This window comes from Ailuropoda melanoleuca, chromosome 8 (assembly GCF_002007445.2).
Source record: "Ailuropoda melanoleuca isolate Jingjing chromosome 8, ASM200744v2, whole genome shotgun sequence".
Classification (NCBI taxonomy): Eukaryota; Metazoa; Chordata; class Mammalia; order Carnivora; family Ursidae; genus Ailuropoda; species Ailuropoda melanoleuca.
Window position 1 is genome coordinate 117,169,585 of NC_048225.1, and position 72,089 is coordinate 117,241,673.

General features: G+C 43.9%; 1 long non-coding RNA gene across 1 annotated transcript; it reads right to left on the minus strand.

Annotated features, from left to right (window-relative positions):
- Positions 1-8,761: 8,761 nt before the first annotated feature.
- Positions 8,762-54,058, minus strand: LOC109489755. Its single transcript, XR_002142862.2, has 6 exons — positions 53,945-54,058; positions 14,074-14,171; positions 13,278-13,522; positions 12,055-12,304; positions 11,065-11,143; positions 8,762-9,087 (listed from the first exon to the last, which is right to left on the minus strand). It is a non-coding gene; the product is annotated as an uncharacterized LOC109489755 (long non-coding RNA).
- Positions 54,059-72,089: the final 18,031 nt, after the last annotated feature.

The following is a 72,089-nucleotide window of genomic DNA, read 5'->3' on the forward strand; positions in this document are numbered from 1 at the left end:
AGGAATATCACCATGCAAACTTTGTTAATAACGCACTATCCCCATTAACTCAAGGTGGGAAGTCAGAGCTTGAGCAATGAGGAAGGTGGCTTGGCATGGTGCTGGAGGCCAAGCAGAGTGGGGAGAGTACCCACATGGGAAGGGGGTGGGACAGGACTCATGAACCAAGTAAATTCATGAGGATGAGAGCCAATGTTCTCAATGCAAGAGAAAAGATTTATAAATACAGACAGACGGGAGGGAGGGAGGAAGGAAGGGAGGGAGAAAAAAAGCAGAATGTACTCTGTGGTGTTGAACTGGAATTGGAGATATCAAAGTAAACTCATGGTGTTCAATATACATAGTAAGTACAGATACAAGTATAGATGTGAGTGTGTGTGTGTACCCACATGTATGTGTGTGTCTGTGTATGTGTACGTGCATACGTGTATCCTGTCCACTGAGAGGGCCTGGGAGCACCAAACCCCCAAAGCAAACAGCACACCACACATTCTAATCTTGTAAATGCTATTCTCCACGAAAAACAATCAGGGCTCCTTGGAGAAGTGACTGATTCCATAGCTAGAGTAGGAGCAAGCCAAGTGTAAGATGAGTCGGCAGCCAGAGGCAAGGAAGTACTCAAAGAATGCAGCAACATGCTAACCAGACACACAAGCCAGATCGAAGGGGTTCCCACTGGCCAAATCGGGGACGATCTGAGTGTGAAAATAAAATATTACAGTAAAGTATGATAATCCACTGAATAAAGAGAAAACCATGGGTCCCTTCAGATCTTAATTAATCGATTAAAAGTTGAATGAAGAATGGGATGTTTACATAGTTTCAAAGTAACTCCCTACAACATATTTATTAATTACAAAGGAGAAAAAAGTTTACAGTGGAGAAGTCTGGCAGATGTCAACTTCATCAAGTTATCAAAACGACTGCCATCAGTAAAGGACAAAATGAAATTGTGTCCCACCTATAGGATGCAGTAAAAAGAAGACATCGCCTTCTTCCTCCCTTCCCAGCGCGTAATATGATTTCTTGAAGTTCGGCAAGACCCTATGACTTGGCCAATGAAATGGGAGCAGATGTGACACAAATCATTTCCAGACAGAAGATTTAAGAGCCAGATTCATTATTNCTTGGCCAATGAAATGGGAGCAGATGTGACACAAATCATTTCCAGACAGAAGATTTAAGAGCCAGATTCATTCTTTCTCTCTTTCTCTCTCTCTTTTTTTTTAAAGATTTTATTTATTTATTTGACAGAGATAGAGACAGCCAGCGAGAGAGGGAACACAAGCAGGGGGAGTGGGAGAGGAAGAAGCAGGCTCATAGCGGAAGAGCCTGATGTGGGGCTCGATCCCACAACACCGGGATCATGCCCTGAGCCGAAGGCAGACGCTTAACTGCTGTGCCCCCCAGGCGCCCCTTTTTTTTTTTTTTTTAACTCTGTCTTGGTGGGTAGACGCTTATGTCAAGATGGAACCTCTGTTGGCCTCAGTCCACAGATTACAATGAAAAGAGCTCCATGCTTCCCCCAATTGACCCCACCCTGCCAGCTTTGGACATGTAACATGACAAAAAATAAATCTTTGCTGTATTAAAACACTATTATGGTTGTTGTTAGAGCAGCATAATTTACTGACTAGTACACATTGGTTGATAAAGTGGTTTTATTTGCATGTTTGTCTCCTCAAAAAAGTATAAGTTTCATCAAGGGCAGGAATGATATGATTTAATTTTTCCTCCAGAAAAGATCTGTTCTTTCTTGTGTCTTATCCCCCCCAAAATTAATGCCAACAATATCCACCCAATTATTGAAGTCAGAAAACTGACCACACATGTCTGTGTCCTTCTAGATCTTTCACCTGTCCACCTGATCCTGTCCGTTATACCTTTCTTAATACCTCTGGAATCTCTCCATTTATTTCCAACCTACCGCACTATCTAAAGGCAGAATAACACCTTCTTTCTTGCACCGCTCTCTTTAGTCTCCTGGCTTCTAGACTGCCCTGCCCCAACCATTCTCCATGCTGCTCTCAGAGCTGTGATTTCTAAAATGCAAATCCAACTATTGTCACTCCCCAGCTTTGACCACTTCAAAGGCTCCCCATTGTCTTTCCACTAAAGTCCAAACCCTTTATTATGACAAACGAGGCATATTATGACCAGGTCTGCTCTAAAGTATATACTCCCTGGGGACACAGGCTTTTTTGTCTCTCTTGTTCACTGCTATATCCCTGGAATAGCACAGAGCCTGGTCCGTGAAGGATTTGCACGAATGGTTGTTAAGCAAATGGTCTTTGCTTTTCTCCAGCCTCACTTGAACTCTTCTCCCTCTTCCTCTCTACCTCCTGGGCCCCAGTCACACAGTCCTCTAAATTTAAGGTGCACTTCCTGTTCCCTCTGGCTGGAAGGTACTTCCTCCAGCAACACCCAGGACTGACCTGGCGAGTTTAAAGTCTCAGCTCAAAGGTCCCTTCTTACAGAGGTAGGAAGTGATCTATTCCTTATCCATCTTATCTGAAGTAGCCCCCACCCCACCTAGTTCCTCACTTACCATGCCTTCCTTTCCTGTCCTTCTTAGCACATTTCACAGCGCATTATTACCTATTTACTTGTTTATTTTTATGTACTGTTTATCTGCCCCTCCCCGCTAGAAGGTGAGCTCCTGAGGACAGTCTGTCTTGCTTTTGCCTGACCTGTAAGAGGCACTCGATGGATAAATGAATGAATGTCTATTTGGCCTCCATACCCTCTTATTTCCTATCTAATTTGGGGTTTGCCCTTCCTTTTCTACTAAGTGATCCATGTGCAACTTCAGATTTTAAGATTATCATTGGCTTTTCTCATCTTACTACCAATTACCAAGCAAAATAGGTGTGGACGGGATTTCATTTTTAAATATCGCTTTTAGTTACCTTGAATTTTCTACTGACCCTGACTTTGCCCCTTTACCAAGCCCTCCTCCCAACACACAAAACAAAGTTTTTACTGTAAACACCACATACTGTAATGGAATTCAAATGTCCCCAGCATAAAAAAGAAGCAATAGTTTAATGAACCATAAAATTTTCTGACAAAACTTTGAACTGGTTAGTCATTGACGAATCTAAAAATCAACTTAGAAGTGTGCTGGGAAGCTTTCTCTGCCCACGCCTACTGCTGGAGGCAGTCAGATGCCCCCGTTATTCCCTGGGGGCTCACCCCACCCTGCCGTGTTTGCCTTTGACTCTTGATCACAAGGAACAGAGATCTACTCCAGCTGCCTCGGGACATGAAAGTTTATTGTAAGAATGTACACGGTAATAAAGCAGATGGGAATGTCAGCCAGGAAGCTGGCCCTTCAGCACAATTCAGGAAAAGATGAACCACCCGGCTCCTTGAGAAAAATGTAAGTAGAGATATAAACTGAAGGACTGTTCTAGATCCAAAGCAATTCTACAGATCTCGGCAGAAAGATTTCTGGATTTTCGCTCTAAGGCTCTGCCCTCAACCCCACTCAGCCCCTTGGCTTTTTCTGTTTCTCTCTGTATTAGTCTGCTCCTCTTCCCATGACAAGTGACAATAATTATTAACTCTCTTCTCTCAGCAGCTCTGCCTATTCATTGACTCAGCTTCCTCAGGCCCTCACCCTGCTCCGGGCATCTCATGAATACATCCGGAGTCTACTTTTTGCATTTCTTCATCTTTGGTTCCCAGCCATATCTGAAATGGGTCCTGCTTCCCAACTGCACATTCCTGAGAATGACCTGCTGCCTGACACAGCTTTTGGTCAGAGCATCTTGGTTGTTCAAGAGGAAACAGCAGCCTCCAGGTCCGTGCTTCCCTGTCTTCACTCAGCTGTGCCTGGGAGGACCAAGACATGTGGGTCAAAGCACGGCTGGCTAGAAGCCCCCACCCCCACCTCCAAGCAGCAGCTGGGATTGGCACGGGGTCCCTGAGGAGGAGCTGTGAGCAGACAGGGACCAGGGGTACATCTGCAATACTTAGCCCTGGGCATGGATCTATTTGTTTACTATTTTGACAACTGTATTGTATTATAACTGGCTTCTTCTGTAATCTCATGTGCTCATTTTAGACATTGAAAGTGTTACTCTGAGAAGGCTTTCATTGACTTCACAAGACTGCCAAGGGAGTCCATGGCACAAAGGTTAAGATCCGGGCCCTAAACGCAGATCACCTTGAGAGCAGTGTCTCATTCTCTGCTGTACCCTTAGCGTCCATGGGCTAGGCCTTAAAACATGTGTGGAAATAATGAATACTTGCATCCCCAGTATTCCCAGTATCCCAAACTGTGCCTGGCCCATGGAAGGTGCTTAAAGGAAGTTTTTAAATGAGTAACTCAACATCTGACGCCCCAACTTGCTAGCCCTTGGCCTCCCCGCGCAGTCTCCGGCAGCTGACTCTGCATTCCGGCACGCTGAAGCAAGGAATCGTTTATCAAGTAGGCTGGTACACGATCAACAATCAATTTTCACAACAATGCAAAATCCTCAGTCACTCATAAATTACTTCAAGATAAACACCAGGCCTTGAAGTGAAGTGCTGCCAGATCCATGAACAATCCCAGAATCTAATGAGAGGTTTCTAACGTCTGGAAGGACTCCTCCAGGGAGAATTCTCCAGGACTAAGGATAGGCCTGCTATTTAGCCATCCGTGTTCCAGGTCCCGCAGAGCACAGTGTTTCAAGCCAGCTGGTGAGAGTCAGTAAGGCAATCTGAGGACTTGGACAGATTTCTTTGTCTGCAGAGTTAATTGGCTCATATGGTGACTGAACCTGTGACCTTGATTTCCTTAGCCCCCTAGCCTAGCCCACTGAGCTCATCATCTTGACCACCTGAATGGCTTCAGAGCCTTGCAGAGAAGGAGCATAGCACAGAAGAGATACACAAGAAGCCAGAGTGAAGCAGAATTAAGCAGAGAGAGAATTCTTGAAGAACACCCTTGATACTGCACTTCCTGCTCACAGTAACGGCAAAGGGCTTCAAAGCTACCACCTCCTTTCTACACCACCCAAACTCTGACCCTTGAGTGCATGACAGCAAAGAGCAGTGAAGGTCATGTCTTCACGTATCTTGCAAGACTGCTGGCAGTGCTACCACGAACACAAGAAGCCAGAGTGAAGCAGAATTAAGCAGAGAGAGAATTCTTGAAGAACACCCTTGATACTGCACTTCCTGCTCACAGTAACGGCAAAGGGCTTCAAAGCTACCACCTCCTTTCTACACCACCCAAACTCTGACCCTTGAGTGCATGACAGCAAAGAGCAGTGAAGGTCATGTCTTCACGTATCTTGCAAGACTGCTGGCAGTGCTACCACGAAGAAATAATCCAGATTTTTTGCTACGATATATTTTGAGTTTTCTTTTGCCAACTTTTTATGAGCTTTCCTTTTCCTCCACCCAGAAAAAATATAGGAAGACCAGGGTTCACATCCTTCCCTTCCTCCCCAGGAAAGCCCTTCCTGACTGCAGGCAGGGACTGCCCAAGGCTATGATGTGCTTCAAGGGATGGAAATTACCAATGGCTTTGGATGCACCAGAAATAGTACTGAGCGTTTTACAGCTGTTATTTAATTTAATTCACAGGGATAGATGCTTAAAAACTATTTTTAATACCATCCTTCTAATGTGCCTTCAGAATCAGTCCTTAAAAGTTAAAGAATATATGAGTTGGATACATTTGGTAAGTGAGGAGAATGAATAAGTGAATAGAATAACGCATCTGCTATGTAATTCTTACTAGGGATTGATTTATCAGGCTACCCTTGTCATTCCTGCCATCCAGGAAAAACCGTCAATGGGATACTGAGATTGTAGGGTTTTCTTTATGGAGATATTTCTGCCAGGAATGTAGTTAATATTATTAGAAGCATAATAAATTTTGAAGTTGACAGGAGTAGATGAGGGTTCTGGGAACCATGCCACCAATGGGATGTCATCACATGTGGTGATGGGAAGGCACACGATGGGATGACTACATATCCCAGAACAGCCCTGGTTTGTGCTGGCTATCCAAGCTGATTTTCCTACCATCCCCTTTCACTCTCAAATGTGTCCCAGTTTGTATGATCCTGGGCCAGAAGACTCAATATTGTTAAGATGTCAATTCTCTTGAAATTGAAATATGAGATCAACAAAATTTCAATCAAAATCTCAGCAGGATTTTTTGTAGAAACTGTCAGACTGAGTGTACAACTCACGTAGCCATACAAAGGGCCTAGAAGAGCCAAAATGACTTCAAAAATGAAGAACGAAATTGGAAAACTAACAGTACCTTAGTTCAAGGCTTATTACAAGCCTAGAGCACTGTGCAGTATTGATGCAAATACAAACAATGAAACAACAACAACAAAAAAAAATGAAAATAGAAAGTTGAGGAGACCCATACACGTGGACAATTGATTTTTTACAAAAGTGCAACAGCAATCTAGTGGAGAAAAAAATCGTCTTTTCAACAGGTGCAAGAACAGTCGGCTACTTATATGCTAAAGAACCAAGCTTTGATCCACACCTCACACAGAATCATATTCAAAAATTCACTCAAAATGGATCATGGGCTTAAAGACAAACCCAAAACTGTGGAACTTCTAGAAGAAAAAATAAGAGAAAAGCTGCCTTTGGATTAGGGTTAAAAAAACAAATTGATAAATCAGATTTCATCAAAATTAAAAACTTTGGCCCTGGGAAAAACACTGCCGAAGAATGAAGAGGCGAGCCACAGAAATGGAGAAAATATTTACAATTTTGTATCTAACAAGGGAGTTGTTATCTAGCACATGTAAAGAACTCTCAAAACATAAGAAAACAAACCAATTTCTTTTTACTGGGCAAAAGATTTTAATAGATGCTTCATCTATGGAGAGACATGATGGCCACCATATACATGAAAAGATGCTTATCATCATTCGTCATGAGGAAAAAAATTAATCAAAGCCACAATGAGATACTACTACCCGCCATTCAAAATAATGATCATAATAAAATAAAATAAAATAAAATACCATACCAAGCCCTGAAGGGGATAGGGAGGAGCTAAAACTCTCGTACTGTATGCTAATAGTGGGAATGGAAAATTTACTTTAGAATTTAGAATGCAAAAATACTTCAGAAAATAATTTAGCAGTTTCTTAGTGTTAATATATATACCTATCATATGAGCCTACCATTCTACTCCTAGCTATTTACCCAAGAGAAAAGAAAGCATATATCCTTACAAAGAATTATCCACAAATGTTCACAGAGCTTTATTTGTAATATCCAAAAAAAGTCCCAGTCAACCTAAATATCTGACAACAGGTGAACGAATTAACAGCAAGCTGCAGTTTATCCATGCAGTGGAATCCTAGTCAGCAAAAGCAAGGAATGCATTAGTGATACGACACAGAATTAATTTCAAAATAAGGATGCAGAGTAAAAGAATCAAGCCAAAAAGGGCATCTACTGCATGATGTCATTGATGTAAATCTCTAGAAAATGCAAACACATCTGTAGCGACAGAGACACCAGTGGCTGCTTGTGGAGTGAGGAGTGGGGTGAGGTGAGGAGGAGACTATTTTAGGAAAGGGACAAGCAGAAACTTGGGGGGGTATAGGTACGTTATCTCAATTGTAGTCATAGTTTCATGGCTTCATAGGCATATTCATATATCAAAACTTAAAAATTATCTTGCTAAATAGGTACAGTTTATTATATGGCATTTGTACTATGGGTTCACTGTTAAGAAAACTAATGAGTAACTTGGCCCATATCTCATGTTAGTAAGTGGTAGAGTTGGGATTTGAACCCAAGTTTCTGGCTTCAGAGCCCATGCCCTGAAGTCTCAGCTGCTAAATATACAGGAAAGTGTGGCTGCTATTATTATCATCATCATTATTTACCCAATCCTAGGTCTGTCCTTCATAGATACTGACACCGGCCCCAGACAAGCAAAAAGACTTGCCAAATTTCCCGTAGGAGTGAGCAGCAAACCCAAGACGTGCCTGCACATCCTGACTCACACTCCAGAGCCCGCGGCCTTCTTCTCTGCCATGACGTCCCTGACCGGTCAATATGGGACAGCAGGTGGGGCATTAATGAGGCACCACCACCCCCCACTTACATCCTGGCACCACCACCGGCTAAGTGAGAATGGATTGTTTTTGTGAAACCTTAGTTTTCTCATTGGTCTACAAGGACATATGAACAAAAAGTGCCCTGATGTGGATGACAAATTATAAGGTCACTTTAGCATTATTTGATCCTGGGACACAGGAGATCACCAAAAGGGAGTAGAGGACATGAAAAGTAGAGGTGAAGAATCAAAGACCAGTGTCACACTTCAGGAGTTTGCCCAGCCTGGACTCTGAGAAGAGTGTTGCAGGGAGGAGGGGCCACAGCAGCTTGGGAGCCTGCCCAAAGACACTTCTGGAATCCCCACCAAGAGGTTCTGAGAAACAGAGAACTCCAACCACCCCAGTCTTGTGCTCACGGGCCGGGAGGTGCCCACCTTAGAAAGTCTTGGAGAATGTTTCTCGCCAGGACTTCAGGGAGCCAGTACAGTAATAATAGGATCCAGGCTGTATGTCTTTAACGACCCAGTTATAGGAGAGTCTTTCTAGCATCTTAGGTATTCTCCTTCCCCTCCCTTGTATTCCTTTCAATTCCTTCATTCCAACTACCTAAGCAGAGACAGTGAGGACAGTGGAGACAGTCCCAGATCTAGATGACGTTCTCTCTCTCTCTCTCTCTCACACACACACACACAGAGTGAAAACTATTTAGGCAACTTTTTATTTTAGTTTGGAGCTCCTTCTTAGGAAGATCCTAAAACACAAAATCAAGTGTAAATAGTTTCTTTGCGAGGAAATCCTGAGAAACACTGTCAGGGGAGTGAGGAAGTGAGATGCGGAAGGGAAGACAGCTGATAATAGGTTTGTTATCAAGCAAGTCATCGTTGTGGACAATTAGAGCTTCGTCCTGCTGCTATCTCTGGGAGCCGGCCGTAGAAAATACACCTCGGGGTCCTGCCGTCTGAGCAGCGAGGGAGCTGAGCTGTTTCTATACTAGTTCCCCTCAGTCACTGATCAGGTCGATGCTGCCTCTAACGAGCTGAACCTAGTGAGGGAGACAACAAATTAAACAGTATAAGCTCCTCTATGGCTGCTCTGTGTCTTATTCAGCCTTCATCTCAGCCTGACGAAGGCTGGTTTCCTGGTACTGGGAGCCTCCCATGCCGAAGGCAAAGCAGGAAGCCAAAGCAAGCTCGGGCCGCCGGAGCAAAGAAATGCAGCTGCTGGCATTGGGAAGGTGGCCGGCATGCACTGAAGGGGTCAGAGCGAGGGTGGGACATCAACACTTGCTTTCCTAGGACATTACAGCATCCTTTCGCAAGCTTGACTAACATATTTGGTGTAGCATGCTCACCGGCTACTCATGGGCTCACCCACATTTCCCAGCCATGTCACCAAACGACTGTGAGCAGAAGGGACATGCATCATTTCCAGGCGAAAGCATTTATGAGTCAGTATACAACCCTCCCATCCTCCCTTCTCTATAGGAGAAACCCAAAAGCTATACGTTCCATCCTGGATCCTGGCATTACCACTGGGAAGGGAGTTCATCCAGAAGGCTGCAGAATCCACAGCTAACTTTGCAGAAAAGAGAATCAAACCTCTATGTCCAGCCCCTGAAATTTCCAGATTTCCTTGTTATTGCCGCATAGCTTAACTGAACCTGTCTAGTATGTTAAGGTCTTTTGTCCTGCTTTCAATTTCACGTATCCATTCAACAAATAATTACAAATAAGTCAACATGTAATTACGATGTCCAGACAATATTTTTGGTGCTGGCAAAACGGCAGTGAACACAAGGACAAAAACAGGTCTGCCTTTATGGGCCACCGTACATACTAGTGGGAAGTTACCCTTGCCATGAAGGGAGGAAGTTTGTTTCTCCTCACAGTCATTGTAAGAGGTGCAATAGGAAATATGCATCGGAGGGAAAGATGTTCTGGTATTGTGATGGGAGGGAGTCCATTGGTTGACCTGTGTAAGGCAAGGATGTTAGAGAACAAGAAAGGAAAATAGCAAGGAGAACTGCTCTTTGCACATCGTTTCAAAATATGGACCAGGCTCCGTGCTAAACAGCAGAGATCAGAAGGTTACTGAGAATAATGCCAAGCTTCACAAGCTGAGTCTAGTGAAGGGAGAGAAATATACACCAAGTACAAACGCCTTGATGGCTGCTCTGTGTCTTATTAAACTTTGAATCTCAGCCTGACGCCCAGTAGATACCCAACCAATGTTTATGAAATCTACTAAGAATTACATAATACTGTTTCACTTGATCTGAAAAGAAAAATCGCATTAAAAGAACAAATCAACCCATATCTCTGCCTCTCCTCGCCCTCAGCGTTTGCACACCAGTGCTGAAGGAGACCAGGGCTAGGGCTTCCTACGTCACTCCTGGAGTGTGTGGCACATGGCTCTGGAACGAGGAGTCAACTGAAAGATTGGACTCTGGGGATATGAGCATCAAAGACCCAACAGCTGTTCGGAGCTCCACTTGAACTTGAAAGCTGGAGAGAGTAATCCGTAGGATGGAATGTGAGCCCTCGGGACTGAAACTCAATCAGCAACCTTCCATTTGAGGCATGTCCCGTCTACACACCTCAGTGCGAATGGCAGCAGTCCGTTGCAAGGACTTGCGAACATTTCAAGAAGCTAATACCTCTAGCATTGCCCCAGGTTTAGAGAGAAGTAAAGGTACCATGTGCGTCCAGGAAAGAAGTCAAATTGGTGCCTGTGTTATGTCTTGGGATCCCTGTTGCCATATTCTCACCGTCAGGGATGTTCTCTTCCACCCACCTGCCTCTGTCCTGCTGGGACTCTCTCGGTGTCTGTTATAGGTAAGCAGATCCTAAGGAAAGTCTTTGGAAGATTCCGTTGTGGGAGAACTGACAAACTCATGTGCTACCACATCTTTCATGAAGTATCACAATCGGAATAAATCAAAGTTGTAAAAACGCGGACACATTTACCACCCAGCAACACAAATGACAGCAGGGTTACTCCTCCCCTGAACACAGAGTACCTTCAGCCTCTTCTCTTCTCCAGGAAATAGTAAAGGTTCAGGACATCTCTGACCTAGGGGTCACCACACATCCAGGGCCCTGTGGAGAAGAGAGAACACTAACTCCCCGTCTCAGACCCTGTCCCATTACCCAAAGGGTCTGCCGGGTGTCGCCTCTGCACGTCCTTGTGCTCACTGGCCCCCGTTTCTTGATGACTGTTTGACTGCGGGTAGATTAGCATGATTTAAAACACAGAATATCTGCAGTGACCAACACAAGTTACCAGCCCCTTTTATCCTCAGGTAAATTCCTCTTACTTAGCGAACAACTTTGGCCGGTAAAAAGCTCCGTGAAATCTAATCCAATGCACTGTGAAGTTTTGCAATCTCTTTCTGTTAGCTATCCAGCCTACCCCGTACCTCGCCCTAACAGTTGGAAAGAACACTAACTGACCCCCTCATAAGCATCAGAAACCAGTCGCTTCTCACCACCAATCATCTATTTTTGGACATAACTACAAAGCAAGCACAGGGTCAGTCGTAGCTCTGACTCTTAAAAGCAACGCCCGCCCGTTGATCTTTCCTCTGCCCTCCCCCCCATTACTTGGTTCTCTTTCCTATCCACCCACCCCCTCCCAAGACTTTAGCCCTAAGGACTGTTTTCCCTCCCTTCGCTCCCTCCCCACCCCCAATCCTTACCCTTGTACCACAGCAAACCACATCTTACCTATGTGGAATGCAGAAGAAATGTTTTCCTTTTGATATTAAAAAGTCCTCCCACCAATTAAGTAAACACTGGCCACACCACAGAGCTGGTATGTTATTGCAAAGCCCAAGAGAGCACAAAGCCGGAGTTTTCGCAGAGCTGTGTCAAAAGGCACCTCAGGCTTTGGCCTCACCTCCGGGGAAGAGATGAAAACACGCCGTGCACATGTCAGAACGCCAAGTGCAACCGTGTGCGTGCTTCACGACGTGGTCAGAGGACGTGACTGAGCACTGGGATCTTCTTACCTGCTTGCTCGTGGGATGCCCTCTCCTCCTCCCGGACGGGATGCAGACAGAGCTCGAACACGGTGCTCTTGGAGGTTCGTCTCCGGCGACAGCAGGCCGACCCTGGAACCCTGTGGTCGACGAGGCACCTTCACAATCCAGGGCTTCAGGCACGGCAGAAGAGAAGGCCGAGAGCCAGACTGTGCCACGGGCACCCGCCACAGGCACATCTTTCCCGAATTTCTTAGGGTCGTGATGTTCTTAACCACAACTGTAAAACAGGAAGGTGGGGGGGCGCCTGCGTGGCTCAGTCGTTAAGCGTCTGCCTTTGGCTCAGGGCGTGATCCCGGTGTTCTGGGATCGAGCCCCACATCGGGCTCCTCTGCTGGGAGCCTGCTTCTTCCTCTCCCACCCCCTGCTTGTGTTCCCTCTCTCGCTGGCTGTCTCTATCTCTGTCAAATAAATAAATAAAATTAAAAAAAAAAAAAAACCAACAGGAAGGTGGGACCGGGGAACCTTAAATGATTCTTTTCAGTGCACCTGAGTGTCATGCGTCACTGAGCCAAGGCCATCTGCTCTCAGGCTTCAGGCAGGGACTGTGGCACACTGCTCCTGCTCTGTGTCTGATGGGCCTAATGGTACCAGGAGGGCTGCTTCAGCTCCCCTCTCCATCTTCCCATCCCTTAGAAGAGACAATTCCGATTCCTCAATGGAGCCTCGAAGACGACCAAGAAATAAAAAGGTTCCCATGTGAAAAGTCCCTCATTGTATCCATAGGGATCCTGTCAGTTATTAATAAAAACCCCCCACTGAAGGTTTCCATTTTTCCCTGGGTTCTGAGTATGTGGTTACTTTTGTCCATGGCATCCAAGGGCGAGTTAATTTTATTAAGAACATTCTGAGACAGCTAGCATGTCAGAAGTTGACACTACTCTCTCTCCAGTCCTCTATTCTTGGTAACGTGGTTACATATCAGCTGGCCCCAAAAGCCAGTTGCGCCTTTTTTCAATCTAACAGCCATCCTGTGAATAGCGTTTGTTTTCCATTGCTGCCAAGGAGACAATCTGGCTCTCATTTCCTTTGAAGAAGAGCCCGTTCTGATGAGTCAGGTCTACATTGGGAATAATTAGGTCAAATAAATGAGCCCTTCCAGCTGCCTGTGGCATCACTCAACACCCCCATGTTGCAGATAAAGGAGACGATGCAGGAGCAAAAGCAGGTTATCTGTTGTGAGTTATACCTACCTCTTGCCCAAGGGACATTATCAAAACGTACGCAAGGTAATTACAGCTCCACTCTTTGCATCTGGAAAAGTGAAAATGTATCCATAAAATCGTGTGGTGGTCTCACTGCCTTTCCAGCCTACAAGAGAGGGCTCTTATCCCATGAGGAAATGCAAGCCAGCTGGAAGGTCTCAAGACAGGCATCTGCCTGTGTCCCGTTTGCCGTCATGGACTCCCAGTCACCTTCTCCTGGGCTGTCATGTCCACTGGCAGGAGAGAGAGAGGAAATTCAGTGAGGCTGGAGTCATCCGCCAGCTCTAGTCACTGCTCTGCTCAAGCTGATAGGGACAGCCCACCATTCAGGCAAGAGTCTCACGTAGTCTACCAGTTCGCTAAACAACCCACGCACGTGGCAGAAGATGGACCTGGGCTCAGTTAAGAAATGCCAACCTGTTACCCAGATTCGGGAGCTGCCCCACCCCGATCTGGGCAGCAGGAAGTGGGGAATGGAGAGAAAAACCTTTATAAGGTAGTCCTTCATCCAAGAGGCTCATTACTCCGGGCAGGCGGGGAGGAATCTTTGTTTCTCCCTCAGCTCTCTCTTTTTTTTTAACTTTATTAAACTATTTGGAAATTACTGTAATGTAGGAGCTCCAAGAGTTGCACCAGAAAATCCCACCAACCTGGGATTCCGTACCTAATGAGAAGGGTCACGGACCTCAGGCAAGGGTTAATGATGCATCACACCCTACAACAGCCGGACCAGACCAGGTGCTCTTTCCAAGCAGCATTTTCTCGTAAAGATCCCACCACTTACTTTTTAAATCAAATCCACCATCCGAAGACTCTCGTGCAAAGTTGAGTTGTGGTTGCTTTGTTTCCCCACGGGTACCATTATTTTGGATTATGCCAGCTCTACAAAAAAATGAGAAACTTTCTCTCTTAAAAAATAAAAAGTTAGAGAAATTCAGCTGACATTGAAGTAATAGGTAGGAACAAAAACACTGCTTCCCAGTCCTTCCCGCCTACAGTGCTAGATGCATCTCACGCCTACCAGATGGTGTGTGATGCCACATAGAAGCCCAGGAAGGACAGCACAGCTGTGAGCCTCAAAAATGAGCCCATTTTCAACTGTTCTGGGGTGACTGACTCTCAAAGAATCAGTGTATCATAAGATATCTTTCATTCAGTCCCTCAATAATGAGTCACTGAGTGACTGCCGGGTACAAGACACTTTTCCTTTCCTGCTCTCCAGCCCCAGGTGTGAACAGCTGTCTTGCCATTGTCCAGCAGACCCTAAATCCAGGAGGCCTCCCAGACACCAGGGTGACTCGCAGTTATGAGAGGTGGGGAGGGTTGGCCCAGGACACTCAGTTGAAAGGCAGCAGTGCTGACTCACAGCCCAGCTCCTACCTGGACCACCCCCCATCCCCGTCTCCTCTGACATGAAATCTCCAGGTCGAGGCTGGGAGCCCTAACCCCACACTGCCTGCGGATTCACCCAGGAAACAGGAACTCATAACCCTAAATGAAAAGGAATTACTTTTTTTTTTTTTTAATTTCCTTCTAGCCTTTAAACAATCTCATTCACTTGTCTTGCGCTAATCTGACTTCCTCTCCTGGGATGTGTCTGCAAGGCTCATTACTAAGAAATGCTGGCATCAGTCACATCACAGGCTTAAGACTCCAGCACCTCTGCTTCCATGAGCAAAGCTCGGCTGTTGCAAAGTGGAGCCATAGTTCACCTCTCCCAAAAGGCCAGATCTAAGCCACAGCACAAACTCCAGAAGGATGGGCAGAAGCCGGGTTAAGAAGGGAGACTCCCTTGCTGGGGCGGGGAAGCAACCGCAGGTCCTCTGCTACCCCCGGGAGCCCCCGGCTCCCTTTGTTCTGCCATCCCAGGCAGGAGGTGCAGCATGGCTCCTGCGTGCACCAAGTTCAGTACGTGCTTTGGGTCAAGGGCAGGAGTGGTGTGCACACACGTGCAGCCACTGAAGCCTGGGACGGCGCTCAGTGAGGCGAGGAGAGGGAGTCGAAGTCGAGCAGGGCCCATTAATTCATCTGAGCGTCATCTTAGCTGGTTGGACTGGAAATGAATTCCCAGCAGGGCGGCCTCATGGCACTGCTGCTATAATCTGGGTGGGAACCACAAAGAGTTTTAATTGCTGGTAATACAAATGGAACAAAATTTTCAATGCAACTTCCTGCTGGTATTTTCCCCCACCCTGTGTCATCTTTAATCTGCGTTAGGGAGGATATTAAGATTTGGGGTGTATTAGGAGTACAGAGGAGAAGGAAAATCCTGTGATATGAAATATTCTTCAGCAAGAAAAGCAATTGGAGAAGTGACTGTAAATTCACTTCCACTGTTGGCTCTCTTCTCTCTCTCTCTCAGATTCTCCCCAGTAAGTAGTAAAAAAGATGATGGCTTTGGAGTACACATTTTTACTGGAATTGGAAGGAGTTTTATCAAAAGAAGTCCAGAACAATCCCTTTTCACCTGAAATAGACAACGCACCCCCCATTGCAGTGCCGGGAGCGGGGGGTGGGCAGCACTGCTGATAACGTCTTAGCAATTCCCCTATTTACAGAGGCTGAAATGCCTTTACTTGAAAACTGATGAATAAGTTTTCTTTTGTGGCATAAGAATAGGTGACCTTTTCCCCCCTGAATTCCCATCCTGGGGGCCAGGGAAGAGAGCCCAGGATCCCTTCTCTTGGCCTTCACACCGTGGGAAAGAGTATCTAGAGTTTAAAAGCCTGATAAATGCCCTGGAACAGCTTTGAAAACCACTCAGCGTGAGCCCTTGCCCCCTGAACAAACATCCACGTTGTATCGCGACAGGCATGCCTCGAGGTCTTTGACCCGGTCACAGACACAGAGCGGACTCCCTTTGTCAGTAGATTCATGGCACTTGTCTCGCTCCTGAAAACAGTTCCTAAAGAATTCTCTGGTGAAGTCAGTTTCCTAGGAGAATCCATCACATCTCCCCAGCAGATATTTCCACCCTTGCAAACCATTAGATAAACTTAAAGAACAAATTAGTCCTCACGGTTGGCCTCCCCAACCCTCCCCAGTTCACCACTTAAATCACGCTACTTTCTCAGTGGATTTGAAGCAAGCTTTCCAATCAGAGCCCTCCGACCAAGAGCCCGAGTACATAACTCATAAGAACAATCGCCCAACAACTGCTTCTTCAATTTCTCACATCTGGTATCTGCTCCCTTGTGAATGAATGGGACAGCCACCAGCAGGAAGGGCTAGGGTGGGGTGACTTAAGTCTCAAAAAGAAAGAAGTGATGGAAAGGCAGTGAGATCAGAACTGTCCCAGGAGGCAAGTGCCGGTCAAAGACTCTGAAACCCTTCACATAGCTCTTCCTACTCTGTCTTGATTTTGTCCACGTCTCCAGTTGTATGTACTGGCCACCCTAGAAACTATGAGCTCTGCCTAGCCAGTTACAAGCAGCTGCTAGTTACTTGAGAAAAGAGTCTGTTCCTCGGCAGAATGAGAACAAAACCTACTTTGATTCCGTTGGTATCCCTAAGCTGAATGAAGCATCGTAAGGGCATGGTATGATTTAAAAAAAAAAAAAAAAGCACAGACTTCAACATTAGGGAAGCCAGAATTGCATATTTTGCCTCCGCTGCTTGTCAGGCAGTGTGGTTGTAACCAAGGCAGTTTACTGTAACCAAGACAGGTTACTCACTGAGTCTCTGCTTTCTGCTCTGTAAAACTGAAATGATGACACCACTTACCTTGTATGAGTCAAATAAGAATAAAATGAGAAAGAAATAAAATGACAGTAGGTATTCAACACACTTGATACAGTGTCATAATAAACAGCATCTAGTTCCCTCTATCTTTGATGTACATACAACCATAACTGGGACCCCAACATTAAAGACATTTTGACTTGTCTTGGTTTCCTTTACAAGAGTTAATGAACAATGCCAAGAGCCAGCCCTGTTACCCATAATCGTTGTAATACTAATGCATCAACAAGGTAACATGGTAAATTATAAAGGCAAGTCATTTCACACAAAAGGGGGAAAGGAAAGGCTGGAAAGAGATGAGAAGTAAATTCACAACTTTAGCTGCACATTCTCTCAAAGAATGAAGTTTTCCTGTATTTTAATATGTCACTTTAACATAGAGTATAATATTATAGAAGAACATTTTATTAAATTATAGAATTCCAGGGTTATTAAAGCCCAAATCCTTCACTGATACCTGAATACCATGTGAAATACTTGTTACTTTTAATTTACTCTTTAGAATATTTTTTTAAGGCTATTTGAGGATTCCCTGAGGTAAGCAAGATGGTCACAACCCAGGAATAAGAGGTTAGAAGTCATGAGGCAGGTCACTTGAGAGAACCCTCTCAGTTCATATGTACTAAGCTGTAACTGGATCTATGCCCTATAATTTCTTTTTGGAAGAGATGGGATAGAAGACACTTACAAATCTAAATGTGCTCCGTCGTGGGCACAGCCACTGCAGACTGCGGACCGACCATGCAGTGAAGGGTGAAGTTCAACTAGTTCTTTGGCCCAGAGGCCACTGTATCTAAGTCACCTGGGGAAGATGGATTGGTGCTGGTGGATATTGAAAATGAGGCCCCAGCCTGAACTCCTTAATAGAATCTTTGAAGATGGCTCTGAAATTAGCATTTTGCACAAAAATTTGCATTTTTCATAAATTCTAAATATGAAACCCTATTCGTAATGGGATAAAAAAGTGATGAGACAAAGCATTATACTCATCACTGAAAAGAGGCAAAGGAGTTTATGTACTAATGGAGAGAAAGAGGAAAAACAGAAAGCCAGTCATCTTCTCAATGCGCAGATGTGTCATAATGTGTCATTTAAAAAGCACCCATGTAACTCATTCCCAACTCAACTGCCTCTGGGAGAATCCAATTAGAAATATTACCCTATGCTTCTAAAATGAGTCTCAAAGTTTAGTCACATTTAAAATAAAAGGGTAGAAGCAGAAAATATTCATTTGCCTCAATATATTACTCAAACACTCAATACTACCTTTTTTTTTTTAAGAGTCCAAACATGATGTTCTTTAGCGAAAGAAAAGCCTACTGGGAAAATAATATTGTTTTGTTGGGTCTGAATGCATCTTTCTAGAAAACCAACTATGCTGCATTCAGCCACAGAAGGATAAATTCTTCAGAAAGAATCTCAGGAGATAATAGTAGTGAGTTGTTTAACTTCAAATTGCAAGCAGAAAAATTTTTAATTTCCAGTAAGAAGAATCAGCACCCTCTTCCAGTTCATTGAGAGACGTAGAAAGTGTGTGTCATATTTACCAAAGGGTAGAATGCTTCCTACTCATTCTAACAAGAGCTCCTGAGAACCTAGCTTTCAACTTTATCACAAGTTAAAAAAAAAAAAAAAGAATAAAAACATATAGAAATCCAAATTCACACCACCCATGAAATGAAGTTTGTAATTCCACCTTGGCCATTAGACCACAGAACCTTTTCCTTATCAGGAGTCTCTTCCACCTTCCTCATTCCTATGTCTTCATCACACCCTTCACAACATGCCATCCACCTAACACCGGACTGAGGAGATTACTGTCCTAAGATAATGAGAAAAAAGTGAGGATAGACAGAGTACTATGGAATCCTTAGAAATTACAGGTAATATCTACCTGGGGGCAATCAAAAAAGAGTTCATAAAAATAATATTTTTAAAGAGTCCTGATAAGAAGCATGAGGCTCAACAGAGATGACCAAGAAAGGACATCACAGAAAGAGAGACTATAAGTCAAAACTCATAGACTCATGAAGGTCAAAGATGAGCGACACAATTTAGGAAGGCCACGGTTCTCTTGCCACTTTCCCTCCACATATTTTATCAACCCTCATATCTTCTATTAGACTCTTTCAATGTCTCTCCAATCTTTGCTTGACATTCAATTCTCTTTATCATTGTTCTAATTTATACCCTCAATACCTTTCTCCACCTAGACTATTGTGACAATCTTCCAGCCATTTCTTCATCTTTGGGTTAATCTATTTACTCCTCAGTTTAACATAGATTAAAAGCAGGATTGGGTCCCCCCCCCATGCCTACTGTATAAACCCCGACACCCTTACTCTAGCATTTGATGCCCCACTCTGTCATTCTAGTTTTTGGTCTCAAAGCTTCCCTTAACACAGATACACAGAGGTCCGGGAACAAGTGAAGAAGTAGAGTAACAGGAGGACTGAACCTCAGTTAACATCCATGGATGACCTTGGAGAGCCCAGTCTCGACAGAGTGGTGGGGGTGAGCCACGATGGACATGGAGAGAGAAAAAAATGAGGCATATAGGTGAGCTTAAGAGGTGAAAATAGCTAGTACAGACAATTCTTTGGGGAAGTTAAACAATAAAAGTAATATGAATAATAGGATGCTATGCTAGGGGAGTTAGAGGCACCAAGGAATGACTTCTTGGTGGTGGTAGAAGTGGTAGGTCAAAGGAAGAAATAGATGGAGGGGGTGGTGTTACTGTTTGTGGTGGCTGGGATCAGGAGAGAAGAGACTGAGTCGCCAGATTTCCCATCCAAAATCACAGTAAAAACGAGAGGTGTGCACCCACAACCAGAAAAGTGAGGGACAAGTCAAAAGTCCTTACCAAGCCAACAATCTACAGAGAAATCCTAAAAACATTTATAAGAACCACAGCTTTGAGTAGAAAAATTATTTCAGCATATTTTGGGAGAGGAGGAGGCAATATCAATTAAATATAAACCTATTTACGTATTTGTTTATTCCGCAGACTTGTTCCAGAAAGAATCTAAGGCAGCCACAAAGTGCTAGGTGCTGGATAAAAGCCACCACATCCTGGAATATGAGCTAAACTCCCTTGGCCACCAGCGCTATAAGATCCAAGCAAATAGATCGTAAACGAAGAGCTCAAAGCACCAAGCTCTTGAACAGAAGGAATAAAACTGAAGGACCATGATGAGAAGGGGCAGGTCCCCCAGGTGTACCTGAGTGCTGAACTGGTTCCCACCACATCAAAAGCCATGGCACAGCCCCTAATTCCAATTGCTGAAACATTTTAACAGCTGGGAATTAAAATAAGCTGTCAGCCGGCTCAAAAAGATTTTTTAATTCAAAATAAATCAGGCTAACAACCTGCAGATGTTTGGAAAGAAAATGTTTGGGTGACTCATTTTCAAAACCCAATTCCCTAACTTTGCCATTTCAGGGTTTCTGAATGACTGCTACCTGCCCTTTGTGTCTAATCATGAGACACACTGTTATGCTGGCATTGTCAGACTTAACATGGGTCTAGTGTGTTGACAGTCATGGATTCCATCTGGTAAACCAAGCTGAAATCGGAACTCAAGGGCACAGAGTTGGTCAGGTTACTGAACGTGTTACTAAGTCTCTGGATATCCAGGAATCCTTCCATCTCTAACAATAGATAGAGATACTCAAAAGTTCTGCCCAAAGGTCTTTGTGCTTAGGTTTGCATTAACCTTTGTGCCACATTTCTTAGAAAAAATTGGGAACACCTCGGGATGGGTCAAACACCAGAACAGAAACAAGGAGAGAATAAAAGAGAACAAGAGGCTGCAGAAACAATGAATAATATCACAGACTGAAGATAAATGGCCGAAGAGAAACCAGCCCCTCAGAGCCCCATCTGAGGACAACATGGAAGATGCACACATCCGTGGAGGAAGAAGAGGGAAGCTTCAGCTTCCGCTTCTCCACGAGAGAATCATCTGGGTCCATTCCATTCAGCCTTTTCCAGCTGGTGAATATACAACAAACCATGATAATACGGTACTAAGTCTGGTTCTAAATTCTGGGAGCTGTTGGCCGTCAAAACGATGGGGTGGAGGTAGGAGATCGCTGCCAGTGGGGCAGGAAACTCTTCACCCATGCTTATTCAGCAGGGGATTTTGCCCCTTCTGGAAGGCCTTCCCTTCTCCTTTACCTTCCCAGCAGTTCAGGCTGCTATAATGTAGTGTCACAGATTGGGTGGCTTATAAACAACAGAAATTGATTTCTCATAGTCCTGGGGGTGGTGACATCCAAGATCAGGGTGCTAGCATGGTCAACTTCTGGTGAGGACCCCCTCTGGGTTGTAGACTGCTAGCTTCCCATGTATTCTCATGTGGGGGAAGGGGTAAGAGAGCCCTGTGGGGTCTCTTCTCTAAGGGCACTAATCCCATTCATGAGGGCCCTGCCCGTATTAGAACCTAGTCACATTACCAAAGCTCCCACTTCCTGATTCCATTACATTAGACGGGATTTCAACATATGAACTCTGGGGACAAATTCAGTCTACAGCACTCTCCCAGCCCTAAGTCACCAATGATGGGAAGCTCTCTGTGGCCTCTGTTTCCAACTTTCCTGTATATCCACAGGTGTTTGCATGCTCCCCCACTGAGGGTCTCACACCAGCGAGTACAACAATATATGCCTCCAAGTCTATCTCCCACGTCATCCTTGAAAGCAAGAGCTGTATCTTTTCATCTTTGTATCCCTCGCACCCAACACAGGACCCAACATTTAGTAACCCATCAATAACTATTTGCTGAATTATTTAGTCAAGTTCATTAAAGAGAAGACCGTTATTTTTTAAAGAGAGTGAGCTGGAAAGTCTCAAAAAATGTTCTTTAGATATGTACATTTTCCCAAATGCTTGATAACCTGTCCTCAATTAAAATGACTTCCAAGACCAGAAGCTGAAAAAATAATAGAATACCTTTAACTAGAGGTTGTCTGATTGAGAATGGGAAGGAATATTTCTTAGAAACATAATACACTTATTTCTACCTTTGGAGCCTCCTCATGTCTCACAGCTAGAGTGAACAGCAGTCTCCCCGAATCCCTTTCAGCCAGAATTCAACACAAACGAAAGGTAGAAGGGCATAGATACTTAGCTCTACGGGAAGGAAAGGTGAACAGCAATGAATGTGTTCCCTATTTCATCCTATTTGCTTTTCTCATCACGCCGATCTCATTGAGAAAGGGGTAAAGAGTCCCTACTCAGCCACTTTATGAACAGCTCAAGACAGTCTCACAGAAGGGTCAGCATCCTTGATGAATGAAAACCAAATGACTATCAAGAGTGTACGCCTTTCCAGCAAGGGTCTATGGTCAAAAAGACATATACTGAGATTGCTTCCTCATTACAGAAAATAGACTTTCTCTAGCCATGATTATTTCCAATCTAAACTGCCAAAATCAAACCTTTGTACTTGACTTCACTACTTACTAGCTATACCACCCTGGTCAACTCATTTCTTTAGTTACTTAGCAAATATCACTTAAATTCCTGCTGTGTGCCAGGCACCATGCCAGCGGCTAGAGACATAATGGGTAGATGGATAGAAAGTTCTTTGACCTCATGGAACTCCCCATCTTAGCACCCCCTAGTGGTAAACTTGGGTTCCTGATACAAAGGGTTCTAATTAGGAATAAATAAGGTAACAATGTCAGGTGCCAAATGCAGTACCTGGTAAATAATATGGGCTCATTAAATGCAAGAAACTATGATTAGGATTAGCTAACAAATGGATGTCAAAGTTTTATAAACTGTAAAATATAATACAATTATTCCCGTTATCATTTCTATGATAGGGAGTTTTTAGAACAAATTGTGAAAATAAAGCCAGTATTATATTTCCAACGATCAAAGATGCAGCATTTTATATACATTTAAGCTTCACATGTGGCTGTTCTGATAACCTAGGCGCCTCCTCGAGACCTAAGAAATGTTTTCAGGTAGCCCCATCTCTTACCACTCTCCGTAAGCCCCCTACGCACCAGCTACACCAAACGCTTTACTAGTCCCTGCTAGAAGGCACGGCCACACTGTACCCCAAGGGGACCCTGTGCAGACTCCGGTTTTGTGACCCCATTACAGTCTGCCTCCTCACCCAGAGCTCAGGTCCTTGGACAGGACTCGTGTTCCACCTTAGCTTTCTATCCCTCACGGCTTTTCGTTCAGTTCCTGGTATGTAGTAAGGATTTGGCCCATAAATGCCCATTATTTTAAAAGTAATGATTAAGGGGCGCCTGGGTGGCACCGCGGTTAAGCATCTGCCTTCGGCTCAGGGCGTGATCCCGGCGTTATGGGATCGAGCCCCACATCAGGCTCCTGTGCTGTGAGCCTGCTTCTTTCTCTCCCACTCTCCCTGCTTGTGTTCCCTCTCTCACTGGCTGTCTCTATCTCTGTCAAGTAAATAAATAAAATCTTAAAAAAAAAAAAAAAGTAATGATTAAATCAGGGGCGCCCGTGTGGTTCAGTCAGTTAAGCATCTGCCTTCAGCTCAGGTCATGATCCCGGGGTCCTGGGATCGAGCCCCACATTGGGCTCCCTGCTCAGCAGGGAGTCTGCTGCTCCCCCTGCTTGTGCTCTCTCTCCCTCTCTCAACTAAATAAATAAATAACATCTTTCAAAGTAATGATTAAATGAATCAACAAGAGGCAAAAAATAGAATATATTTATGCCTTAATCATCTTCTTATCTGTAAAATAAATCACATTAAAAGAGTTCACTTTCTATTCAGTGAGAATTCAAAAAGCATTTAATAAACACAATTAACTATTGTGCGCGCAATCATGTAGGAGAACTTAGGAGTGACGTAAAAATGACATAAACACTGCACACACAGTACAGGAAGTCTCCAACCTCAGAGGCTACAAAAAACTTTGGAAGTCATATAGTATTCACAGCTCTCATTACGTGGGTCATGGAACTGAAGTTCATGGCGTCTGACTTGTCCAAGATCAAAAAAAAAAAAAAAACCCCATGACAACTAACGTATCTTGTACCCTTCCCAGGTGCCAAACGCTTCCCTGGTATTATTTCCTTTAATTCTCAAAACCGCACTATGAAACAAGGACTATTATTATCCCCATTTCACTGATGAGGAAACTTAGTATTAAGGAGATTAAGTGACTTGCCCAAGACCAAGCCAAGTCTAAGAAGGAGGCTGTGTGACCCCCTGTCCATTTCTCGCCACCTCCCCACATGGATTGAATAAACCAAAATGATCCGAAAGCCATACGCAAGCGGAATTCCCAGCAGGAGCGCCAGGAAGCGGGCACCTCTCAGCACCATGGGGAGAGATGTCAGCAGTGACAGCGACCGCTGGCTTCCGCAGCTCCTCCACGCAGGCTTGGGACTTCTCGTCTGTCTCGTTATTTATTAAATGAGATTCTGGTTACTTTCATCAAAGGAAAAAGAGAAGGTGTTCTTTCTCTCTCCCTGCCCCCACTTCCCTCCCTCCTTCTCTCTCTTTTTCTCTTTCTCTCCTTCCCCCTTCTTTCCTTCCCCTTCTCCTTCTCTTCCTCTCTCTTTCTCTCTCCCTCTCTCTTCTGCCCTCCCTCTTTCGTTCTCTCCCTCTCTCCCCACTCCCCTTCCCCCCTCTCTTTCTCTATCTCTCTGTCTTTCTCTGGCACAAAAATAGAGGCAGAAAGAACGTGTGTGGGGCCACAGACTTCAAATCAGACCATCCCCCCAAGCCACACATTCACTCCGTCCACCAGAGCAGGACATGCCAGGGTCCACTGTGAAACGCTGCCTCACTTCCCCCCCTCCTCCCCGCCAGAGGCCATCAGAGTTCTTGGTTAGGGAATTAAACTGCACTATGAGCCACTTCTGCCACCTAGTGTGAAGAGGTGGAGAAAAAATAATCTGGGTCCATAGCAGAAGAAACACAATATAACGTCTGAATTGCAAAACATTTTCAAATAAATGCCATCGACTTACCCCAGACTATTTTAGAAACTACAAAACAAATGAGCATTTCTAGGTCACATGCAGTAGATTGAGGCCATGATTTTAAAACAGCTGAAAGCTTTGTGACAACAGATTGCAAAAGAATGTACCATGAGCCTAAGTTCCAAGATATACCACAGACACTTTAGGACCAAAATCACGTGTACAAACGACGAACCATTTCAAATCAGCAGGGACCAATCCAATGATATTGTATTTATATCTACTACGAAATGTTTCACACAGCTTTCCCGGGGTCATCTGTTGGCATAGGCTGGAGACAACCTCAGGGTGAAATTCAGCACAAACACCTATTGCAAGGGGTCAAAACAAGTCTCAAGGGCACAGCTTTCTGGTAGTTTGGTTTCACTCAGAGGTAAGGTGAGGTGTGGAAAACCCGATTGTCTCTTTCAGAAAATCTTCAATAAAAACTTTCTTGGGGCACCTGGGTGGCTCAGTCGATTAAGCGTCCCACTCTTGATTCTGGCTCAGGTCATCATCTCAGGGTCGTGAGATTGAGCCCCACAACCAGCTCTGCACTGAGCATGTTGGAGCCCGTTTGGGATTCTCTCTGCCTTCCCCCGCCCCCGTCCTCCCCCGCCCGTTTTTACAACTTCTGGAAAAACCTTGGAGTGCAGACAGTCTGTGATGCTGATTAATGAAATACTGATTTCCTTCAATAATCAACCAGGAAAAGCATAGGGCTACTGTTCTTAATGGAAATTAAAGAGCCAAATAAGCCCTATGTCAGTGTGGAGAAACAGCCCCTTCCAAAAAAAACGGGGGGGAGGCGGTTAGTACAGTCACTTGAAATCAGAGCGAAACTGGGCAGCTGAAATTCACAGCACTTGAACCCATCTCTGCACCTGCCCCCTCAAATGCACAAGCACCCACCACGTGCAAGCGGAATGTACTGTAATCTCCATCTCTCAGAACATCTAGTGAAGGAAATACAGACCCAGGGAGAATTGCTGGAGACCAGAGGGGTAGTCGGATCGGGTTCACGGGCTGGCAAAGCACCGGTGACTAGTGTGGGCACAAGGGAGTATGAGAAACTGCGTCTTCAGACCTCGTGCCGGGGGTCCAGTTACATCACAGAGGGTGAAACCACTTCAAAGCCCAGAGATTGGCAGCGTGAAGCCCACGAAGGATTGAAATGAAATGCTACCTATTTCACCAGGCCTGGAGCGATGAATCAAACAGCTCAATTCCTCCACCGAGCCTTGGTTAATGATCAAGAGGCTTGTCTCCCCCTGGCCCGCTCAGCATATTGCGTGTAGTTTGTTTTTATGTATGTGTTTCATTTTTTGGAAAGCCAGACGAGAAAGGCATAAATTAAAAAGGTATTTTATGGGAGGCAAAAGGCATTTATTTATTGTATTTTGTATTTATTTATTTATTTTTTTAGTCCTGCCACCTGCAAAGTCCTTCAGAGACACAACCGATAGAAGCCGAAATGTCAGAAGGGAAAGAAGCACGAAGGGAGAGTTAAAATAGGAAAGGCTCTAGGAATGTGGCTCTAGGCCCAGCAATCCAAACTCGTTATCTCGGACCATAATTCTTTAAAAATATTTTCCAAGAACAGAGGCTCATCTCCCTAGACTGAGATTGTGCCGGGGAGCTCCTAACCTCCACTCCAGCATCTTGCCTTAGAAGGGTCTAGAAATATCAAGGAAAGATGAGTTCGAAAACACACAGAAGTCCTACTAGCTAGCTGCCCAGCATTCCTTTGACTTCTTCTTTACTCACTGCAGTCCCTTGGGGCTGTTTCCACCACCACCCCCTCCCCGCACCCCCCAAGAGTGCTCCTNCCCCACACGTCCCACCCCCGCACTCCCGTGTCCAGAGTGCTCCTCCTCTTTTCTGACAACTGCTGAAAGCCCAATTTCGCACCCAACACTCACAAGAAAATTTCACTGCCAATCGTATAGATTTGTAAAGCTCTTTCCTAAAGCCTTACGGGGATTATAAGCCACCTACTTTGTACCTTAGTTTCCTCATTGTTCTTGTGTTTGTTCTATTTCCAAAACGATGATTCATTCTTGAAAGTCTTATGGTTGGTTATACTTCCGGAATCCCCAAGCACCTTTTTAGCCCAACAACAGAGTAGCTATTCAGTAAACAGCTGAGGGTTGACTTTAAGCTCTAGATGAACTATGAAATTTAGCATGAATTGGACCTCACAGCTTTAAGGCCTTGGGATGTGACAAGGCTGAGATGTGCGCAGGAAAATGATTGTTTCATCTGACACAGAAATGAGGGTGCATGCTTGTTACCATATACCATGACCTAAGCGAGAGATTCTTCTTGTCTTGTGCTCAAAGACTACAAATGACATCTTATGCCTTTAGGAGGAAAAGAACAGCTGCTTAAGGAAGGGCACAAGAAATTGTAATAAAGGACTTCCCACCCCGTTTTCATCAAGTCCTCAAAATCGGAGCCCCCAGCCCAGCTCAGTACAAACAGCGTATATATGAGAAGGCCTGGCAGAATTGGGATGGTTTTAAGAAATCAGTACCTGAGGAAAGACAGAAGGCTTTTCAAGGCACAAGCCTGTGTCCCAGCGAGCCTTGGAATCTAAGATGACACTGCCTCTCTCTATGGGACAGAGAAGCTTGCAGCAGAGAAGTAGCCCAGCAGAAAAACTGACATGACCCAGAAACCAGACTCAAACTGAGTCAGAGCCAGTGGGAGACATGATTCACAAACAGGCGAAGTTGGCGGGGGGCAGTCTTGTGATCCCCCTTTCTGCACCTGTCTTTCCTCTTCCCATCAACCAACCTCCACGTAGGTCCTCGGGCAAACTGCTGGATTCCAGGACTCTCGACCCTGGGACCTCAGCCAGCACCACTTTTCAAATGATCACTCATGCTCCAGGATTCTCAAGTCCCTGATTTGGAAAGCAATCTGATCAACTCCTAGAACTGCAAAATTTCTAAGCAAAAAATTTACTTAGCAATTACTTCATCAAACCCCCTTACACCAAACAGCAGCCACAGAGCTGAAGTGATTAACCCTGTCCCCCACAGCTAACTAGCAGCAGAACCGGGACCACCCCAAAGCTTCCAGATTGGCAGTCCTCTTTCCTCCTGCCATACCATTCAGTAACTCATCAAATAAATATTCATTGAACACCAACCATGTTCCAAACCCTGTGTTAAACTGCCAAACTGAGATCACCAAAATGTTATAGACTAAAGCTCAGTATTGATAGGTACTCAACACCGATACATACACCTATCTATGTATGCCACTATATGTCACTAGATAAACATACACACAATGGAATCTTATTCAGTCATAAAAAAGAATGAAACATTGCCACTTGTGACAACATGAATGGAACTTGAAGTCATTATCCTAAGTGAAATAAGTCAGGCGGAGAAAGAGAAATATAATATGATCTCATTCTCTGTGGAATCTCGAGGGGGAAAGCTAATAGAACAGATTGGTGGTTCCCAAAGGTGGGGGTGCAGGGGATGGTCAAAATGGGTGAAGGGGATCAAAAGTTACAAACTTGCAGTTATAAATGTCATGGGAATGTAATGCAGAGCACAGTGACTATAATTAATAACACCACGTTGCATATTTGAAAGTTACCAAGAAAATAGGTCTTAAAAGTTCTCATCATCAGAAAAAAATCCTACAACTACGTATGGTGACGAATGTTAACTAGACTTGTGGTGATCTTTTTGTAATATATACAAATATCCAACCATTATGTTATAACACCTGAAACCAATACAATGTTGTATGTCAATTACACCTCAATTTTTTAAAATGACTTTAAAATAGTAATAATACTAATTTACTGAATATACACAATGTGACAGCTTCCACTTACATGTTGACACCAAGAATATCTGAAGCTTAACTGCGAGGGCTGTGCACAGTAGCAACTTAGCTAGTCGGGAACTAAGTGTCCCAGAATTCCCACCTCTCTGTGGTGCAGGTTGACCTTTCAAGAGCAATTTGCCTAGCGGGCAGAAGTAAATTAGTGGCCAGGACGTTCTGAAGGTTGGGGTAGCACCAGGTGCTGCTCTCAGAGCTGCCGGCTCATCTTGCGGGCCTGGGGCAGCGGGCCGTCTGCAGCTCTCCCAGCTTCCATGTGTCCTGTGTGCAGCTCTGGGGTGAAGAGTCCAGCTCCTTCCATAGGTCACCCTCGTTTTTCCAAATTTGGAAGTGGTAGGAGACAGCCGTGGGTTCTAGACTTTCCTTGCAAGCTGCATTTGCCCTTTCCTCCTGTGCCATTTCATGCCCGGCTGTCTTCCCCAACTTGCACTCTGCAGAACTACACCCTGGCCATCAGACCAGGCACAGAGACAACAGCCTTCCGTAGACTTCTTCACCGGCTCCCACAGGTGAAAGTCAAGTCCCCAGGAAAAAAACTCCTTATTCCATCTCGCTCGTGGTGGTTCTCCTTCCCTACCTGAACCCTGATACAGAAAAGCATTCTTCAATCTCCTGTAATCCAGTATTTCTGAAACACGAGTAATGTATAAACTTAAAAACAAACTTGCAGTTTCCGATTGTGGACAAATTCTTTTTTTTTTTTTAAGATTTTATTTTTATTTATTCGACAGAGATAGAGACAGCCAGTGAGAGAGGGAACACAAGCAGGGGGAATGGGAGAGGAAGAAGCAGGCTCGTAGCGGAGGAGCCTGATGTGGGGCTTGATCCCATAACGCCAGGATCACGCCCTGAGCCGAAGGCACACGCTTAACCGCTGTGCCACCCAGGCGCCCCGTGGACAAATTCTTTTTATTATGACCTAACTATATACAAATATTGATCAAATATGTACAAACACTGATATAGAACAAGAAACTAAAATAAACTTTAAGTGCTACATTTAAGTTAAACTAAAAACCAATGAAACTGAAATCGGTTACATGAATGTAACATGCCTAGCAGGGTCATTTTGCCGAAACGGAGTCACGAATGAACCTGCAGGACTGGTTCTTTTTGTATCTCAGGACTGTACCACGGGCTGCAGTACAATGATGTAATACTTATGACCCCTTTTTCTATTCACATGATTACAAAACCTTCTTTTATGCAGTTTTCTGAGATGTCATATGCCTGTCATTGGGCGCAAACTCATCACCCAGTGATAAATTTAAACTCGAGACTCGGGAGTAAATAACAAGTTAAGTTTGCCACCGTCCCTCCGCCATCCCCTGTCTCCCTCCTCTTCCTCCCTAGGGACACCATCCTGTCTGGGCTTAGCCGGATTCCTCATTCTGGCAGCTAAATCAGTCTCCCCCAAGAGAACAAGGCTCTCAGCCTCCTCCGGACAAGACTTCTGGCCAAGGGAGAGCTGGTTCTTTCTTGAAGATGAGAGCAACGCACCCAACTCTGCCATATGTTGGAAAATTCCAATGAAAGGGGCAAGGATGTTTTCTCTGCTTCTCAGAATAATCCAAAATAACTCGTGTTATTGCCACTGCTTACCCAGCTTTCACCTGGAGATGTCATCCTGGAAGGCCTAACCCCGGCATAGTCCACAACCACACTAAGAAGCCACCATGGGCATGAAAACTTCAGCTCTTGCCCCACGTCCCCGCACCTGCCTGGAAAGCCATGACACACCTAAGGGAGTATCAGCCACATAGAGGAGCATGAGACTAGAACTCTGAAGTTGTATTTAACCTCCAGGCACCACTGGATTCATATCAATCTAGCAGAGGCTCTTGCAAAGACTCAGACACAGAGCACATTTGTGATAACGGTTATTGCTAAAGGCCAGCGTGTTGGTTGCATTTCTATCTGTGAAGTGGGATTAAAATCTGTCCTTAAACCTGAAAATCATTGTTTCCTTTGTCTCCTGTGGTCCGATTAATCATAGGAGGACCAATGAAACAGCTTATGGGACTCTGCCACCTCCCAAGACAAAATTTTAAGTAAGAGCTCATCCGCTCAGATATCATATGGATGGCAGGCTCATCAGGAATTTTTAAACAAAAATTAGAATGTGAGGGCGACGGCACCCCCCTCTTGGCGGCAACCAGGCCACTCCTCACCCCCACTGCTGCGCTTCTAGTCTCACTCTGAGACACAGGAAGGCACAGGGCTAGGACTCCCAGAGCTGCATTGTTAGGTGCTCGAAGCAAACACGCATCCCTGGAAAGTCCGCCGCCATTCCAGGGATGTCCAGGCACCTGTTCCAAGACTTGCCCTCACCGGAGGAGGTTACTGGACCTGAACAAGATGAAACGAAACACACACGACAAAGAGAACGATTACAATCATCATGACAGCCGCCATTCCCTGGGCCTTCTCCTGGGCCAGATATGGACCCCACCATCTCCTATCTAATATGCACAGAAACCCTTTGTTTTTCAAAGAGGAAATGAGAGCTTTGGAAGGCGAAGTATGTTGCCTGCCCTCCTACACAGGTAAACGAAGAAGCTGGTCCCGCCCGACCCCAGAGCCCAGCCCTTGACCACCACTGTACCATCCTGCCCTTAGCAAGACTTCACTTAGCACCATTCTTCTCTTCTCTGGCCCCTTTCTGGATTTCACTATAACGTTGAAACCTCTTTCTCCTGCCCCTTCCCCATTACATGACTAACAAACCTACTTGCCTATATTCTCTATATTTTTTAAATGCCGTCTTCATGTTTCCAGCCAGGAATTGCGGGGCTCCCAGCAGGTGCCAGACGAGGCCCATCTTTCCTAGTCCTTTAGCGTCGTGCTGACATCTGCCCAGTTTGGTGGGTGTGATGGTCAATCGTGTGGTGTCAGGAAGCCCCTTTCATTGCTAGTAATTTTACCCAAAACCTTAATTTGTAAATCCATGTCAGCAGGGACCACGTGCTGCCTAATGCCTAGCCTGTTGCTACTCAGCTCAATAAACTCATAAATGAACGAGGAAAGGCAGGGAGGGAAGAAGAGAAAGACCGAGCGATGCTTAAAATCCCTCTGTTGCTCTCCCCGGTGGAGAGATACATGCCAGCTGCCCGGAAAGGCTTCTAGTCAAAGGAGGAAAATGGACTTGGAAACAAATAATCAGAACGCGATCTAAGAAAGACTGTCAGAAAGACAGACACGAAGTAGAATGAGACCAGGATCGGGGAATCTGGAAGGTTTCTCAGAGGAGTGATATCTGGCATCAAAGAACGAGTGGCATCGGGCATCGAGGACCAGCTGCTGAGGAAGACTGGAAGGAAGCTCGGGCAGGTGCCTTTCTGTGCTCTTGGATTTAAGTCCACAGTAAACCAGGGCGATAGGCAATACCAGGCCCATTTTTACAGAGAAAACCAAGACCCTTCAGGAGGGTTAACTGATTTGCCAAAGACCACAGCTTATAAATCATGAGCCCCAAAGCCCTCTGATTTACTGCGGATGGTCAAGCTAGCAAGCTGGCCATTTAATGCATAACACTCCTCTATCGTTCTTAAATGTTGCCAGGTTTTGCAGATCATATGATGATCTGGCCTCTAGGGGAACAAAGGGGAGTTTGTTTTCAGGTGCCTTTTCTTCTCATTCTTTAGACTCTCCTGCCCTCCTGTGGTTATACAGAGTTATGGCCAGCTGGGCTTTCCTCACACATCACTGAACACTGATCTAATAATGAGCGGTAAGAGGGGAGAAGGCGAGGAAGGGGGGGTATATTAAATGATATTTATATACAAAGAGGTAATGCACACCTATTTAGAAAGCCCAGCTCAAGGGGAACTGAATGTCAAGGTAGATATGGAAATTCAGGAATGAAACAGTGGGAAAAGGATTGTTCTAGGCAAAGCTGCTATTTCAAGTTCTGGACCCCCACTGACTTGTCTACCTCGCTACAGTTTTGCCAGTTAGAAACAATGTCTTCAGTCAGCGATGAAACAGACAACAGCCTGACCCTGGAGAGGAGACATTTGCACAAACCCCACATGTGAGAACCAAACCACGTCCTTGGTCTCAAGTATTTGAGAAATGCCTGCAAACTGCAGTAACTACTCGTTTTGCCTTTCATTCTTCAGAATTCTTGCTAATTTCAGATGGTCGCCAGTGTGAAATGGGCACGGCCCCATCCCAGCAGAGGAGAATATGACACGCAGCTAACAGCATTCCATTATTCAGGACAAAAGACCTTTTATTGCCAGGATAAATGGCCAACCCTCACCGCTCTTAGAAAAGACGGTAGGAAACTGGAATTAGAGCACACAATGAACAACTTAAATCAGAGGCAGGGAAGAAATTTCCAAAGGGAATGTGAATGGTAGTGTAGTATGTCACAAAGAAAACTGAACTCAGGATCTAGAGGGCTGGACGTTAATTCCCACTCTGCCACAAACCAGCAGGGGGACCTTGGGAGAGTCATTTCACTGGAGGGTTCCCAGTCCCCTCCTCTGCAAAAAGAGTGTCACACTCAGCAATCTCTAACTGTCCATTCAATCCTAAATATTCATAAGCCTAAGATTCTATGATGCTTCCTTTTGGAGACTGTCAAAGGGAGGCAGGCAGTGGGGGCGGGGAGGAGAGAAATATTTTAAACTGTTTCCATGGGTTTGAACACAGATGTACTTGCCACCAAGGGAATGACTACAATGACCTTTTCAGTTGACCTGCTATTCCAAAATCAAGGGAATTTAGGGATGTTTCTCAAAATAGAAGCATTTTGTCTAATGAATAAAAATCCTAGCATCTCAAGATTTGAAAACTTAATGGTCCTCTAATGCAACCTCCTGACTGATGTTTGAATCCTACCACTAGTATTCAGGCTCCTTCTTAAATACTTCCAATGCCAAGGAACTGGTTCTTTTCAAACCAATTCAAGCAGTCTTTGAAAAGCTGGTCTTTAGAGGAGACTTCTTCATCCTTAGCTGAAATCTTCCTATTACTGCTAATCATTGGCCCAAGCTTTGTCCTTGGAGTCAAAGAGAAAAAACCTAATTCTTCTTTCTCTTAATTGAAATTCAAAGATTTAAAGGTATTTTAAAAAGCTATGATCTGTGTAACCTTGGGCAAGAACTTACACTTTCCTGTGTCTTCTTTTTCTCATCATAAAGTGTGGGTTAAATGAGTTAATATGTGTGAACTAGTCAAAGGAAAATAAGTCAATCACCTCCTTCACTGTAAATGTTATGCCTTTTTTAATAAACCCTTAAGAATTCCCTAGGTTTTTTAGTATCCACCCGTATACTAAAGGAGGTACAATGAACCTCCTATCAATTAAATCAGCTATTGCCTAAAGCCTCTAAACCACTTTGCAGATACTTTACTTAGTCAGAAGAGGCTCTAAAAAAGATGTTTTCAACAAGGTAAATATGAAAGAATACTTTATGTATTTCAACATACTGAGAGGTTTTCACAACTGGGGTAAATGGTTGGGGTTGAATTGTTGATATGTAAATAGAAACCTAAGCAAACCAAAAAAAAAAAAAAAGAAAAGAAACAATTTCATTAAGTCTGGGAAAAACAAAACATTGTGCAAGAAAGGAAAAATACTTGTATCTGCCACCATTATAAGATCAGTCGCTCTGTTTTGCATTTATTTGGTAACCAGTGTATTGAGGAATTGGAATTTCAAATCAGTGGGAAACAAACGAAAACTTTTTTAATCCCTGTTTTTATTCACACTCTTGTCAAATCTTTCTTCCCTGCTTCATAATAAATCCCTTCACACCTCGGGCAGGTCCCATAACTTCCCGGTTATTTGCAGTCATTATAACTCAGTCCCATCCTGTAACAAGTCTGGGCTCGTATCTGATCCTAAACTTGCCCTCTCCCTCGTTGCGCGTCAGACCTGCAGCCTGAGGGACTGGAGTGGGAAGGAAGACATGGTTTCATGGCCACACCTCCTCCATGCTCAGACTCCAGATCCTTTGGGGAAGAGAGGTGGCGGCTACCAGTAAAAGACAAACACTTTCTACTTCACTGGAGTCACTGCAGGCCTCTCTCTGGCCGACCCTGACTGGCCAGTAAGGCGAGGCCTGTGGGGCAGGTGCCCAAAGTGGACTCTTCCATGGGGTTCATGAGTATATGGACTAGAAGATACCAGAGGCTCCTCCTCACTATATGGCTTATACCACATGGATCCCCCGATGCCGGGGCCCTACTCTAGCTCCAGCTCTCCTATCGTCCCAAATCCTGTCACTGGAGAGCTATCCGACAGCTTTGGCCAATGGGGTCCCCGCATCATGTGGGTGGCCCACTTAACGTGGAGTTTCAGCGAAAGGGCTCACCTCCCATGGAGAACACTCAACCCACTAGAGACTCAAGGTCCCCTCGAGGCCAATCAGTGCTTGGCAGTTCACAGCACGGCTGCGGCCCCCTTCTCACCCTGCGGGCTCCCTCCAATTCTTCCCCCTTTCTCAGGTGCTCAGGGGCCGATCAGCAAGCTGATGGCCAGGGTGTGAGAGGCTAATCTCCCTGCCTTGCAGCACACACAGCCCAGCTTTACAAATGATTGTCTGAGGGCTCATGCATTTGATGGGAGGGAAGGAAAAGCACCGTCGTACTCTCTCTAGGGAGGTAGCAATCCCCTTGTACCATGAACACCACGCTCCCCACAAGGCTAATGACTAAAAATTCCCTGTCTCTGGGCACCTTATGCGAACTGACTGATGGCATCCCCCTTCCTACCCTTTCATCCTGTTTGGATAGGGTGGCCGTGATGGCTGAGAAGTTCTAGCACCTCCTAGGAGGCACTGGAGGGAGGTGCCTGCTTTCTTCCCTCTTTCTGCCTTTTCTTAAAAGTAGGACTCTTTGAGCCTCTTACTTCCAGACTGGGGTTTTAGTCACAATTCTGGGGCAGCATCTGTTCCTGTATCGATCCCCCCAACTGAACTGTGTACTCCTTAAAGACAGAGGCCATGTTTAATCCCTCGGTGTATCCAAACCCCTAGCATGGCACCAGGCATGTGACAAGCCCTCCATAAGTATAGACTGAATGAAGTGGGATCGGAAGGATAATCAATGGTTGGATGGATAAATAGACAAATGACAAATTGATAGATGATTGATAGATAATGGATGGATGGATGATAGATAGATAGATAGATAGATAGATAGATAGATAGATAGATAGACAGACAGACAATAGGACCTCTTTCTAGCTCCCATTGACATTCACAAGAATAAACCACTGCTGGTCTTATGTGTTCATCTCAACCTGAGACAGCACAGACACAACAGTGAGAACTTTGTTGAAGAACCCCCCAGAATTGACTGTTTCTGGCTCTCTTTTCATCCTCTTACATCCTCTCCTTCCTCCTTCTCTCAGGATTTATTAACCTTAGATATAAGGATATTTACACTATACTAGGAAGAAGAAAAAACAGAATACTCTCCCTTTTTCATCTACAATATCTGAATGAGAAATGTGTTAAATGTTCCTGGTGTTTTTAAGAACCGAAAAAAAAAAAAGTATTAAAAAAATAAAGGGGGCGCCTGGGTGGCACAGCGGTTGGGCGTCTGCTTTCGGCTCAGGGCGTGATCCCAGCGTTCTGGGATCGAGCCCCACATCAGGCTCCTCCGCTATGAGCCTACTTCTTCCTCTCCCACTCCCCCTGCTTGTGTTCCCTCTCTCACTGGCTGTCTCTGTCGAATAAATAAATAAAATCTTAAAAAAAAAAAAAAGTATTAAGAACCGAGACTTGTCCCAAAAGTCTCAAAAATGTCCAGCATACTGGGATGGTATAAAATAACCCTTAAATAACTGTCAGAATGCCACCTTAGAAATGCTTCCAAGAAGTCAGACCTGGAGAGGGAGGAAACAAAAAGCCTGGCTTGCCCATGGCTCAGGTTTCTCATTTATTTCTTCCTAAAGACCCACCGTCCCAGGAACGTAATCCGTCCCGAGCCATGAGGAAGGATCAGAAATCAAGAAACTCAGGATGCACCCTGACCCTCCCACCAATCTACTTCATTTCCTTATCTGTAAAATGAGGAACTCGGACCTTATGAATCTTAAGAAGTGTCTACCTTCAAAATTCTAGGTATTTAAAGGCCATGAAAAATCTGCCAACGATAGAAGCTCTTGTTGAAAGAGAAGGTAATTTCCAAACCAAGCGTGGTTTGAATAATAGCAAACCCCCACACACACAAAGGTGTCCATGCCCTACTCCCTGGATCCTGCGATTATGTTACATCACATGATATAATAGACTTTGCAGAGATAATTAAGCTTACAGATGTTAGGATAGAGAGCTTATCCTGAATTATGCAGGTGGGCCCAATCTAACTGCATGAGCCCTTAAAAGCAGAGAGATGTCCTCGGCTAAGAGGTGGCAGAAGGAGAAGTTAGGGAGATTTTAAAAAGGTGAGGGGGGCTCCGCCCACCTCTGAGCCACCCGGAAAGCAGGAGGCGGCGTGCTGGTGGCCTCTAAGAGCATGGGGAACCGTCAGCGAGGAAACAGAGGCCTCAGTCCTACAACCACAAGAACCAAATTGGGTCAGCAACCTGAATGAGCTTGGAGGCAAGATTCATTCTAGAAGTCTCCAAGAGAGGAAAGCAGCCCTGCCAACTTATTAGTGCCTTTGTCTTATTCACAACCTTCATGCTACTCTCTTTAAGAAACTTTCAGTGTTTTATTACAACTTCCTCTGACCAAAGAATTGAGCCTCAGTTGCTGATGACATGACATCACCCCTTCCCAAGTACAATGCTTGTTCCTTCCAGGCCAATGACCATGTGACCGTCACTGTGCTAAGCCCTACATCTGTGTTTTTCAAACTTTGGATCACGACCCACTGATGTGTTGTAAAACTAATTTTGTGGGTTCTGACCAGAAATTTTAAAAATATGACATAGCATAGAATAGAAAATATCAGTGTATTACACATAGGAAGGATAACTATTGTTTCATGAAATCTTGTTAAAGTGATGTGTCTTTCTGTCCGTGTATACATAGGTATGCCAACCAGTAAAGCAAAAAAAACCTGTATTTCCTACTGCAGATTATGGTTGAAAAAATTGACAGTACTTTCGATCCATCCTATCACTTAATCCTGACAAGTCCTTATCAGGTAGGTACAGTTACAGCCTCAGTTTGAAGATAAGAAAGCAACGGGGCAGGGGTGGGGGGGAGGTGGAGTTGAACAACATGCTGAAGATCCAAGAGCCAATAAAGTCGTAGATTTGGGAGTCAAATCTAAATCTGTTGATTCAAGTCCATGCTCTGAACCATGTGTTGTCCCTCTTTAACAGGACGACAAAACAAAACAAGAGGTCTTGTTCAAAGCTGTTCACACCTGTTGACAAATGGCCCTACTACGAAGGGAATACACATAAATATCCTAGACTAAGCTCCTGCTTTCCACCCTTGAAACCATTCCGCATCAATCAGATTTGGGATGAAGACTGGTTCGATATTTACAGAAATTGGATGCCTGCCGGGTTCAAGCTGCACACTCCCAGATCCCCTGACCTCACCCACACGGGCAGCAGTGGACATGGAGACACACACGCCAAAAGCCTTCATGGTGCCTTCCATAAACTGTACACATCCTTAGAAATAGCACAGAATTCTCTAACATCCCTGTCTCTGCCCTACACCTCTGGGTCTGTCTGCCCAGTTTTCTCCTGGCAATCTGACTTCAGGAGAGCATCGTGGAGCAAATCCGACACAGAAAGCCACCAAGCCGTACTTGGATTTCTTCCTCATAATTTCTAGTATTGGCATTAGAAATAGAGGTAGAAAACTATTTTAAAGAAATGTGATTTCTTTTTCCTGATATTATCTACTTATCTTTCCTCCCTTTTTTGTGGAGAGAAACATAACTACAGAGGGACATACTACAAAGAAATTTCTTTATTTTTTGGTTTGTTTGTTAATTTTTTAATTATATTATGTTAGTCACCATACAGTACATCCCCAGATTCCGATGCAAAGTTCGATGCTTCATTAGTTGCGTATAACACCCAGTGCACCATGCAATACGTGCCCTCCTTACTACCCATCACCAGTCTATCCCATTCCCCCACCCCCTCCCCTCTGAAGTCTTCAGTTTGTTTCTCATAGTCCATAGTCTCTCATGNGTGGGCTGTCTCTTAGTTTTTTTGACTGTTTCCTTGGCTGTGCAGAAGCTCTTTATCCTGATAAAGTCCCATAAGTTCATTTTATCTTTTATTTCTCTTGCCTTTGGAGATGTGTCGTGAAAAAGGTTGCTCTGGCCGATGTCATAGAAGTTGTTGCCTATGTTCTCCTCTAGAATTTTGATGGATTCCTGTCTCACATTGAGGTCTTTCATCCATTTGGAGTTTATTTTTGTGTATGGTGTGAGAGAGTGGTCAAGTTTCATTCTTTTGCATGTAGCTGTCCAATTTTCCCAGCACCATTTATTGAAGAGACTGTCTTTTTTCCACCGGATGTTTTTTCCTGCTTTATCAAAGATTAGTTGCCCAAAGAGCCGAGGGTCCATTTCTGGGTTCTCTATTCTGTTCCATTGGTCCATGTGTCTGTTTTTGTGCCAGTACCATGCTATCTTCTACAAAGAAATTTCTGAGCATCATCTGAAATCATCTAGTCTCAACCGGCAAATGATACAGATTGCCATAGAAGTAAAACCAATTCAGGGCTCCTGGGTGGCTCAGTTGGTTAAGCATCTGCCCCTGGCTCCGGTCTTTGGCTCAGGTCATAATCTCAGGGTCCTGGGATCCAGCCCCGCATTGGGCTCTCTGCTCAACAGGAAGTCTGCTTCTCCCTCTACTTCTGCCCCTCATCCCCCCACCCCAGCTCATGTACTCTCTTTCTCTCNCTTTCTCGCAAAAAAAAAAAAAAAAACTAAAAAAAAAAAAAAAAAAAAAAGTAAAACCAATTCTTCTCCCTGTGCTGTGTGGCAGGTTGAATGGCTCGTTGGCTTTTCGAGTGGTTTTGCAGATCTGACCCAGGTAGATTACAGTGACTAAAAGTAGGATTCCCTTTACACTCCAATGTGAGTTCTGCCACTTTGCCAGGATTAAAGAAAAAAATGACAAACTTACTGTGCAACCAGGGCTTGGATCAAGGTGACCAGCCAAACGACCACACTCCTACAATAACAAGTGAAAACTTGCACGGGAATAAAAACAGACCGGCTCGAAACACAGCATTTGGCACTTGAGCTCTCCGGATGTAAAAGGCGTAGAGTGTGTTCCTTTAAATTGCATTACGTTAAATGAGCCCCCGATTCCTCCAAATCTACCCACAGAGGGTCGCAGGGGCGAGCGAGCCCCTTTTCATAAACTGAGGAAGTCTTTCTTCACAGCCAGAGACCAAGGCACCCCCACCGCACAGCCAAAGAGCCTCACTGTGTACCGACAGGGTTCCCAGCCTGGATGGCAGAATCCACCACCTCCCCTGTCCCCAGAGAGCCTCAGAACTGCAGCCAACGAGGTCGCCATCAAAAACATCTGAAAAGTCATTACAAGTCCTCGAGGGCTTCTCCCCCGCGTGGCATGACTCTAGTCCTCACACAGAACGCCCCACAATGCCAAGTCGAGAGAACAAGAGTCTTTCTGGGCCTCAGAGCTTTCAATCATAATCCCCGAGTGGCCTGGTAACGAGCTGGAGTGACCGTCCAGCGACTGGCTCCATCATTTTGACGGACTTGAGTTAGATTACGCGGCCAAGGAATAAATCCATCAACTCTGATGTTTGACTTGGATCACTCAGTTCAACCAACTCAGCGCAAGCCAGTTGAGAGCAAAGACACATCCTGGGCGGGATTCAGACGGATAACAAATTTCTCAGGTGTGGGACAAACAACAGTTTCTGATGCGAAGCTAATGGAACATTTCTGGTAGCCAGACAGCCCGTGACCGCCAACCTCAAGCCCAGCAATCACGCCGGCTGCTGCTGCCCAGGGATTCCCTCTACATTTTAGGGAGCTGCCACCCCTGCTGTACCGACCATACCCTGACCTCACCCTCAGGCCGCCTGGACCACTTCCTTTGTTAAAAATACCCCAGCACCATCCTCGTTTCAGAAAAAGCAGCGCAGTTGTGGCCAATGTTGATGTTGCCGAAGAAGCCAGCAAATCAAGCCACAGAGATTCCGGTCCAGCCGTGCAAGGAACTGGGAGAAACTTCTGCCCCTGGAAAGCCTTTCTGGGCATCTAGTTCTCAGGGACATGGGAATATGCCTTAGGGCCTTTGTGGGGGACCGTCCAACCTCTTTGCTGCAAAAAATCTCAAAAAAGGAGAAACAAAATGTAAATACATGTGGGGTTCATCCCACTGACTCTCAGCCCGCTTCTCTCCAGCAGCTCTCTCCTACCACATGCAAATGAAAACCAGAAGCATAGACTTTCTTCAAGAAAGAGCGAAAGCTCCAGGCTTACCCATCACCTATCATCTTAACACTACCCTAATTCTTCCCGAAATGAAGCATGACAGTTGAATGTGCCAGCAGCGTTACCCTGCCCTGACCTTGGCAGCATGGAAAGAGCACCATTTTCCCACTGATCCGAGAGTCACTATTTGAATAATTACTCCAGATAATCACTACAAATAAACTTTCTCTCTATAATAGTAGCTATTCCACTCTGGCTTTAATGTTATTCACCTTCTTCCAAATAAACATCATTTCCCAATGCCTGGAAAGTTCCAATCTTGTTCCAAATTTACATATTACTTTTCCATTATCTCAGGGCAGCAATAATAATAATACTAACAGTTACAACATCTTCCTTCTCCTGGAAGAATCCTGGCCACTTCTTGCACTTTTCTGGTCTGGAATTCTCTTATGGGCTTATTTTTTCTTTCTCCTCCTCCTCCTTAGTGGAAAATGTTACTTCTAGCTGCTGGATTTAATTTAATTTAATTTAATTACAGCATTTTCCACACATGCCCACAGGCTCTTGGTAATAGTTGCATTTTTAATAAATCTAATATATAATAATGACTTTGTTTTTAATTTTCCACTGAGAGTTGGATCCTAGGTTGAATACAGAGCTCCAGACAGGGGCGTCTGGTTCACTCCATGCGATTAGGTTTCAGGGAACCGAGGGGCTCCTAATTGAAAAATGGCTGCTCCTTCACCCTCAATTCTCACACACCTGTGTTTAATGTCCTCAGCAAACATCCAATAGGATGTGAAATGACCAGTCGTTTCAGTCAAAATGATCAAATAGGTTGTGCAGGCATCCCTCAGGCTGGACAATGAAAGGCAAAGAGAGGTGTGTAGACAGTTCCTGGCCAAGACCGTCTTGCACAACCATTTTGTGAGCAGGACCCCTCGATAGAAGCCTTTACTGAGGGACCTGCTGCTCTCCACCTGTAGCCCCGTCACCGGGCCAATTCAGAGATGTCATCAAATACAATCTAACCAAAAGATGACTCCTATGACCATTGATCTCTCCTTTACAAAGACCATTCTATAACCATTGTAATGTTCATTGACTGACTGTTGGTCCAAGCTCGGTTAACTCAACTATATGGTAAATTGACAAAGCTTAGGGTCTTTCTTTCCTTGTCCTCCTCTCCTATCCTAAGTGCTCAGTAGAGAGCACAACACCACAACATGTTCTTGATAATTTGGGGGATACTTTTCTTGGGTGCTCACCGTGCCTCGGACACCATTCTAAGCATGTTACCATACTGCTTCTATGAGTTTCTCATGCTGTTGTCCCCATTCTGTAGATGAGGAAATGGAGACCTACAGAGTCTAGACAGCTTGCTCAAGCTCACCCTGCTAGTCAATGGCAGAAACTTCCAGCTGCATCGTCTAAGCTGTTCACCACCAGGCTGTCCTGACCAACTAGAGCCCAGTACAGCAAAATCTGTAGCAAAGCAATGGGAAAGTCCTCTACTTGCTTCATCAATTGAGCGCCCTCTCAAGGTCAAGCATCACAGACCAATGCTCTCCTAGCCAGTAACTGAGATCTGCCCACAGAAAACTTTGCTACGGATTCCAAGCAGCTCTGAGAAAACTGGACAAGCAGGACGAGCCAGACTGAAAAGCTTGAAATAGTCCTTCTCACATGCCCAGTGCAGGGGGACAGTTTTCAAAAAGATGGTATGGGGGGGAAGTTCCACCATGGTGTCCCAGCAACCTTCCACGTATCCCCCAGGCGATGCAGGCAAAGGCTTGAACCACAGATCTCCTGAGTCATCTCAAAATGTCTCTTGCTTTTCCCAGAACGTTCGCAAGCACATGGGAGGCCCAAGGGGGGCTGATGTGAGGCCTCTGCCCGCTCACCTCAGAACCGCCTCCCAGGTTCTGGTGAGGTATGGAGTCCTTGGCATTCCTCTCCACAGCAGAAATGTGAAATATAAATCTCCACAGCCGCCATTTAGGATTGGCTCTTCGGCAATGAGGGATCCATGAGTCACGGTGTGGATATCCAACCCCTTTGTCTGCGTTGCCCTTTCCGGTGCCCTTGAGGACCCCAGGGAACTGCACACCTGTTGTTCCTTTTGTTGTATATGTACGTAATAAATGGTCTGAATCTGAAGGTGGCTTGTTTCCTCTTCAGCAGCCTAATCAGTCCGGCCTTGGCCTTACATCGTGTCTTGTGTGTGTGTGACAAACTGTCCCATCAAAAAGCTCACCTACTCAGACAATGTGATGAAAATGAACCAGAGAGAATATGTTTAAATAAGAAAGCTCTCATTTCAACAGACGTGTAAACTGATACCTCCCAAAATGTATATATATTTATCAAACACACACACATTTCTATTAAAAACTTCCCTGAGAGAAATAAAAAAAGTTGCTAATCTGGGAGCATTTGCCTCTATTTGTCTTCTGTTGAGCAAGCTAGTGGTGACTTGGGAAAATAAAAGCAAATGCATTCAGTTTAACAAAAATTAATATTTATTTTCTATAAACAAGCCCAGTAGAATTCTCAGTGGGCACATATTTCCACATCAGACCTTAAAATTAATTATCAATTCTGAATTTCAGGATGCTAAGATGTGTCTGAGGCTGGATCCCATTTACTCATCAGGTCTCATATGGGCCATAACAATAAAAAGAAGGCAGGGAACTCCCTGTTATATGGCAGGATTTGAGAATGAACTGTTCTGGTTAATAAATACAAAGATTGCCAATTTTCAAATAGTTATGTTCAAAGAATTATGTGGAAACAGTATTAACATTAAAAGTACCACAAACTTATTTTAAACCACTTTTGATGATTCAAGAGTCACTTACAAGACAAAGGAAATGAATAATTACTAAGTGATCTAATTACTAAAGAATACAGGAAAAACAACAACAACAAAAAAGTAGAGGAGACAATCCCTGTCCTAAAGACCCAGACACTCTGTTGGAGACAAGATGTTCCCTAATCGCACTAGAAAACAAGGCAACGACATCAAGGGCCTCAGACCGCCCTCTGGGAAAACCAGTTCTCCTGTGTCAGATCGACAAGGGGCGGGGAAGATCACCTGTTGAAGGAATGACAACCACACTTTGACTTTTTAAGTTTTTTCAAGTGCCTTCCCATTTCACTAAATGGATCAGCTGCTACAAATCCCAGGTATAATCAGCTTTGTGGACAGTGTATACAAAGGAAAGTGAAATCACTCCCTTCTGCAAAATATAAATGTGTCTGACACACCTAATCTCACTGGTACACTCACACACACAAAGTTACTACAAAGTCATCAACCTTTCCAGTTGGACTGCTAAACTCTGTTTTATTAAGAATGATGTCATGCGCTATTCCTTCGTTTCTTTAAAAAAAAAAAAAAAACCTACACAAATTCTATCCTTCTTTCCCCATAGAAGCACCTAACCATAAAGATAGTCTTCAGACTGCAGCCATTTGAAACTCATCCAGGAGGTTTCAAGTACACCAGGGAGACGGCCACAGAGGGGAGGAGGGACACGGAGGCTAATGAGAGTAGTTCTCGTTAGGAAGCCTTTCGGTCTGAAGGCACTCTGGCAAGCACCTCACAAACATCTCATGTCATCTCATTTCACAACCAGCTCAAGGCATAGAGTTCATGCCCATTTAGGGATTGGGAAGCTAGGCCGGACGGTGGAGGAACTGGCCAAGATCACAGTGGAATGTTCACACCGTGGCTGACATCTCTTGCCCTGTGTCCAGCCGCCGTGCACCGGTACCCAGAGCCCAGCAAGCAGTCTGCGGACTGCAGATGTGGCCCGGTCTTCAGGCAGGCGGTCACCACCTCTGAGCTCATAACTCTCACGGCGGGACAAGGGGGCCTGACGTGGGGAGAATCAGCGACAGGGAGACCTGTGAGAGACAGGTGGCTCCCAGGGACCTGCCTGTTTCTCCCTCCCACTAAACTGCTAACACTTTGGGGCACCTGAGTGGCTCAGTCAGTGAAGCGTCTGCCTTCGGCTCAGATCATGATCTCGAGGTCCCAGGATCGAGTCCCACATCAGGCTCCCTGCTCAGGGGGGGAGTCTGCTTCTCCCTGTCCCTCTCTGCTACTCCCCCCAACTCGTACGCTCTCTCAAATAAATAAATAAATAACCTTTAAAAAGAAAAAAACGTTAACACTTTTAAGGACAGATGTCCTGTCTACCTAATTATCATCCCCCAGGTTCGTGGGATGCTGCTCCGGGCCCCAGGGGGCGGGACAGGTTTATCGAATGAGTCGGAACACAAGCGGCTGTAACCAAAGCATGGCTTTATCCGCTTCCCCGTTGCCTCCACAAACCTGCCCAATCACCAAGTCCTTCCTCCGCCCCCAGATGACAACCTGGGGAGGTCCCACAGCTTCCCCAAGCACTCTTAGAAAATATAAGGTGTAACTGATAAGCATCCAGCACCAGTCCAGATGAAAATTACGTCCACATTCCTGTGCAGTGGGAAAATTGTCCCCCTCCTCCTGGCCCCCCAGCCCAGGTGTAATCACTGAGGCCATCAGGGAGGAGGAGGTACTTCCTGTCGTTGGTCTACCTCTCAATTTGGCACCTGCTATTCCTCTAGTATTGGGCCCAGAAGACACGAGAAGAGGAAGCATACAAAACAGTCACATTTACCAGGCACCGTTCTACAGTCAGCATCCAGCATACCCTTTTTCATTGATTTTTGTGGGTTCTTTATTTTTTAAAAAGATTTTATTAATTGAGAGGGAGAGAGAGAATGAAAAAGCACGCGTGAGCGCACAGGCAGGGGGAGGGGGAGGGACGGAGAATCTCAAGCAGACTCCGCCGTGACCACGGAGCCCGACTCGGGGCTTGATCTCATGACCCTGAGATCACGACCTGAGTGGAAACCAAGAGTCAGATGCTTCACCGACTGAACCACCCAGGTGCCCCTTTATGAGTTCGTTAAAGGCCTCTCCTTAGTAAGGGCCATGCTTCTCCTGCTGCTGTCCCTCTATGATGCGTCACGGGCCTGGGGTCGCTAGCACTCAACCTGTCTGTGCAGGAGGTTCCCCCGGGAGGGTGCCCGCAGAAAAAGTCCCCGGCATTGACGCCACCCTGGGCCCCAGAAAACCTGCCCATTTTCCCAGTGTTTGTGCAGACTGAAGCTATTCCCAGCACATCTCTGTCTCCCACCACGCAGGTGCAGATCCAGCCTCAGCCTGCTGACTTCAGACTTCCCCAGGAGGGGTAGTAACCTTGCCTTTCATTTTCTGTTGTCTGGTGCTTGGACATCCGAGCACTTCCTGACCCTTGAGAGACGGCGCCTCCTAGGGTTAGCCAGTTCCTAGAAGTTGTGAACAATTTACCTGTGAGGGCACATGTCACTCGCAAACCAATGGTTCTAGAGCCCATATCCTCACACACATCCTCTATCGGGCCCTTTGCCTCCTGACCACTGCCCTAATCACTCCCGGACCGGGTACCAATCCAGTAGGGACAGCCCCTAGGCCCAGAGCCCACTGAAATTGTTCATACAGGCTAATTCTGAATCTGCTTGCTCTGCATCACCATTCCTTCCTGCAGAAACCATAATAAAGCCTCTTACCCATAGTTTGTCCCTCTGCCTGTTGACTGTCCTGGTGCTTCGCTCTGTGTACGCACCCCCGTGGTGTGGCATGGCCTGCTCCTCCTGGGAACTGTGAGTAACAACCTATCTTTTTAATGACAAGAGGCTCCCGATCTGCTGGCCTTACTATACCTCACTTTTACTATCAATACATTCTATTTTATACAGGAGGGCATCAAACACCAGACCCTACCTTTCCCAAGCTCCTGGGAACATTTACTCAGCCCTCTGAGGCCATGTGCTTGGCTTACATTGCAAGGACTCACGTTCCACCCACGCCAGTGGGGAGGAGAAGGGCCAGGAAACAACCCTCACCAGAGGAATCCATGCCCTCCAGGCTCTCTCTGAACAACTTCCAACGTCTTTCATAACCTTGAGGGGAGTGATGAGTGAAAGGTAACAGAATCATGTTGACAGTCCTTCACACGTTCCATGTGGGTGGTATGCCACCCTTGAAACCATTATCAGCTCTGGGCATCAGCTAAACTAGACGCAGAAAGAGTCCCATTTGAAAATCCCCTCACATAGGCCTCCTGGATCCATGGGTCTCTCCATGGAGACTTTGGAAGTTGTCAAAGTTGTGTCTAGAAGGAGCGTCAGTCATCATCAGCGAAAAACTCACTCTCATTTCACACAGGAGGAAACAGAAGCCTACAGTAAGTGAAGTTTTTTTGTTCTGAAGCCGCATAGGAAATTAAAGAGAAGGAAGCATAAAGAATGAAAAGGATAGGGGCGCCTGGCTGGCTCAGTCAGTTGAACGTCCGATTCTTGATTTCGGCTCAGGTCATGACCTCAGGGTGGTGACGCTGAGCCCCACATCAGGCTCTGCAATCAGCACAGAGTCTGCTTAAGACCTCTCTCCCTCTCCCTCTGCCCCTTCTCTCTCTCTCTCTCTATCTCTCTCATAAAGAATAAATCTTAAAAAAAAAAAAAGGGAGAAAATAAATCAAAGCAAAACAAAATAATCCAATGGCAGCAATAATAAAAGTCTCACCTAAAAGCTGGTCACATGCCAATATATCAAGGTAGATGTCAGCTTCACTGAGGAGGGGCCCAGTTTCTGTGTTCCAACACACCCCGGTGCCCATGTCACTGTGACCCTGTGTTGTCACTGTTCCCTGCTCCTTGTCTCCTCCCTAGACCCTGAGGCGCTTGAGGACAAGATCCGACTTGGCTTCAAAAATCCATCAAAAATTACTTCCATAGTCAAGAGCCAGGAATAGAAAATATGAATAAGGTATGGTTCCTGTCCTCATAGATCTTACAATCTAATTTCAACAGGTGGAGGATGAAGGGGGGGTGAAAATAATTTCATTATAAAACAATAAAAGTAATCATTGCAGGAGGCCCAAGATCATATAAAAGTGTAAGAGGATAGCCCAACAGGCAGGGGAGGTCTTCCGGCAGAATGAAAGCTTTGTCTTGAAGGACGAAGAGGAATTAACATGTATCACTTGGAAGGAAGGGATGACAGAAGGGGGCTTGCTGCAGGAGGCAGGGCCTACGCCTAAGGTCATGCTATGCGCCCAGAAGCACCAATCATTCGGTCTCCTAGAGAGTCAAGTTCACGGCCAGGAGCAATGGAAACCAGGCTAAGAGGCAGCCTGGATAGAGGAAGGGAGTGGTGGGTCACACGAAAGAGCTTCCATTTACTTAAAGTGAAGATCACAGAGAGTCACGAAAGGCCAGGATGTGAGGGAGAGTTTTGCAGGTGCTCAGAGAGAGAGCAGCAGGAATAGGGATTTGAAGAGAGTGCTACCGATTGGAACACATCTGCTCGAGTGTAGAGCCCCGACAAGCTATGCTTTTCTAAATGTATCAAGTCAAATTCCCATTCTCTGTCCCACTTCATTTAGCTCCATGGATTCTAGAACCTGCAAAACCGATTTGATCTATGAGGCTTTAATTAAGGCAATCTCTGATGAACCAGGCCAACTGGTTACCCTGGCAACGTTGCTTATGTTGAGATTACTCCAACCAAGTGTTGTACGTCAGCCTCCTGACGGCACCAAAACATAACCGGGGAGGAGAACTCTTTACTGAGTGGACATCTGATTTTCTATGTGGTGAAAAGAAAATGTTTTTAATTACTAACTATAGTGTCTCCTCCTCTAAAATATTATGAAGGTTTAATCCAGGAAGTTCAAACTGGCCTATATTGATTTCATTACATTCCACAGGAATGGATTTAGGGAATAATTGTACTCAGCGGTGGAAAAGAAAAAAGTGTGCAGGCCCGAAAATCCAAACCCCGTCGGCCAACAGGCAATTGGTTTACAGAATGCAAATGTCTTAGGAGGCATCCCCATGGAAATCATTTTCCCTTCTCCACTCTGAATTAGTCCTTTGGAGCTTTAAAACTTAAAATCAGAAGTTTCCTTTCACCAGGGGTCAGCCCTGGAAAATTGCTCCCTCCCCCATCAAACATATATCCCCTTTTGGGATTCCCAAGCTGAAGCTGATTTCCTGAATTTACCAAATGCTTATTCTCATTACTGTTTCATGTCCTCTAATTGAGGAAATTCTCTCTTTCCAAAGGTGTAACTATTTCCAACAAGACCCCACTGTTTCTCTACAAGCAGCATGCCAGGAGAATTACAACTATCTATTTCAATACTTTCTTCTTCCTGCCAGCCAAGGGAAGGGGCTTCACCAACATCATCCCCTCCCTCAATCAAGATTTATTTATTTCCACGTCATCACAGGAACCAACAGAGAATAGCCTGCTGATTCCCTTGGAGCAAGAGGCTTGCAGGCGAAAGTTTTAAATTACTGTTATTTATTCCTCCTTCCATCTATTATAAGACATCTCCGCAACGATACCTATCTGTCTCCTCACCCACCCAAGTAAATAAATTCACTTGGGGCCAAGGGGTGGGGATGGAGGGGGGGCGGTAAGCCATTGTAAAAGAATGCCAAAGAATCAAAACAGTAATCTAAAGCGAGCAGAGGCTTCTGGACTGGTGTCATAACTGCAAATATTATTATCTTATTAGATCTGTACAGAAAACACCATGCTTAAGCAAAAGAAAAGTTCAGCGTTAAGATGACTTCCCCACCGTTGTACAGCTAGAAAGTAGCAAATTACGGAGCTACAGGCTTGCAGTCTTGAAGCTGCCTGACTCCACCCCAGTGCTCTTTCCAGTGTGTCCGCCACGCCAGAGAGGAAGTGACTATCTCCCGTGCTAAGATCTGATTGGACCCAGGGCTGCGTTACAACAAAGTATGGCCATCAAGAGTTAGCAAAAGCTGGCATAGATACAGAGAAAAGGGAACCTTTGTGCACTGCGGTTGGATTGTAAATTTCCACTATGGAGGGTCCTCAAAAAATTAAAAAGAAAACTACCATATGATCCAGAAATTCCACTTCTGAAAATATATCCAAAGGAAATTAAAACACCAACTCAAAAAGCTATCTCTGCCTCCCCATGTTCACAGAGGCATTACTTACAATAGTTAAGACACGGAAACAACCTAAGTATCCATCGATAGATGAAAGGATAAAGAAGATGTGGTATGTGTATATATATATGTGGGAATATTATTAGCTACAAAAAAATGAGGCAACCCTACCATTTGCAACAACATGGATGGACCTTGAAGGCATTATGCTAAGTGAAATCAGTCAGAGAAAGACAAATACTATATGATCTCGCTTGTATGTGGAATCGAAAGCTCATAAAAAAAGAAATCAGCTTTGTGATTACCAGAAGGGAAGCGTGGAGGGGAGGAGAACTAGAGGAACGTGGTCAAAAGGTACGAGCTTCCAGTTATAAGTAAACACTAGGGATGGAATGTACAACACGATGACTGCAGCTCACACCGCTAAATGGTACACGGGGCGTTGTTAAAAGAGGAAATCCTAAGAGTTCTCATCACGAGGAGAATAAATTCTTCTAATTTTCTTCTTCCTTTCTTTGTATGGTACCTATATGAGATGATGGATGTCAACTAAAACTGTTGCGATAATCATTTCACAATATATGTAAATCAAGCCATCACGCTGTGTGCCTTAAACGTATACAGTGATGTACGTCAATTATTTCTCAATAAAACTTTTCAGATACAGTCCTTAATAATCAGTGCTATTAGAATTATGTGAACGCCAGGTTTATAAAAACCATCCCAGCCGTTGTACCCTAGGATACTACTAAATAAATCCTTCCGAAGCTGAGAGGCAACCTCCTATAGCACTATTTCTCTATTCAAATAATTTCACTGACATCCCATTTCCCAACGATAAAGTGAAGTGCAAATTCCTTGGTGGGTATCAAAGCCTTTCGTTTTGAAACAGGGACTTCGGGCACTGAATCCCTATGGGTTCTTCCGGTTCACTAAGCTGGAGCAGATGGTGGTAGACCAGAGGGCAGATTTAAGCAATCTGCTCTACCATTGTTGAACCTGAATGATAGGTACCTTCTGGGTACTTCTGGTATGTAGAGAATTTTACCGTAATACAAAACATTTTTTTAAAATTACACTTTTAGAATACAATGTTTCCCACACTTCAGGTTCTGTGGAACGAACGCCTTTACAGCTTTGGCCAGCTCCTAGTTGTATTATTATATGATATCACACATAATATTTTCCTTATATTGACTTTAAACTGATCCACAGTTTTAATAAAACTTGTGATAATACTAATATCCATGAAACCCTAGGTTTAATGATATCATTTTCTAATACACATGAAAATCAATATATAACTATCAAAATAAAAATATTTCTACATATGCCATCAACATCATTCATACCAACAACGGTATACCAATCCTGCTTTGGGAAATACCAATAGGAGAAAAGTGTTGAGCCTTGGCCCTTCCTTATCAAGAATATCAAGTAGTTGGGACAGCTGCCCGGCTTAGTTGGTAAACCATGTGACTCTTGATCTCAGGGTTGAAAGTTCGAGCCCCACATTAGGTGTAGAGATTACTTAAAAATAAAATCTTTAAAAAAAGAAAAAAAGAGCATCAAGTAGTTCTTTTACATTGAAACAAAAGGGGTGTGGAGGAGAGTAAGTACTGCCTTTGTAACGTCTGAGTGTGACCACGCTGAGAAAGTTCTTGAATGCCACTCCGCTCTGGCAATTTCTCAGTTATTCCAGGTTTTTCATGACCTCAGCAGTTTTAAGGAGTACTGGTCAGGTAATTTTTAGAATATACCTCAATATGGGATCATTGGATGTTTTAATCCTAGTTAGATGTGGGTTATGGGCTTCAGGGAATGAGGTCCCTTTGTCATTACACGGGGGGTATATGATGACAATACGACATCACCAGGGGTGTTCACCTTGATCATTTTGGTTAAGGTTTCTCTACGGTAAAGTTACTATTTTTCCTTTTCTATATTCTGTGCATTGAAAAGGAGTCACTATGTCCACCCAGCCCACACTTGATTGGGGGTGTAAGGGTGCAGGGGGATTAAGCTCCATTTCCCAGGGGAAAGAATGGCTACATATATTATTCGGAATTCTTCTGTAAGGAAGATTTCTCTCCTCTATTATTTATTTGTCCAATTATTTCTAGCAGTATGCACTCATGCATAGTTTTTTTATACTTTGGGTTACAATTCAATATTATATGTATTTTTTAATTACTCAAATTGTTCCAGCTTTGGCCATCAGGAGCTCTTTCGGGTTGGTGTTTGTGTCCCTTTGACAAGCCTCTATCCTTTTGCTTTTTGAGCACTTCTCTATTTCCTACCACTACAAGATTCTCCAGGTAAATCTTATATTTTCCGTACTTTATTCCCAGAATCAGCCATTTCTCCAAGGAAGCCTTGTTCGTTTTATCGGAGAACAGTATTTAGAAAACAAGATCTGGGGGCTCTGTGTGCTTATGCTCCTGGAGTGTCACTCCTTCTAGACCAAAAGGCTTTCTTTTAAAACATAAATAAGAGAGAGGGATGGGGATGAGAGATGACAAACAGTCACCAGGTGTTTGTCATGCTGCAGTAATGGGCCGAGCAGTGCTTTATATTCTCGCTCCTCTGGGAAAACAAAATAAATCCATAGATTAGTTAATTGGGAGGGAGAGTGAAGGTAGATGACCCAGAGGATGCCAGAATTTGAGAGAAATAGAAGATGAAGCAGTGGGACAAGCCATGGATGACAATTCATCCCAGTTTGCTGAGTACAGGCCTGCTATATGCCCATTACTCCAGTGTCATTATCAATAGCACCCATTTCACTTTCAGAAGGGTCCCAATTTGAACAATAACTAATCTGGTCACCCTCGAAACTGCCTTGAGGATAAGGTCATGGTGGATAAATCACTGATGAAAAATTGAGGGTGTTTTGCTATGTCAAGCAATGTAACCATTCCTTTTATATCTCTTCTGGAAATTTCCATGAAGATTTAAACCATTTTCCCAATATTCTTTGGATTTCAAACACGTTTCTTTTTTTTTTTTTTTTAAGTTTTTTTTTATTTATTCGACAGAGATAGAGACAGCCAGCGAGAGAGGGAACACAAGCAGGCGGATTGGGAGAGGAAGAAGCAGGCTCATAGCGGAGGAACCTGATGTGGGGCTAGATCCCATAACGCCGGGATCACGCCCTGAGCGGAAGGCAGACGCCCAACCGCTGTGCCACCCAGGAGCCCCTCAAACACGTTTCTGTTAAACTTTCTGGCACCCAACTGGCCTCCCTGGGCAATGACCTCCAAAGAGGTCAAGAGTATCCATCCGAGCTTTTCCGTCTGGGCTGCCGACATGCCATCCAGACTGAGAAAGTCCCGGAAACTTCGGGGCCACGTGAGCCACGGCCACGGCCGCATCGGCAAGCACCGGAAGCACCCAGGAGGCCGGGGTAATGCTGGTGGCATGCATCACCACAGGATCAACTTCGACAAATATCACCCAGGTTACTTTGGAAAAGTTGGTATGAGACATTACCACTTAAAGAGGAACCAGAGCTTCTGCCCAACTGTCAACCTTGANCCAAAAAAAAAAAAAAAAAAGAGTATCCATCTGAAAAGCCCATTGTTTTCTAAGTCAATGAACCCAACATCTTTGCTCAGTTTATCATCTCTGAGCTGCTCCCACCTAAGGCCCCTTTGGTGCCCTAAGGGCAAATACTATAAATGGAAAGGAAAAAACTTACCTTCTAATAATCTTCTCTTACCCTCAAAATCCTCCTTGAGCCTGCCTTATGGATTGCGTGTTCACCTTCTGGCCATGCCTTCCTCCCCAGTGCGTCCTTGCCATCCCTCAAGGCGCCATCTTGAAGGACACAGATAGAGTGGGGTGTAAGCTGAACTCCATCCTCTACAATTCAGATTTTGAAAATTGGAACTGATGTTTACACAGCAAAAAATGTTTTCCCCTTACATGAGAAAGTCAGAGAAAATCATACGATGTAATTTGAAAACTCTGGTTGTCCACCCAACAAGGAAAACTTCCAGTATTTCCTGGCAACCGCAGTATGCAGGGAAAATGCAAAGTGCTAAATTTGGAGTCTAGATGAACACTCACTTTTAAATAGGTTTTATAAAGCAATACTAGGTCCAGGAATTGTGGTCCTAGAAAATTTAATCAACTGCAAAAGAGCCATAATAGTTTGTGCAAGTTTGAGTATTAAATGGTTTGAAATAGTTGGACTAGAAGGGTCTCCTGGTTTCTTTCAAACTAAGTTTCTCCAGCAAGGGTTACCTAAGTGCAAGCAAGCCCAGGTGACATTTTTATATTTCCAGGAAGCTCTTGTGCCAAGATTCAACCCACAGAGAAAGATCAGGTCTTCATTAAAACTCCCAGAAGTAGGAATTGAGACCAGGAAATAAGACATGCTCACTGCACCAATGTGTTGAGCACCAGGGCTCAAATCGTAAGAGCTGCTCAGGAAACAGATCTCAGTCCTGGCAGAGGGTGTGTTATAAAACCCATAGCTCCCACTGCGGCTTCCCTACTTCCTGCCGTAAGGAGAGAGGGTCTGCCCAGAGGTCAGAAGGCAGGTGTGAAACCCGCTTGCTGGAGAGCTCCCTCGGCCTGGCATCCTGAGGGACTGAGAATGTGGACCAGAACCAACGCCAAGAATATGCAAGGAGTCGGCCTGAGGTTTCCAAGTGGTGCCTCCTCCCCTCCCCGCCTCTTTCTTCGGCCTCAGGGTCAAACCCACCCTGGGCTGCTCAGCATCACAGGCAGAGCCTTTCAGGCTTCACATGCCCGCTTTCACCACGCAGAGCAGTAATTCCAAAGAGTTTCATCAGCCATGTTCATCACTGAGGCCGCCGTTGTTGGGGTTTGGGCAAAGTGAGAGAGGAGCTGGGGTGCCGGCACTGGGTGGTAGGTGGGGAGGCTTGCGCTCCTGTTCTGACGTGGCTCTTGACTTACCGTGAGATTTGAGACACATTGCTTAGCCTCACTGGGATCCTTTCTCAAGTGCAGAAGGAGAGTTTGGAGTTGGTAAGTAGAGTATAACGGGACGGACACCGGACCAGGAGTCGCAGGTCCTGATTTTAAAGCCAAAGCACATAACTGAACCTCCGTGTGCCTCGGTCTCCTTGTCTTTGAAATGAAGGCAAGGGAGGACAATGCCTTTACTCGAAGGCTATCTTGAGGGTCAGATAAGATAACGAAAGAGGTCTTGAAGAACTAGGAAGTGATACCTAAGCATACAGCTGGACTCCATTGTTGCTACTCCTCTCGTCTAAGCTCTCTGCATTCTAGAATCATGATTTCAAAGATTTTCAAAATGAAACAATAGTTACTATCCATGACATCTCCCCCGCTCGCGCACCGCCTTATATCTATTCTTCTTTGAAATGGGATCTTAGAATAAATGAATGAACCAAAAGCTGGCACCAATAGCCACCTTCGCAAAAAAAAAAAAAAAAAAAAAAAAGTGCTGATGTCTCAGGTGGGGTCAGGGTGCAGGACAACAACTTAAATCCCAACTGTCCACCAGTGGCTCAGTGTCTCAAAGCAACTTTCCTCGTGTTAAACCCCATGGAATGCACAGTGCACACAGAAAATAGTCAGGCACTCAACTCAACAAGCGTGAGAAGTGGAATTTGGAGTTGGGAATATTCTGCATGTCTTGTTCTTAAAAGCACTGAAACAGGTCAAATGTGTTCCATCCTTGTAAAGCTAGAGGTCCCAAGTTGTTGTTCCTGCTTTTAAACGTTTAGGGATGGGAGACAGTTCGTGTGGTCATGGTGTCACAGGTGTGGGCATTTGTCAAAACCTATCAAATCGTGCATTTTAATATGTGCTGTTTAGTCTATACCAATGACGTCTCATTAAAGGTATTTTTGAAAGAGAATGCTTTGGTGTTCCACACAGACAAAACATCTCAAAAGATGCATTCCAACTGTGAACAGTGGCTGTGGGCATCGGGGGTTTGGTTGGGCATGAGGGGAGCAAAAAAGAAGCTTTGCTTTTTACTTTCAAACATTTCTGTATTGATTGATTCTGTGATCAGGGTCATGTATTTCAGATTCTATAAATTAATTTCAAACTTTGTTGTCTAAAATCGAGAACTTTTTTTCAAACTACTTATTTTAACATATTACTTCCCAACTGTATAGATTTCTGAAAGGGAAGGAGACAAAGAGAAAGCCATTGTGNCCTGTGTCCAGCAGTCAGGTTCAGCTCTGGTCAACCTGTTTCCACTAGAAGACCAATATGGCAGCCCTTAGTGCTGACAGAGACGGGCAAGACATTGGGGTGTCAGCATTCAGTCTGGTACTGCCCTGGCCTTGTCCACTGTGCGGGGCGGGGGCGGGGGGGGGGGTTGGGCTCCAGAATGGGGTATGAAGAGCCAGAAATAGCCTGAAGAATTGCTTCAGAGAAGTTTAGGAAGAAATGGACACAGATTCTACCACTAACTGCCAACTTGATTCCCAGGTGGGCCTGGGGTAGGACCCAGGAATCTGCATCACGGCTCTCAAAGTGATTCTGACGTGTGGCTGGGTTGGGGAACCACTGCCTCCCATGGTATCTGATGATATTTTAAGTTCCAAAAATCTTACTGGTTGATGCTCAGTTTCATTTAGAATAAATACTGTCCAGTAGATGGTGCTGTTGTCCCTGACACTGGACTGAGAACCCGTCCAAAGTGATTGCCCCTTTCCTATAAAATGAAGGCTTGGAGCATATGGGGAGGCCAGGCTGGGGAGAGCCTTGACTGGCAGTCAGAGAAGTCTGTGTTTATTGTCCATGCACTGTGAGGTCTGTCCATGCGGTGAGCAAGAAAAAGGAATGATGAAAGGCATTTACCAGGAAAGTTAACCAAAGGACGAGTTGTAGAGGACAGTGGTTTTTCAAGAGTGATAAAGTAGATGGACCTTCAGCTTCTAGAGTCTACAGACAAGTCATAAAACTAACAGTGATGATGATAAGTAATTAAAAGTATATGATAAGTGATTATTGTATATTGTATATGAATTATTCATATAATAATTTGTTTATTATTACTATTGCTACAAGCACTTATATGATAAGTAATTATTGTATATTGTATATGAATTATTCATATAATGTAGTATTATTTGTTTATTATCACTATTGCTACAAGCACTCCGTGCCAGGACTCTTCAGCACTCTACGTAATGGTAACTATTTAGTCCCCACAACAAAGCTATGAAGTAGGAATTCTTAGTGTCCCAGTTTTACAGACGAACGAACTGGGGTGGAATAACTTGCCCAGAGTCTCCCAGCTGATACGGGTGGTGAGCGAAGACTCGACCCCTAGGGACCTTGGGTCCATGACGTGCTCTGCTCACCTCCACTGCGTGGCATTATGTCTTCCAGCCTCAGCGGCAAATAACACCCATGACAATAATAATAATGCCATGGCACAAAGAGGATGATCATGAAAGCAATGATGGGAGAAGATCACATAATGAGCCTGGCCTCCCTTTCATTGAATTGAAGGGGAGCCCAGGGCACATGGCATTCAAACTGCTGAGGTCATTTGGGCATTGCAAAGAGTGCAAGTCACTTTTTCCTAAAGGCTAGACTCTACTTGACCATAAACTGGTAAAGCACAGAGGTGCAGTGAATGGCAGAAACTTGACAGCAAGAGAAAAGAGAGGAACCACTCTTGAACTGTCACGAAGCTGCTTGAATAACAAGATAGAAACACGAAGTCCGTGGAACTTCCCAACTCCCAAGAGCTGTTCCTTCAGTAAACATCAAACTACTAGCAAATTCATGGAAAGCTCCTAAATGAAGATCCAAGGGATCATTAGACTTCCCGATCTATTTAACTTGAGGATTTTCTGTTGAAAAATTACACACACACACACTCATCATCATCATCTCAGTGTGCATTTCATTCAAATCCTCACTAGCTATCCAACCTTGGCCAAAATACTTAGGAACACAGGCAACACGGTTAGAACCATGCCTGATACATCATCACTGCTCCATACATTTTAGCTCTTACGCCGATGCTACTTATTATCTCATTTGAGTCATAACAACCTTACATGGTGAGATGGGTACAGAGTATTATTTAAATCACTTACAACTAGATTTCACAAAGGTGATGAGGCGTTCGCAGTCACACAGCTAGCAAGACCCTGAGAGAGGCAGAAAAGCAGTCGATCCTGGGTAGATGGCAGTCAATGTTTGCAGTCGTGTCCCTGTCACTGAACAGTGATGAATCAGCCACGGATTTTCTGACTCGGATCCTATATTGTTGTTCTTTCTTTTTTTCCCTTGTTTTTGGGGTTATTGGTTTTGTTTTGTTTTTTCCTGCAGTCAAGTTCCCACGGTGAATAGCAACATAGTTTAAATCTGGAGTCCTAGCCAGATCACCTGACTCCTTCATTTATAAAGGATTTGAAATGCCCAGATTATCCAAGTCTTAATAAAGCAAAGCACACTTAATGCCTCCAATTAAAATGAAGCCTTAAAAATTCAGCTTACACACACAACTTTGATCAACTTCATTTTTCACATTTTTTGTTTAGAGGCAACGTGGGTTTTTTTTTTCTCTTTCAGAAGCAGACCCAAAATGGTCATACTAATAAATAATGCATTGTTGATTTTGAAATTATATTCTTTTAGGGCATTGATGGGAGGGGAAGCAATTAATATTGAGGGATGAGGAGAACGTGGAAGAAAGGAGCAATGGGAGCAAAGTCAGAGGTCCCCCGTGGGCAGGCAGGAGGGAATGTCTGGCCCTGTAGGATCAAAGGCCGCCTCTGCTCACAGGGGTGGTTTCTGAGGTTACTAGAAACAAGGGGAAGAATAGTCTCATTCATTTTTGCTGGATGGGAGAATACAAATATTGGCTACTTTATTAGCTCTACTTACAGTAGGATGTTTAAGCTCATCTCTTGGTTGAATTGTGAAAATTCCAAACACATGAACAAACACATCCCTCTTCCTTCAACGAAACGGAAAGAAGTGAGTCTATATTTTACTATCTAGAGACATTTACTTTCTACATCCAGTCCCAGAATACGAAGACTCCTCCGATCTGCAGTCTTGGCCATCTCATGATACACTCCCTTTCCTTCCCTCGAGCAGCAGAGCCCACCACCCAGGAGACGAATCTTCTGGGACCACACCCCATACAGTGCCCCAAAGATTAAATTCAGTGTGTTCTGAGCATGTTGGCTCACTCGAAGTTGACCTTGCAGAGTTTTCCATCTACTACAGCCGTGCTCACAGCTTTGGGCGCACCTGGAGCCCTCCTAGGCTGTGCCATCCCAGGACTAGACCCCTTGCTTCAGCTGCTCCCCACCCCACCATGCTACGGAAGCCCTGTCTGGGTGACCAAACCCAGCTCATGCTTCCCCTACTTTCTCTTCTCATGCCCTTAATTTCCAGCGACGTGGTCTATTGCCCATCGTGGGTTGGAGTGGTATCAAAATCTCAAAAGTAACGCTTCTCAACAGGAGTGTTGAGTTCTCTGTTGAGTCTTCAACAGAATTCATCAAAATGTTGTCCCAGTTCATCACGGCTCAGGAAACAGCGGTGAGTATGGTGCTCATCTTTCTGGTTAGCAGTCCCCTGCTTAAACTTTAGTCTCACGAGGGCTGCTTCTTTAACTGTTCTCAAAACAATGGAATCAAACCCAAGTCCACATATCAATCAGGCTAGTATAATCTCTATTAATCTGATTTACCAAAATATTTATTTATCCAGAAAGTAGCCAAAACTGAATATTCTGGGTCAAAACTAAATATGCTACTTTTAACGTAAACACATTTTTAAAGCAAATATACCTTTATATATTTCACTCTGTCCTCCTACAATTCCATTTATGAAATGGAATTGCAAATGTATCTCATTCTACAGTTTGAATTTGCAAAGGAGATGTCTAAAAACACAGGCTCTGGCTTCAAACTGCCTGGTTTTGAATTCTGGTTCAGCAAGAACTCTGTGACCTTGGGGAAATTTCTTAACCTCTCTGCCTTAATCTCCTAATTTAAATTTAGCACATGCCCATGCATAATAAGTGTTCAGCAAATATTAGCATCAGTATTATATTTATATCAATATTGCCTTCCTTGTTATTTTCCTTCCCCTGGCTAATGGGAATAATGGTTGATTTTTTTTTTTTAAGATTTTTATTTATTTATTTAACAGAGAGAGAGAGAACACAAGCAGGGGGAGTGGGAGAGGGAGAAGCAGGCTCCCAGCAGAGGAGGGAGCCTAATGCAGGGCTCGATCCCAGGACCCTGGGATCATGACCTGAGCTGAAGGCAGACACTTAACTGACTGAGCCACCCAGGTGCCCCAAGAATAATGGTTTTAAAAAAATCTCCTTTAAGTAAAAGTTGGTCTCTCTAGGAAAAACTGGCCAATCACTTAGATTGTTTTGTCTTTCACACCATCACCCCCTTTCTTCTCCAAGGCAGCCTCATGCAGAGGTGTGGCCCACAGAGCCTTGGGACAGAAGGGGAGGATCAGGGTCCTAAGGCATGGGATCCTTTTCTTCCTCTGGCCTCCAAGGAGCTTGTCTTCTGGGCAGACACCAGAAAGCCTACTGGGCACAATGCCACAGTTTGCAACTGGCAAACTCATAGTCATTGTCTTGGTTCAAAGAGTCAGGCCCTGCTCCCAGGAATCCAGGACCGCCTTCCTTTCATGATCCTATCTCATTTCCATGCCCCCCTAGCACGACAGACCTCCTAGAGGTCCAGATGTGACTTCCACTCCCTCCTAGACCACCTGCCCTGCAGGTATCCTACAGAGCCACCTGCACCCACTGCACTAACTCCCTCCAGCCAAATCCCCAGCACCCCTCAGAACCCCTGGGTCCTATCCTTGCCGTATAAAGACCAAGGGAGGCTCAGGAAAGCTAAGGCTAAGGACGTTCCTCTGCCTCCAATACAGTGACAATGAGCTGATATGGTCCCTCAAAGCTTGATGCTGGAGCAGCCCTGAGACTCCCCTCTTTCAGACAGTGAGGAAAATACCCTTAGGTCACTGGTATTCTCTTCAATTTATCTAATGCACTGAGGGCAAATAAAACCCACACATCTACCCACTCCCCTCACTCTCTCCCCTTCCCTCCTCCCATAATCCTCTGACATTTGATTATTATAGCAAAGCAAGACCAGTGGCCGTGCTAGGTCATGTCTCTTCCTTACACAATACAATAACTCTGGGCGCCTAGCTATTCATAATTTTAAAAGAGATATAAAGGAATTTAGAAATCACATTTTGATATCAGAAGTCAAATATTCCTTCTCCCCCAGACAGAAAGAAGCCCCAGGCCAATCAGAGAGGACAAGAATTCTGAACAACAGAGGAGAAAAGTACACAAATATATTCCAAGATACGCTTTCATTTTTTGTGTAGGCACAATGTGAGAGGAAGGAGTACACACAAAGATAAATAAGGGATGTTTCTTGCGAAGATTCTGATCACCAATTACAATTCTAGTCACCAATTTCAATGCTGTGGGGAGGGAGTTTGCCACCCCCAATAAGTAATACCAGCCGCGTGTCCTACTTAACCTGTTCTGACACAATCTACCTAGAGATAGTCAGTGGGTCAGAACCCAGAGGTGAATGGTTCAATCCCACACGATTGCCCCCCCCCCACTTCAGCCATTCATCCCAAACTCAGGTGCTCCTCTGTGCTTCTGATAAGAGGTTCCAATGACTCCCTCCTTGGGTTCAATTATTCTGCTAAAGCAGCTCACAGAACTCAAAGAAACATTTTACTCACTAGGCTACTGGTTCATTGTAAAAGGATATAACTCAGGAACAGCCGGATGGAAGAGACGCATAGGAAAATGGCGGCCGAGTTTCCACACCCTCAGAACACGCCGCTCTCCCCGCCCCTCCAAGTGCTCACCGGCCAGGCAGCTCTCCCACCCGGTCCTTTTGGGTTTTGCGGAGGCTTCATCACAGAGGCACAATTGATTAAATCATCGCCAGTTGGTGATTGAAGTTAATCCCCAGCCCCTGTCCCCTCCCCAGATCAGGAGAATGGGACCGAACATTCAAGCCCTCAAATCGCACGGTTGGTTTCCCTGGCAACCAGCCCCCAAGCTCAGGTGAGAGCCAGGGAGTCACCATTAACATAACAAAAAACACCTGCGTCTCAACGTTTAGAAAATTCCAAGGGTATTTAAAGCTCTGTGTCAGAATTGAGCACAAAGACGAAATACATATTTCTTCTTATAAATCACAATATCATACTTGCCCTCAAAAATCTCCCAATAAAGTCACCTGCCTCACTCACAGCTGACCTCAGATGCTTGAGCCCTGCTGAACCCAACTCGGAGCACCCAGCTAGATCCACAGAGCTGGAAGCAAAAATAAATGTTCTCTGAAGTACAGCACTGGGGTGTGATGATTGCTTAACATGCAGCATCGGTGTGGCGAGAGACAACTGGTCAGAAATTGGTCACAGAAGGGCAGAACTGCCATCACACAAGCCTAAAATATGTGACATTGGTTTTGGAGACTGGACAGCAGGAACAAGATAGAAAAAAACAGTAGGGAACTGCCATCACAGCCTGGGAAAATGGAAACCCATGTTGTGTGTTGGAGAAGTAATGGGTGAAACTGTCGCTTACGGCAGTTTGGAAAATGGGGAAAGCCTCTGGATTTGAGCCAGATGATTTCCAGGGCAAAATGCTCCAAGTGTCAGCTGGTCGCTCGTATGTGTGTAAGATAAAGTATTTTGGGAAAGAGATGAGCTAAAGAAAAACTGGCCTGGTTTCAAGAACAATGTCAAGGGTCTATGGAGAGGTCAGAACTCACTGAGCTGCAAAATAAAATAGATTTCTCATCTCTAGTCTCCCCAGCTCATAAAGATTCTCCAGGTAAAAGAAGGCCTGATCACAAAGCTCAAATGAGGGCTGTGAGTCTAAGACCCTTTAGTAAAACCACTGGAAGGCCTGCAACTGATGAATCACTAAATTCTGCCCCTCAAAGTAATACTAATTATATGTAAACTAACTTGAATTTGAATAAAATCTAAAAGAAGAAAGAAGAAAGAAAGAAAGAAAGAAAAAAAGAAAGAAAGAAAGAAAGAAAGAAAGAAAGAAAGAAAGAAAAAAAGAAAAGAAAGAAATGAACAGAACACTGGGGGGTAAGACAGTGCCTAGTAGACCCTCTCACCCAGACAAAAAGACTTGTACGAATTTTAAGGATATTGTCCCATAGATGCTTGCTCCCTAAATAACAATAAACAAGTATTCAGAGGCGCATCTCAAAAATAACTATGAACATGGCTTTTATTGGATGGAGGGAACTTGAATCATATTCATAAGAAGGCTACGGTATTTTTAAGGGAGTTGTATTGGGTAACGTGCCACCAGCCTGAACTAAAAGTGAATGAGGTTGCTCAAAATGCAAAAAAGGTCTCTGGGACCTAACATTCTTAAATCAGGTTGAAAAAATTGCTTGAATGGCCTATTTTCCACTGCCCTCTTTAGAAGTGGCAAGTAGGATAGAAAAGAAAGTTATGTCTCAGAGGGCAGAGCCAAGAGACGTACAGTACAGTGTTCCCTGGGAAAGCCACCCCAAAGAGCAGAAGCAGGGCCTAATCAAAAAGCACTCCCCACTCCAAGAGGATCTGCAAATGTCTTCCCAGGGGGATTTCAGAGCTGTCATGAGCCAGTGGCTGCTATGGGCCTCCCCTTTCTGAACGAGAGTGTTTATTGTAATTATCGTTTCCCTATGTCATTGTTGAATTTGAGGTGGGGGTGACGGTAGGCAGTGGGACAAAATATCTTTCTGTCCAACATATCTTTCTGAAGATCTTTCCAAAGATCTTCAGATCAAAAGGAGATACATCCAAGAAAATAATAAATGGTTATAACGTAAACAATTGATGGCTCAGGTCTATCTCACAGAAGGTCCAGTGACACCATGGACTTGGCAGCTGGCAGAACCTTCACACTCTTCCCCTATTTACAGTGTGAGGGGAATGGTGGTAGGAAGAACAAAGTGAAAGCCTCTGAAGTTGAAGGACAGTAAATCAGAAGTAATATCGAATTCTCTGGGGCATCAGAGATTATCACCACCATGGAAAACCTGAAGGATGCAAGAGCATGGGGCCCTTCATCCTCCTTCAATTCACCTATCTGATGTCTAGAATAATGAGATGGACAGTGGCGGATAATGGTGAGCTGCCATACACTTAACTAGATGAGAGCCCAAAGCCACTGTGTTAACACGGTGTCTGAACAGGGACAATCAGTAGACTTAGTCACGCAGTGTACGTGCCTTGTAGTTTGGTGAATGGTTGGTATCAGCAGTGACCGGTAGTAAGGATGGAAAGCAGTTTACCTGAACAGAGAAAGAGCAAACACACTGTTCTGCCTCAGGGTAAACCATTCTCCTGCTCTTTGTCAAATACATGCTGCGGGGACCCTGATCGTCTTGGCATTCTAGAGAACTTCACCTTAACTCCAGTACGTGTATCAAATTAGGTTAACTATACTTGGTTAGCAGGAAGAGGCTACTACACCAGTACAGAGGTTCTCTTTAAGTGTTTTTGATCTCAGAGCCCTCTTAACACTCTTAAAAACGATTGAAGGGGCCAAAGAGCTTACATGGGTTATATCTTTCGATTGTTACCATATTAGAAATTAACATGTAAGATATTTTTAAAATATTTATTAATTCATTAAGAGATCATAAACTCAATACATGTTAACATAAAAAACATTTTTATTAACAATAACCACCTTCTCCGAGCAAAAACAAAAAAGTAAGAGTGGCATTGTTTTATGGTTTTGCCAGTATCTGGCTTGATAGACAACGGCTGGATTCTCCTAGCTGCTTCTGCATTCAATACGTTGTTTTGGCTAAAGTCTGAAGTCTATGGAGAAAATCTGGCCTCACACAGATGTAGTTGAAAAAAGGAGTATGATAGACGTTTCAGATAATCATGGATATTCTTCTTTTTTAAAAAAAAATTGTTTTAAGTAATCTCTATGCCCAACGTAGAGCTTGAACTCACCACCCAGAGATCAAGAGTCGCACATTCCATGGACAGAGCCAGCCAGGCACCACTGGATGTCCTTCTTTGATACTATACAAAAACACAAGAACTGAACTTTTATTTAAAGTTAGTTGCAATGTAGAATCTGAAAACACATCAATGAGCTTTTACTCTGTAACCTTAAAAATCGTCTCACACTTGAAATGAGTCTTTTGCTTGTGTATAATTTTATAATATCATTGATCATTTGGAAAATATTGATTCTTTGAGTTATGCAAATACTTCAAATATTGACAAGCTTTGTTATGCAGTATCAGTGAGCTGAACTCGTTAATATCACCACCACTCTAATCAGGAAAATATTGAAGTATTGGGGAATTTTCACCCCTGGGTAAAATGGTCTTAAACTGAGCTCATTTTGATATCTAAGAAACCCCAACTATCACGGGGTTCATGATCCTCTACAACAAATAGAGGCATTCTTTAATGCAGATACTATGTTGCGAAATTTCTTCATTTTCCCATGGTAGTGGTATTTAAAATGGTGGCCAGCTTCCAAGGCTAACTCACAAGAATCTGTTTCCTTGAACATAAGCCAAAAAAGAGGTGCGGAGGGATTTGCAATAAAAAGAATACAAAATTGTTATTATGATACTAGCATTTAAATGTATTGAGAAAAAGAAATTCAATTCATAAATACTGTCTATTCATGTAAAGTGTCAGTGTTGAATAATGGAAAAGTTTAATTATGGAAAAGCGAGACCAATGGGGGCTTTTTTGACCCTCCAGACACTTGCAACCGATCCCAGGGGAAATGAAAGTTCTCGATCACGCATGTTAACGCTAGGAGTCTGACTCTGCTTTTCCCAGGTAGAGGTGTTGCCTAACAGAGATGCTGAATTGACACCATTTTCATGAAACACTCTGATCGTGCGTGAGACTCTGTGGCAGCTAATACTCTTTAACCCAAATTGTCCTCAACTTTTAAACACTAATTTGAAAGTCTTGTTAAATAAAGTATGGAGACTTTTAGTCATGTTCCTATCCAATTACGGTATAGATTATTCAAGCTTAGAAAATCAAAATTAATTATACCTAAATTTAAAGTGTATGTATCCCGAAAGAACCCTTTGAAACACACAAGTGTTTCCAGTGAAAAGGATATCAAGAAAAGCAATATCTATTATAGGTTAGTATCTACTATGTTGTAATGCTTTTTCTAAAAACAACAGGAAGTTATTTCCTAATATAATGTTAAATGATTCCTTTTCTCTGACTCCTCTGGAAATAGAAAATAAGGAACATGCCTGGCTGCCGACACCATTGTTAACTAAGCCTGTGTCGACTATGAGACTGGTTTATTATTTTTAGCCAGATTTCTTCCTCAATGAGTTCAAGGCAGCTTCTAAATGAATTTATTAGAACCTGACCCTCGAGATTTTAATTCCTGATGAACACAAGGATGACGATGTCCCAGTCACATTGAAATGAAAGTCTCGATCAGGTGGAAATCCATTTTCGGGTATAAAAGCAAAGACCTAAGGGAATTTACCCTGTTGCTTTTGACCAAAACCATCTTCTGTCTAGCCCTGTCTTCTTGCCCAGCTGCAGTTAAAAGTTTTCTGGGTTCCTTATTTTGTTAAAACCAAGAAAATTTGATCTACAGAAAAAACAAACTCCACCAAAACATACTATGAATTCAACTCAAAGAGGACCACCTCTGGCTCCTCCGGGCTGCTCAACGTGACTCGACCCTTCCTCCCTGCCGTAAACCTCCCAAGTGCTCATAGTACTGCATTTCAGAAGTTTCAGATGCTGACCTTTGCAGGCTGACAACTGGTCACATTTCAGACACGGGAGTGCTGGGCTTGGGCACCCATGGGCACCCAACTTCTCGAGGAAGTTAATATGAAACCTTCAGCTCTTCTCTAATCTGGTTACATCTCTTTTATCCTACCAGAGAGACCCAGGGGTTTGAGATGTTAAGAATAATGACTACTGAAAACTTGGCCACAGAAAGCAAAAGATCATTCCAAGACCTTAGATAACATCGCATATGGCAGGTTCTTTGTTTTTTTATTAGAGTAGCACAAGTATCATAAGACTTTATTATTTTATGATCCCTTGAACCCAAGGACCTCCTCCTCCCTTGTTGCCTGAACCCATTAAACCCTTCCAACATCACTGGATTGGTGGCAAGTTTTCGGTGTGATTTGCTTACACTGTACTTCTGATAGACACAGGGAAACTGCTTATTCACCGTGGTCATCGAGTTCAATGGGAAAGGGGAATGGGTGGCAAGTCAGTAGTGTGATATCTAGAATTCTAGCGATGGCAGGCACCAAACAGAGGCCACTCCCTACTGAGTGGTTCAGGACGANGGGGGGGGGGGGGGGGGGGGGGGGGGGGGGGGGGGGGGGGGGGGGGGGGGGGGGTGCAGAACTTAAGCCAAAAACTTAGTAACCAAGATAAATCATATTTTCATGAAATATTTTTTTTAAAACAGTTATCAATGCAAAAAATCCACGATGAGCAAATTGTCGAAACTTTAAATAAAGACGGAAGGGCACCCTGTGCTTGACTAATTTGGTTTCACTCACCTCATCCTAATCTTGGCCCTTCTGTACTCATTCAGTGATCCCTGAAATTCCACACTCAGGAACCCCCTTTTTTTATAGCACGGGCTGCAATTAAAATGCAAATCTCCCAAGGGCAGCAGCATAATAAATCTCACCGAATTATATCCCAGTGTAGTCTACAAAATGTCTTCAAAAAAAAAAAAAAAAGCAGGCTGGAAAGAGAACAGGGGATCACTGGCACTGGGTCTTCAGGGGACAGACAGCAAGTGAGACACAGCAAGTTAAAGCCATTTCTGTCACTGATGGTCCGAGACTAAAGCCACTCACTGGTTTTGGCTTCTTACTCAAGATTTAGACATCATTTGTTGTATATTCCAGATCCTGGACATAAGGGGGCACTACCAGGCCAGCGTTGAAGGCTCAGCATTAATTTCTGCTTCTAACCTCCCAAACTCACTAGAATCTGTTACAGCCCTGAGAAGAATCTTTCACAACAGGTATACTCAGCATTTACAGACTTTTTGCAACTGCTGTGAATTTATCCAACTACAGAGGATTTGTAAAAACTCATCCAATTCAAGAGGACCTATGGAAACTTCCTTTGGGCCACAGGGTGAGTAATATACAAAGCCAGAATAAAAACATAGAGTAATAACAATAACAATAAGGCTATCAGCTTTTTCCTTCATAGCCATCAACTGCAAACAATATAATTTTTAAGATTGGTTGCAGTATCTTATATGAATCTGAACTCCCTCAAAATTTTAAAGATGCTTATTTTCAGTTATGTCCTCAATAGGTTACTTTCTCAGGCAATGGTAGACAGTATCTCAGGCCACCAATGTCAAAAAATGTGCAACAAATAAGAGTTCACTCAAAACATCTTTGTAGTTTCAGTGGGATTCCTTTCTACCTCTAGATACCTGTTCTCTCTTCTCCAAACAAACAGTGAGTGTTTATTTTGTTTTTAACTAAATCCAGTACAACAAAATTACATACTAAAATATCAAATAGTCTCTTCATTGCTTTTTTGGGGATTTTTCTCCTTTTCAAAGTGTCTAGAGATGAAAGAACGTTGTGTTCATGTCTCAACCTTTCCTGTTTTCGTTGTTCTTGGTCCTGCAAAAAATATGCAAATGTACAAAGAACATATAAAATACAGATCTGAAACCAAAAGCTAATTTTAAGGTTTGATGCTTAAATGTGGGGAGTCATTTTCCTGGAAGAGAGAAAAATGGCTAAATCAATGCCAGAAAACTCAGACTATTCCTAAAGTAAGTGAAATGGGCAAAATCAGGTTGTGCCAATAGGGATACAACCAATGGCAGTAAGTCAAGGAAGCAGAGAGCTCAGCCAAGCAGTTGTAATCTTTCAGAACTAAACTTTTAGACACAATGTGATTTGTGTGTAACATTAGTTTTAATAGCAGAAAGTTGCAAAATAATATAGAGTAAAATACGGGTGTAAAGTCAGAGGCAAAGAGGAAAGAATGATCAGTGTCTTCCCTAGTGAGAGAAATTCACTAACATGTCTATATTTTATCTTTAGTCTTAAGGAAACTAGAGACAAAATATGTGCATAATATACATGTTTCTTACAATATGAATTAGGTGACATACAGAGGATGTTTCAAGTTGATAAAGATGAAAATAAGTATTTAACAAATATTAGTAAACTTTTGAAGTAAACTTTCAAATTTACAGGTTAGCAAACCTCCGGAAAAATAATTTCTTAGAAAATAATTGCATAGATGGGGCGCCCGGGTAGCACAGTCGTTAAGCATCTGCCTCTGGCTCAGGGCGTGATCCGGGCGTTCTGGGATCAAGCCCCACATCAGGCTCCTCCGCTAACAGCCTGCTTCTTCCTCTCTCACTCCCCCTGCTTGTGTTCCCTCTCTTGCTGGCTGTCTCTCTCTGTGTCAAATAAATAAATAAAATCTTAAAAAAAAAAAAAGAAAAGAAAAGAAAAGAATTACATAGAGGTGGGGGGAAGCATTACTAAATTTAAAATTTGAGAAGATCTTGGATAATTTTCATGTTGCTCTTGAAATCATCTCTTCTGTTTTCTTTATTCTAGAAACTTAGCTGGTTTTATATTGCTGCATACTAAAATAAACATGCCAAAAAATTACTAAGCTAACTGCTAATCAGTGACTTATCCAAATGTTTTCTTTCTTTGTTTTTACACTAGGCACTGATAAACACGAATTTATCAATTTTGGACAAATTTGAGCTTTCTTTAGACATGCATAAAACACAGCCTATTCCTTTGAGACTCAACCTTGGAAACCCTGATTTTGCTTGGATCGAGCTCTTGACAAATCTGTAAATTAGAAAGCAAGACCTTAGCTCACACACAGACTGAATCCCAGGCTAGGCTTCAGAGTTCTACAGTCCCTCTGGGAGCAATTTAATTAAAGAGTAAGCTCTTCAAAATTGTCTTTTAAGCCACTTTTGTTCCCAGAAATTTTTCTCTGTATCTTAAGGAACTACAAGGTTCTAAGTGCCATAAATAAAATAAAAATATTCTATTTGCTAAAGGCTAACATTTGAAAAACTAGCATTTGATATTAGAGTCTTTTTTTTTTTTTACAATTTGAAAAGCATTAACTCTTTGTGAGTGGCTCAATTAATACACTAAGGTATCATGTTACAAATATGTTTTGATTCCTGTTACAAACGAAACTATAATCAGATCAGAAAGATTATTTCATGTATCAAGTTATCAAATATCTTTTTAGATTCTTTTTTCAAAGAAAATCAAAGGAAAAAATTCAAGAAATAGAAATATCTCATTGTACTGTACCCAATAAGGTCAGCTGGTGAGTTGTTCACATTCAAAATGTTAAGCTGTTCAGTCATGATCATTGTCAAGTCATTTCACTTCAACTAAGGTATTTTTGGAATAAAACCAAGTACAGTCCCATTACTCAACTCAAAAACATTAAATGAAAAAATGCAGAATGTGCTAAAAAAATTTTAAAGGGTTCCATCCAATTTTGTAGTGTGTATACATTTCATACTTCAGGAGTAAATAAAACTGAAATAGAGAATTACCCTGAAGAGGAAATGTTGACAACTTTGTTTCACCAGGCTTAGTACAACTGATCATTCCCGAACTAAGGGAGAATGAGTCTAAGGATTAAATATTTTTAGCTTTTAATATCACACTGTATTCTTCCAAATGACATGAGATTTCTAGTGGGAGGTGACAGATTCCCAAGAAAATAAACAGGATTTTAGGAGGTTTAGGAAGAAGATATTGCATTTTATATTCTTCCATTTGTTTCCATTCCATTTTATACATACGGGAAAAACTATTGAACTCAAAAACGTCATGTCCTCTTCCTGCTATTTTGATGTCAGGTGATCATGGTGCAGATATAAAAATTGATATCGAGAAAATAAACATGCACAAGTTAAATAACATTTAACCTGTAATCTTCTTATTACATCCAAATGTATTATTGATTCTACAAGAGAAAATTAAATTACTGAAAAAGTACCTTGTAAGTTTGGCAATCAAATGAATGTTTCATTTTAAAAACATTTCAAGTTTAAAACTTACTACTGATGGGGTGCCTGGGTGGCATAGCGGTTAAGCATCTGCCCTCGGCTCAGGGCGTGATCCCGGCGTTCTGGGATCGAGCCCCACATCAGGCTCCTCTGCTGTGAGCCTGCTTCCTCCTCTCCCACTCCCCATCTCTGTCGAATAAATAAATAAATAAACCTTTAAAAAAAATAAAATAAAACTTACTACTTCTCATTTATAACTACATATTGAAAACTGCCTTCTTAAAATACTTAGCTTCCAGACAATCGTGGATAAACTAAAGGTTTTAAGAAATGTAACAAGAGTATTGTCAGCTGGAAATTTGGAAGTAAAAAGCTCACTTGCCAAGTATAATTCTTCTACAAGCCTTTACTACTATCAGTGATTTATTTTCCCTTAGCCACTGAATCAAAATGTTTGGTTAATATTCTTGGCCACTATGCAGATCAAAAGTATCTAAATAACATTACATTGATATCAATTCTTTTACTGTGTACCCAATAACCATATATAATAAATTCATTTATTCTAATGTAATGCAATATCTGCCTTATTTATAATATTGTTAATTTGGAGTAATTTTTAATGGCATCTGCAAATTTATTATTTTATGAGTGAATTAAATTATGTAACATTGAAAAAACTTTAAATGTGTCCAAGAACTAGTCAAAGCTTAAAGCTGAACAGAAATTGTCTATATTCCAAAATATTAGGAAGTCTAATAGCCAGGATTTCAGTCTATCACTAGGA